Source organism: Homarus americanus, unplaced genomic scaffold, assembly GCF_018991925.1.
Source record: "Homarus americanus isolate GMGI-L3 unplaced genomic scaffold, GMGI_Hamer_2.0 scaffold18418, whole genome shotgun sequence".
NCBI lineage: Eukaryota > Metazoa > Arthropoda > Malacostraca > Decapoda > Nephropidae > Homarus > Homarus americanus.
Genome location: NW_024730867.1, coordinates 11,078 through 83,166, shown reverse-complemented (window position 1 = coordinate 83,166; position 72,089 = coordinate 11,078). Strand labels below are relative to the sequence as shown.

Sequence of the window (72,089 nt, the reverse complement as noted above, 5' to 3'; positions counted from 1 at the left end):
AAAGTGTAGTTGGTAAAATGAACATTAAAATAATTCGAGAAAACAAATACTGTATGTACAAGTGCAGCAAAAAACAAATCTATGAAAAATGAGATATTCTTAACATGAAACTAATTTAAAAAAATAATGATTATATATATAGTAAAGGTATACCGGTAAGAGTTTTCCAGACCTCTTAATTTTCAGAAGAATTAAAAAAAATATAAGGAAAGACCCAATAGTGGCTGCTAGTTAAACAATTTATATTATGATGAAAAAATGTGAGAATTGAGAATATTTAGTCAATACTCAATGATTATAAAGACAAGCCAAGTTCTATTAATCTTGGTCTTCTAGCTGCATTATTATGACTATAAATGTGTGTGTGTGTCATTAACAGTAAATGTCAAGGTATTGTTAATACAGTAAAGCTATTGGTGGTACATCTACAATGATCAACCAATCAGGTTATCTTAAGTAGTATTGTATTAAAGTGATACTGTAATAATAATTACAGTAGTCAGTAAGTTGATGCACTTTTTACTTTTATGCTCTTCACCACTGATCGGCTCGTTTATGTTATTCTAAACCAGAATAAAAACTAATCACAAAGCTTGCCTCTAAATTCACTGCTGCAGAAGAGGGCCTTAACCTAAGTGTGGATGAGGACATACACCAATATGGACGCTGGAGTTCATTATACAGGTATAGGTCTCCTGGTGGAAGTTAGTTCTCTATTGTATCAGTTTTCTCACGTTTCTCAAAAATGACTGTACAAGAACTAATATTTGAAAACAATATCTTTCATCAAATATACAGTATATCTTTGTTTATGAGCTGTGCATCAATACTTTAAGATATTTAACCCCTAGACTTCGGGTCACATAGTGTGACGTGTGGCTGTAGAGCTTCGGGTCACGTCACATGACGTTTTGATCTCTCGCTGGCCTATTTGAATAAAAAGAGCGGTCCTGGCTCACACATGAGAACCTCCCAGTCTCTTCTCAGTAGCTTCTCAGCTTTTGTAATGTCGGCATCTTGCCATTGGACTTGACTCACTTCACCATGTATTTCTATCCCCCTATCCCCAAGCACATGTCTAGTATTGTGATCAATTACTGGAGCATTAATAATGAGTGTTAATTGTGTAAGTAGTAACAACATAGTAAAACAAGTGTTCTGTACCTCATACTGCCCACAAATTAGTGTTGTTTACCTTGTACTATTGTGTCACACACATGCCACTTCACGAACAATCTCGACTCTTCCTAGCCCTGGTGTTGCCAACCTGTGGTAAGGATATTTATTTATTTCCTGTCTGTATCATTCATGGCCAGTTTGTAAGACTAGAATTCCTTTTTATTTGTTTTTTAAATGTTCCCGTATACTGTATACCCCCATTGGGGTATAGGGGGGTTGCCGAACGTAGCCCAAAGCCTAGGGGTTAAAGCCTGTTGAACTTGTAAAATATTAAAATATTAGTGCGTCTACTGTAAACAGTTACTCGTCAGTATCATAATGAAGCATAAGTTATGTTCTTATTTCTGTTACTATGTTTTGTATGATGGTGATCCTCTTATTAACCCCAGGGCCATCGGCAGAATTTTACTAACATATAATAATGATGGCTGACTTTCTCAATACAATTCACTCATTGGATTCTTAGAAAATTACAAATGATTCTTTCTATCTATCTAAATCAGAAAAGATTCATACATAAATTTTAATTGATCTGGTGAACATGAGGACACCAGTGGATGCACCCACAACCTGGCCACAACAGTCACCACGCAAGCACCCAACTACTGAAGAACAATGCATGATAGTTTGGCTGCCACATACAGTACATGAAACAAATGTCACTTGCTTCCAGTAAGAAATGAAAATGAATGTAGAGTGGGTGTTATATAAATTAATAAACATAGGAAGAAAGGCAAGACAAAAAATGTGGGTCCCGTAGACCTGGCAGCCCATTAGGGGCAGTGTGGATACAGCACACTATATATTGAACCTTCAATACAAAAGATGGAAATGTAGCCACAATTGCCCTCAACTACCTTCACTCTCCCAACTGTTCAGTTAATACCCATAACAGCTGGGTGAACTAGAAAGGCCCTGGGCACCAACCGGCAACCCCCAAGGACACAAGGGAGGTGCTGTATCCACTAGGCTGCCACACGCCCTAAACAAGAATGAACAAAATTAATAGAAAAAATGTAAGTTGACCGATAAAGTAGTAATATTTAACTTACATTTTGGAGTTCATGAAAATGTGGGACAAACCACAAGATGGAGCTACAGTGAGTACCTGGCCCCTGAACTCGATTGCTATATACCCTGTATATATATATATATATATATATATATATATATATATATATATATATATATATATATATATATATATATATATATATATATATATATATATATATATATATATATATATATATATATATATATATATATATATATATATATATATATATATATATATATATATATATATATATATATATATATATATATATATATATATATACACACACAGGTTTCATCATTTTAAAAAAGACAAACAAACCAGAAAATAATATAATGTACACTGTACAGTATATTAACCATCTGAAGATTGTTTTTACTTATTGTAGATTGGAATAATTCTCTTATTGTCACATTTGTAAAACTATTGAAACCTTTATTATGAACTCTGTCCACATTAAAACAAATGTTATAACACGATTACATCATACAGTAGTATGGTGTCATTTACTCATCACAAATAAATCTCTTAACCCCCCAAAAAATAAATCATGAATTTACATTGTACTACAAAAATAGGATTGTATTAATACTTCAACCCAAAGGTGGCAACCATAGATTGAAAAATAATAATTGAATAAATTGATACACTTTTATATACTGTATATATTTACTGTAATGTCATTCCGAGTTAGGTCTCCTGTGATTCTCATTATTCAATGACTTTTGTTAATAAACTTGCCAAGATGTACTGTGTGAGACTCTGGACACACTACTGTATGTATTGTAGTCTCACCTGAAGCATTAAAGGAAGACAATACAATCTCATTTCCATGATTTATTTGATCAATGAATTATGAGCTAATTTGAGCAGTTGTTTGGGTCCCAGTTACAGTACTGTAGTTATATTGTGCAAAACTGTGAATGAAATCCAGACTTTATATAGGTATGTATAAGATTTCTTACTGGCTTTAAAATCTCTCTTAACCAGTACTGAACTGTACCTTCTCTCTCTCCACATTCTTATATTATTGTGTTCTATTGCTATAACATATCTTTTGAGTAATATTTTCATGAATATACACAAACAATTTCAGTTCAGTTCTTGAAAAGTGTGTTCTGAATGGTATTCTATTAAGTTTAAATGATAGAAATATGGTGAATGAGTATGTGTGTACCACTTCTTAAAATTAACAAAACTCAAAACTATAAAAAAAAAAGACATCTTAGATGTGTAATACATTCACTATGCTCTAGGGTAGAAGATCCTTGACAGAGGTGCTGGGAAATTTGTTGCAACCTTTGTCCTTAAAGAGGAAGATTAAAACCAAGTTACCATTTAAATTAGGAGGTAACGAGTCACCATGTCACACTGGCATGGTCACACAGTTTCCATTATCTGTCAAGTCACCACGACTAAAAATTCAAATGTCAATCCTCACTTCTTAACCACTGCCTGCCATGTATATATGAGTAAATCCTGTTTCCATTGTTTCTTGTTTGTAGACCAAGTTTACTCTGTCTCTTAACAATTTGCATTTTTGGAGTTTGCACTCCAGGCTAATAAGTTCTTAGTGTTGCTTTAATGGTAAAGTTGGACTTGCCATATTCCATAATAAGTTTGAACCAGCATTGCAGTAAGAACCAGCTTTTATTTTCTGTCTGTGCCAAGGTGGAATCTGATTTCACATGCCTCAGTCCAGCTTTTTAAAAATATTGTTTTACCAAGTGTTTGAACCTTGTTCTTAATAAATATTTCCTGGCAAGGGCCAGTGTTCATCAGATTTATGTCCATTGCAAATAAACAGAGTTCCTTGTGATCTTTCATCACAGAACAAAAGTGAACTCTCACTGATATCTGCTTGCCAGTTAGATAGATTTGGTTCGATCAGCAAGTGAAATGGTTGAAGAACGATCCTCCCAGAGAATGACTTGGGGTACAAATCTCCCTCTAGTGTTAGCTCAGAATAGGGAGGTAACACTAAACACCTTTTGAATTTCTTAAAACCATAAGATCGCCCAAGAGGCAATATTAATACTCCTCATGAAAATCAACTACAGTACTGTACTGCATACACAGCTTGCTTGCTATGATAGTTTTCCTGCCACACTCTACTTCATTTCTGCTGCATAAAATTAGCAGCTGTAGGTCAGTGGATGTACTCACTCTAGAGACATACAATATTAAACCTAGGGTTGCTCGTACCTTTATTTTTCTGTCAAGGATTCTTACCTTGGTGTATGAAGCTGTCTTTTCAGGGAAGACAGAGAGTAATTACCCATGCTGTCAATATTTTAACACTGAAGATTTTCAACAAGATGAGATGTGTTCTGGTTACACAGAAAATGGTGTTTTGAGGACATCTGGTGCTCTCAGTGTCTTTCACCACAGAACAACTCTCACAACCATTCCTTTCTTTTATGAGAAGAGCTCCTTCAGTCAATCCAGGGGTAAAGTGGTCCTCTTAAGCATTGGCAAATAGGAGTGACTCACTAATTTGTCTATCTTTACCCTTTTACTCCTTTCCTAGTAAAAAGTTTAAGTGGACCTGTCTTTACATCTCCCCCATGATTGAGGGAGAAAGCATGAATCAGAACTTCCCATTATAGGTGTTCAATCAGAATGTCTAGTTATCATACAATCTCTTAGTGGATGGCTACCTGTCTTTTTTCAAAACTTTTGGTTCAAGATACAGTACTTGAGTTTTAAAGTCATTAAAATAAATTAGAATGGATGCATCTCTTGTACCTGTGTCCTGGTCAAGCAGAATTCAAAGTTTCTTAACTTATGTTTCAAATGCTATCGAGATCAGGTTTGAGTCCATTTGTGTCTAGGATGTGCCCGAAGGTTCAGGAGGCAAAAAAAATCATTATCAAATTAAATGTCTGAATAAGTTCATTCCATATTTTTGGATTAGGAAGACTACTGTTCAACAGGTCAGGTAGAGCCTTAGAAAAGACCTTTGACCAACTTATTTTAATTCAAATGATGCCAACTGGCATGTTCATATTCATACGGGTATCAGGAAAGTCCTAACCTTCAAGCTGGGAAAGAATTTTTTCATTTTCAAATCTCTTCCTTATGGTTTGAAGGTGATTTCAAAAGTATTCATGCAGCATATCAGGGCCACTTGGAGGTTTACAAAAAAGCATTTTAAACCTGAGAATCATATATATTTTTCAAGGTTAAAAAAGTGATAACTGAGGGACAGTCTCACTTGCTTGGCACTTGGGGGCCTATGATGTTACTTGTAATGCATTAAGCTTTGCTGTGATTAATAAAATAAATGTCTCATATGACAAGGCTGTGCTTGAGATGATCAATATTAAAACAATCATGCTCTAGTTAGTTTTTACTGTATGCAGAGGATTGATCCTGAAACCCAATTTTATAACCGATCTCACAGCCAGGCAACTCACATACCTTCCCAATGGATAGCTGAGAGGTAAGGACACATTACCTGAAATTGAATAAAGCTGACCTGACACCTACCAAGGAGGTATGTGTACCTGCTAGTGTGATGCCACAACTTATTAGACACTACTTTAAAAAGTAACTGCTGCTTTTAATCTCCCGTTTTAAGAGCACTGGTCGCAATGGAGGTAAATTTTATGTCAGATTAGTTCCCACCCAAAGGCTTAGTAAGCACATTACACTGGTCTCCTGACTGTGCTCTCAGTTATACTGTCATATTTATACATATATATCACTTCAACAGTCATGTATTTAACTTGTTCGTGCAGTACAGTACAGTATTCTCTGACCACACCAATATGGTGTGAATATTAAGGAAATACAAGCTATTTTCATTGTAATAACATTTCTGGCCTGCAAATTCGGGGTAACAGAGTATTACATACTGAACTTTATAAAGCAGAAAAATGATAAAGGAGTGTAAAATGCTTCTGAATATTCTACAATGTTGGAAGTGAAAATAACCAGTGAATCTCATTATCAATGTGCTTAATGTTTCTTTGTTTATACCTAACATGCTATGTATTATCTTTACTCCTCTCCTATTTTTGTGTGGAGTGGATCCAGGAGTAAAGAACCCTCAGTGAAAGGGGGCAAACTCTGAAAATTTGTGCAATATGCACAAAAAGCAATAAACGAATGCTAAGACAAATGGCAGAATATCCCACACATACTTGCTCATACTTAGTGTACACCACTTCTACATACAATATTCAGAAAAGATGAACTTAAATATCAACTAAAGAATCTTGTCATCAACACGCTTAATACACTCAAAGTATTACCCCACTTCCTCGTGTTCACTCTTTCTTGCTATATATTAATATTTAAGAGACAGAAGTAATCCTGTAGAAGAACAGGTCTTCTTTTCAAGATGTTTGCACCAACCATAAAGCTCATGCAGGGATGGGCCTGATATAAACATGGATAAGTCAAGTCCAACCAAATTATGAATATACATCAAGTGTAGAACACTTCAAGATGTATTAAAATAGTGTTGTAATGTAATATAATTCTAAACTAAATTAGAAATTTGATAACTAAAAAATAAATATGAACAAAGACTCATTTCCTAGAAGCAGATCACAATACTATACACAAATAGTCTCCAATGTTCTAAATCTACATCACTTAACTGAAATGGTCTTCATTACCTCATAACTTGCCTCCTTTCCATTTTCTCAAAATGTAACAAATTCTTAATATAACATAATGTAAAGCATTCTCAAAATAGTAAGAACAGACAAAGTAAAATAATGTGACTACCACACAAGTGACACTGACCCAAGTACTGCTGGTTCACTGGCAATATACATAATGAATATCTGAATATATTTTATTAAATCTTTGCATGTACTGTAGTGCAATATCTCAACCTGGTCACTTAATCAAGTTTTATCCAGGGGTGTGTAATGGTTAAAAAAAGGGATTAATTCAACCACATACCCCAACAGCTGATCTGCACTATATTAATATCAAAATTAGTACATTATTATTATCACTTTTTTTTTTCTGGGGTGAATTTTCAATACAAATCCACCTACTGGTCAGTCACATAATCTCACTCAGTTAATATTACATTACAAGCAAGCCTATTTTTCAATTCTCATTCCTTTCTCCTCCACATTACCCATCAGTACAGTAGTAACTAACCACCTGGAGAAAACTCCTCCACACACTGAACACTTGAAACAATTTCACAGATGTTCTGAGTACTGCTACTGGATCTCTGACACTGATGTGTGCATAGATTACAGTTGCCAAAGCAGGGAAGTCAGTAACATATTGATAAAAAGAAATGTAGATCTGAATGAATAAGGCTGAGCATTTACAATTTTTGTCTGACAAGTGAATGGCAAGAAAACTTCAGAATCCACAGATATATCCCACAGGATGATTATAGACAAGCTCCTGGGTTTGACTAAGAGACTACAGACTATACTACAATTCTATAATATATACCAAAGGATATAAAAAATAAACTAATAAGGAGGAGATATTGCTCATGCCATTTTATGCATGGCACAGGTTGGCAATAATAACAACAATCTAGTCATTAAATATTTTACATAATGCTCAGATGGCTTAAAAAGTAATCTAATGACATTTACAAATGAAACTCCTCCCATTCTCTCATACATGGCTCTCACACAAATCAAATCTGCACCTATGAAACATACAAGTGCAGTATCATACAACTTAGGAAAAGTTACAATCAGATAAATACTCTTATAACTGAGCTGGTAACTATACATAATAAAAAAAGGGAATTATATAAAAAGCTTTCGATTCTTGTAAAGCAATATTGTGCCTAATACACACTATCATTAAATTCATTACACAGAATTTGTGAGTTGCTCCCCTGCAGCCAAGAAAATGGTAGAATATTACATTAATACCCAAACTGCACTGTTCTACAGATGTGGGTGAAGCATCCCTTTAAATGATTTAAAGTTGACACAAATATAATATGTCTGGCTGATTCCTTCTATGTCTCTTTTTAACATTTTTGTGCTAAACTTATGATAGAAAATACAATATTGCTTTAATTCTTGAATATCTAAGGCAGGAATTCTTGAATTTATCACAATTGTGAGGTGGCAGGGTGGGATGAAGTACACATATGCTCCTCTAGTTCCTCTAGAGTACAACTATAAGTTTGACCAACACTTTGACATAACTGTCACAAAGGCAGTTTACACTTGCTATTATCAATAGGAAGCTTCCTATAAGCTTATATCAACTGAAACACAAGCACTTAATATAAAAAGCAACATTTTTGTGCACTGAAATATCCACACTGTAATGTAGATAACATAAACAAAAATAAACTGCTCCACATTTATGTGATAAATAAATAATGTAACTAATACTGAGACAAAAAACTGGACCTCGGAGATGTATTCTCAACAACTCTCACGTCAGTCTATACACTTATTGTTACCCAACGAATTTAATGAAAATGGCATTCACTTCTCACTAGGTTTTAGTGTACACCACAGAATGGACCCTCTGGACAACAAATATGGTCATATATTTAACAAAAAAAAAGTTGTGATACATCATACAAAATTGATAATAAATAAATGAAATAACTGCATTCCTAAGATGTTGCTCACAAGCCACGAGGTGCAGAGTACACAACATTCTACTGTGTGTTCTTGAGGTGTTTACTATGATTGTCTAACAAAATGTTGCAAAATACAGTGGATTATACATTGCTACACAGTGTCCTAGAGAGAAGCAGGACTCGTGGATTATCACCTGTAATCTACAGTTCAAAACACAATACAGATTGTCACTTGTTCATTGACTGGTTTGGGATAAATCTATAATAAATCCAACTGAGTAAACTGGTAAATGAGGGAGTGCCCACTGATACATCACACATCACAATGCCTTTACATACCATCACAAGGTACAAAATGTATAATCTTATAAATCATCATGAAGTGCAATGCATAAACTGAAGGTTCTATCGTAAAGAATAATGAACACCTCAAGGTTCCCTCACATATTATAATGTAGAAATTATTAATCCATCTATATCACATTGCCATTTACTGAATTCAGAGCTGGGTAACTTATGCAAAATATTGCCCACTTACAGTATTTCAGCTACTGACTGTTTCCATCCTCACCTACAAGTACAGTATACAGGTAGCTTGATAGGTTTGATGAAGAATTCTGCATTGTGGTTGGCTAACAAATATGGGAATGACACCATCTGTTCAAAAGTAAAAAGAAAGAATATGTGGGAAGTACTATGGCTGCTACAGACAGCGTGTACAAGAGGAAATAAACTTTTTGAAGAAAGCAACATAAGAAAGGTACTGTTTATGCAAGAGGCACTGATTAAGGTGGATAAATAAATCAAAGGCAATAATAACAATGAATGATTAAAATAAGAATAATGATAAAATAGACAAACCAAAGTATGGGAAAATGATATACTGTACAGCTAAAGAAAGTGGAGATGAGAGATAAATACTTAAAGCTAAGGAAAAATATATGTAAAAAGAGGAAAGAAAACTGATATGCAGGTAACTAGTACAATGGGAGATGCTAGAGATAGGTAACTAAAACCAAGGGAAGTAAAAAAAAAATACCTAACTAAAGCAAGGGTCAGTGCAAAGGGGAATGGCATGGCATGACAAACAGACAGACAGACAACTAGAGCAAATAGAAAAGATAAAAAAATAGATACATGCTAACTAAAAAAGAATAACATCACAAATAGAATGGTGTATGAGAATTTGTGCCAGACCACAAGTGGGGCCTCAGTGTGAACGGGGCTGCAGGAGAGAGAGATCCACCCAGGGATGAGGAAAGACCTCTTCTACAACAGCCAAGTTTCCATGGACGTGGGCATGACTGAAACAAACCAGTCTAATGATGTTAAAGTTTAAGCTTATCACTTCCGACAGTGATGATCAGCTCAGAGTCCTGGGTCCATCATTACACAATAATAAAATCCACTTGAGTTACACCACAATCTAAGTAAAAGCTTTGGATTACATGAGACCTATCATCATAATATATTACACAGTAATAAAATTCAGGGCTTATACTAAGTTCCTCAGTGAAGTTTGCACACTAGCCACTAATTACATTTTTAAAAGATTTCAGCAGGCAGAAACAGCAATATTATGCCTAATATTGCTGTAGAATAAGCAATAGCAGCACTAGTATGCACTCACAGATTATATCAATTTTCATTATGACTTGACTCATTAATACAATATGTATTTCCTACTTGCATTTGTTGTATAAGACCTTCATCTAAACCTAATTTTTTTAAGTATTACTCTTATCTAAGATTTTTACTTCTGCTTATCACAAATCAATGTTATTTTTATTCTCAAAATGTTTTGAAACTATATATCTATTATGATCACTTTTAGTCAAATACTCACCTTAATTTAGCTGAGTAAATACATTATAGTTCTGTTGCTAATGTTTCTATAATTTTAGAATTTTTTCTTAAGCTTGAGTTACATAAATTGGATGTATCACTAGAATCAATTACAATATCTATTACCAACTTAAATTCTGTAAATTTTCTTGTTTCACCTAAAATTCTGATATGCATTTTGTCTTCCAAAATTTTTTTTTCATTTAAATAGATACTTATGATTAAGAGTCCTCATCATGACTGGCCATGACTGCTGACAAGGCTTAATATTTAATAAAGTTTCTATGCCTGGTAACCACTTCCTCTACAATTAATTTTTCTATCTCAGTTTTTTCTGCTTTCTGGTGCTCCATCAACCTCAGAAGACTACTCTCTTTTTCCGTCACAAATGTCACTTCTTCCCGACGGGTCTGCAGGAGATTCCCGATGACCAGATCATGTTTGTATTTTCTAAGTGACCCTGTTGCTTTTTCAATTAGCTTTTTTTCATCTGTTTCTAATTTGAAAGAAACAACAAACAGTTCTGGGCCCCACACTGACACCAGAGGACTTAACATCTTAGGGACTAGATGAAGAGTAACTGTAAGTGGACCCGCCCCAGACTGGATTTTGTGCTCAGCCATTTTATCTGTTTGCAGGGAGGGAAAAGTATAAAATTATTCATATAAATTGAAGAGTCTAACTAGGGAACTAAGACAAGGCAGGAAAGAACAAGCAGGTCATGTGGGGATGGAAGACTAGATACAGAAATGATGGATAGCAAACAGTTTGAGACTAAGTGCTAGACCATCACTGTCTATATATAACCTTACAGCCATCCTGTGTGACTCACATTATTCACCAGCTTAGTCTTTAGGATTAAAACCCAGAACCTCCTCAAACTGACTACAATTTTCAGAAGTCTGTAGGGATAGTGTTCTTCATTTTACTGTGTCTGTTATCTTCTCATGTGGGGTGCACTGTTTATGTCACATAGCAACTGGATTTTTTACTTCCATCCATTTCCCAATGTCAGGATGACTTTGAAGAATGTGAGTCATCTAGAACAATTGTAAGATTAAAAATGATGGATTGATCCTGAAAACCCATTTCATGAACAAGAACATGAGGAATGACTTGTGGATAAAACTCACCAAAGCCTAAAGGTTTATTCCTCGGTAACCTTAAACTTAGGCAACTTAAGTTAATCAAAGGAACAGCTAAGTCCCTAGAAGCATCCCTAGCCCTTAAGTGGGATTTCTACTCTTCTTTTCAGGGCTAAGGTTGCTGTAGGGGAGGTCAAACTAGACTTAAAATTAGTCCGGGCCACTACAAATACACCTTACTAACTGATCCCACTACCTTCACAGTAATTACAATGTACAGGAATATCATACACAATGTTGATAGATTTTTTTTTAAATTAGGACAATATGAATAATGGCTAATAATGTTAAATGAAACATAAATAATTCAACCCTTACCCTGTGGAATGTAGAAGTCTGACACAGCCGCAGCAAGATACAGAAGGGCCTTTGGTGCTCGCTGCTGCAGACACTGAGTGGCTGCACGCAGAAGCCATAGATAGTCAGAAAGTGTCTGGAAAGTCAGCCAGAGGAGGCGGCTTTCTGATTTTACACGCTGATAATCTTGCCAGATTGGGTGAACCTATGGAATGTATACATTCGTAAATCTCATATAACATTCATGTACTTTTTGTACAATATCTATGTGTTACTGTATTTTTTTATTTTCTGTGGGATGTCCCATAATGTGCATTACCTGACATCATTATGTTCTACCTCTGCTGCTGTACGAGATATTTGACAGTTGTCCGGCAGCCACGGGCCAGCCGGTATGATTTATAAGTGTCAGTTGTATTCCAGTCCCTCTGGAATAAACGTATCGCTCGCCACCCGGCTTTCCTTCCTCCTAGACACCGTGTTTATAGGTATTTTTTAGTCTCTGGAACCTAACTAATTACAGTATTTCCTTTTAAATCTATTAAACTATAATTTGCGATTTGATAATTCACAATGTCTTCTAGCACCTAACCCACGGATTATTGAGACTCCACTGTATTAACAATCTTACCAGGGCTGTAATAGACTAAATATCTCATACAATATATCAAGTTTAACTTAAAATATTCTGTGCAATGGTTGGTGGATAGTGTTCACCTCCTGTCTTAGGTCACTAGTTTAATCCTAGGGCACTCCAAATCCACCCAGCTGTGAATAAGTACCTCATTTTACTGCTGAGGAAGTGACAGCAATTAAGTACAGTGCTGACCATGCTAACACTGTTTGTACTATAAGTTTAGTAAATAGTGTGATACCATATCCACACTGTCCCTAATGGGTTGTCAGGCTTATATAACCCACTTTCACTTTTTCAGAATATCCTCTGCAATCACTCTAACGATGGATCATCAATGATTTATGGCCATTTTCCACACTTGTGTTGGTTAGCCATGGACTGGTAATCTACCAAGTGTATACAATTAAAGGTCATGAAACAAAATTTGAGAGCACAGTATTCACCATTCCTTTCCTATTTCACGTACAGTAGCTATATAGGATGTCTTGTAATCTCAATCACTCATGGTAATATTGCCTTCTAAAAATAAAAAATGAAATTTCCCATTTCATCCTTTTCTGCAATTAAAGTAATTTCCCTGTTAGCCAGAAACCCCAAACACTAGAACTCTCCAATAGCCGGAATGGAAATTGGGCCGGAAAATTTCCAGAAACACTCTCTCCATTCAGAGTCTGTAAATGAGTTTCCGAGGATGAAAATCAGGCGCATTTTCCAGAACAATTTTGAGAAGGTTCCAAGAATATCTCTCCAATCCTCTTCATTCTGGGATTGAATTTTTTTTCCCATGAGTTCCAAGAGATTGCATCATGCTCCAATGAATCTCCATGTGCCAGGCATGTGGGTGGCCTAGCTGCTTGGATTGTTTGGTTCATATTCTGCTACAATTGTAAAAGGTTGTCATCTCACTAGCTGCTGATTTTGTGTACAATTTGTGTTGTGAAGGACACAATCAGCCAAGAATACAGTGTTTATGCAGTGTTAACATAAAAAGTGATTACAGTACTATTACATATACTGTACTATACTGTACATTCATTAAGTGCAAAACACTGGTCATGACTCACTAATCCCCCATCCCAACAATGGATGACCTGACATTGCATCAGAAGGTCACTAGTATAATACCACTGATCCCCCCCATAGGTGCTATGTTATACTGTACTACGTGGTTAGTTAACTCTCGTAGAACTCGGAGGGTGGTAGCCGAGCAGTGTATTAGCCCCTGCCTACTACAGTAATACTTATATAAATGTGGATTACATACATTCGGTTTATATAATTACATCACCCACAGCAACTTTCCTATGAGCCGTGAGTAGTCATCAACTGGACATGCCGGAGAGAAGAACCTTGGGCGTAGTAATAAAGCATATGAGATGCATAACTAGGGTGTGAGCACAGATTCAGTTGATTTATCCTGCAGTGGGACTAAAATCACAAATTTAGAGAAATGATCAACACACACCAGTAAGTATGAGGATCTTTGGTGACTCCTCAGAAGTTGTAACAAGTCAGTGACGACTGTGTCAAACGGACATTCCGGTGTACAGTAAGATCTCATATTTCGCGCAATTTCATTTCGTGTTTTTGAATTTCGCAAGCGCTACCTAATGTAACCAAGTCTTAAATTTGAAGTAAAATATCGTGAATTTCGCGAGATCCAGCCAGCTGAATGTGAAATCCAGCCAGCTGAATTCTGGCCACCGTCTTGAATGACGTCACAGCCCTCATGCCAGTTACAGTTATTTCTGCTACAATGCGTGTTTTGTCAACGCGAATTGGTTGTAACGCGATTGATGAATAGGGGAACGCTGTTTATAAAACACGAACTTTTGCATAAGAATGTTGGCTATAGCGCGATTCCATCCTCAACGTCTTAAGCATGGCACGGGGTTATGCAATGTTTACAGTTCAAGTTCGACATCACATGTTCAATTGATTTGTGTCTTGTTTGAGAAGTGTTTTTTGAGAGGTACTCTGCAAATTTCGTTTTTGGGGGGAGCAAATTTAGCTGTTACCCATAAATACTGTAAGAAAAGAATTAGTAAAAAGAATATTTCGTAGCGAGGACTAATAACGGTTTACACCAGCGCTCTCTGTTTACATCACGTGATCAGTTGAATCGCGCGGTTTTTGTCAATTACTCCGTGATTTTCGCTGTTTTTCTCCAATTTTGTTGTGTTAGTGATGAATACGGAAAGACAAGATAAGAAGAATGTTCCAAGAAGCGTTCTGGTGATTGAATTGCCGGTGGTGAACGTGAAAGAGATTTACAAGAACGCAACTATCGCGTTGTAGCCCGTGCCATCCTAGCTACTGCCCGGGCTGTTATTGTGTGCTTTTTTGGGTGGTGTTACCACCTGTCGAGTCAAGATAATGGCCTCTACCTCTACTGTGGGTCCTGCTGATGCTGGTGGGACAGACCCACCTAAGTGGCCAAATAAGGAATAGGAGAAGCAAACTATCATAAGGGAGTTAAGTTTGCCAAGTATTTGATGCAGGATAGGCAGCGTGTGATTAAGTTACTTGAGGAAGGCCTAAAAACTAGTTTCCGGAAGGCACAATCAAGTCAATAAAGGCAGAATTTGTATCATTTGGAGGTTATAAATGGGAAAATCAGAGGTTGATGTAGAGTGGCCAGTCTATATTGTTATTTTCCCATTACTTTATGAATTTGCATTTGGCGAATTTGAATTTGGTGCAATTTTTCCAGTCTATATTACTCGCAAAATACAAGATCTTACTGTACGATATTTGAACATTAGCGCAGGGGGAAAACACTGTCACATGTCCAGTTAATGACTACTTACAGCTCATAGGAAAGTTACCCGTGGGTGATGTAATTATATAAACCTAATGTATGTAACCCACATTTATATAAGTATTAATGACTGTTAGCAGGGCTAATACACTATGTATCTCACCTCATCTCCAAACTATGCATCTCATTATCTCATCTCCCACAGACAAACACTGTCCCATTAAATTTAGTCTGCGGGCATGAGCGAAAACATTTACGGCTACTGAAAATATTGTAAAAATTTCATTCAAGGCATCTGTTCTATAAGTGTTTGAGAGATGGAATTTGATACCATAATGACCCTGGATAAATTCTCTACAAGAATGTTCAAATAAAAGATTCTTAAACAAAATATTTCAATACGATATAATGAAAGGGACTTGAGTCTTTCGTGAAAAAAAATGTCGATACCAAAGTATAAGATCAGTTCTACTTAAGTTAGAAACACCATAATTTTTACCAAAATAATCCTGAATAGTTTATCTAAAAGTTTTGTTTAATAGATATATTTTAAAACACAAAGAATATATATTATACGGGTGTGCGAGGCATGAATGAAGCTGTGTGTCACAGCCAAGACGGTGGAATTTTCCACTCTGTACTGGGAGAAGTTTACCCGAATCTAAAGTACGCATCTCACATGGAGCTGTATTTATTTGCGCAAACACCTCTGTACACGCACAGTATATTGTAAATAAACTAAATAATATATACCACTATTGTACTGTAAACTGTACAGTATAGTCTGCATTTACGCAGTCAATTGAACCTGTGGAGGTCCGCGTAAAACGAGAAACGCTTAAACGAAATAACAGAACATATGGGATTAATTGAAATAGAGACTGGGCCGACCCCCAAACTACACTTTTTCCGACACAATACGTACGTTGTAGTAAAAATAACATCTTAATTTTATGATGTGCACACACAATTAATATTTAAGAGAAATATCAATAACATTAGGTTTTTTAACACTTACGTTAGTAGAAAAGATGGCTAGGCACACGGGGATGGGGGATTGGTTCCAAGGCAGAGAGAAGATTATTGGCCCTCACCTGTATCACTTGTATCAATTGTATCACTATCCTTCACAAAGGCTTGCAGGGCCGCTTTGTCAAACCCCTCAAAGTCCATATCCTCACTATCACTGACTTGGGGCGGCTGTGGTGGGTGGCGGGTGAAGAACTCAGTAATGTTTTGATGACTGGGCGACCTTGTGCGCAACCTGCCCGCGCCGCTTCCGGCGTAAATGATGAAATGTACCACGAAATTGAAACATTTCATTCTGGCAAGGCACCACGTAAATGACCAAACACGTAAACAAAATCCGCGTAAATCCAGACTATACTGTATATCATAACCACCAGTAAATACTGTTGTCTTGAGCCTACAGTGTTCAGTAAGTGCAGTATGCACATAGCATGTGTTCCGACTTACGTACAAATCCGACTTAAGAATGTCCTCAGGAACGGAACCAGTTCGTAACCCAGAGACCCCCTGTATACACATGCACTAATGGTGATTTAATTTCTACAAATTGCCTAAAATTTTCTTTATATACTGTATATCATGGTTGCGTTTTATGAAGTTTCAAAGATTCTATGAAAAACATTACAGGTATTGCGTTTTCATATCTTAAAATACATTAGAGAAAAATTCAAATGAGGAGCACTTAACTAGAACCTTCTTGATGTGCTGAGATGATTATAGGATAACATGAGTTCAATTACATATGTAATGTACACAATTATTTCTTTAGATATCACCTTAAATCATGCATAATGAGTACAAAAAAAACACCAGTGCTTCATCATTGACAGCTGTCTCAAGAAGCAGCAAAAAGATTGTAATTTAGTGGTGAAAAAAATATTATTAAATTACTGTATATGGACTTAAAGGAGCCATTTGACAGACAGCAAGCAGTCAAGAGAGAGAGAGCATACACATATTTCTCCATAAATAATTCAATACCACAACTTATATACTGTACTATAATTACCTTATGCACTCTTACAGTTATTAAATTTTTCACATACAGGTACGGTACAGTATATTGGTAGGTATTTCAAGTTATTTTCACTTATTTGATAGGAGCTTCTTTACCCAAACAGTTATTTTAGGAGGCACGGCTGTGAGAACAACATAAAATTGTTTGAGAACAACTTTACGAACAAGAAATATCAAATTACAGACTGTCACACAGATGATGGATGATTCTTTGACTGATTACAAGTTTTGAAGATTTTACATTTTTCTATACACTGCCCTATCGCCTAATATGAGTTTGTTCAATGCGGATTCGCTCAAACAAATTTTTTTATTACTACCCGGTATCACTTAACAAAGGGCTAAAATTTGCTCAAATGTGGCTTGAGCCAGGCTAATACAGGAAAATTCGGCCAAATGTGGTAAAACAGAAAAAGTTTTGTGCAGGCCAGTGGTCAAGGCCATTACAGTCCATGGGTAGCGTCCTCACGGCACATGGGCTCGGAGTTTAACTAATGCTTGGTCTGGCCACAACCAAAAACTTTGCTTGGATTAACTTCAGTTATTTTGGTTGCCTTCATCACCATGGCTCCACCTAACCATTCTCTAAGTGCCCCTCTGCAAATGGCAGTGGTGTTAAACTTTTGGGAAATGATTTGATGGACCTGCTAGTGCCTCCACAACATCATGTTTAAATGAATTTGGTAGATACAGGATATATGTGAATTAGTGAGCTACTTTAAAGCTGTAAGATGTCTTTGAACTTAAGTTTTGGAGTGTTTTTGGTGGGGAGGAGGGGGAACTTTCTGGGGTCCACCTGACGCATCCCCTACCTCTCCATGTTGTAATGGGTTCGCTCTACACGGTGCTTTCTGGAAACATAACCCCGCATTAAGTGAAGGAGCAGTGTACCATCAAAAATTTCCATTATTAGATACCCAAAAATAGAAGTACCTGTATGCAAATACAGTAATTAGTCTAATAAAGGAAAACATAATTAAAAAAATGGGAGAAATAAACACAAAGACATGTGATACATACACAAGTGATATGTTTTGGGATAACTGAGAAGTGTGGCTGCCAGAAGATACAAACCTACTCTGAGATGTTCAGCTCTTACATACTGTATTTGTTCTTTGCCCTTACATGTATCAACTCAAGTAAAAAAAGTAAACAAATAAATCATACACATATTTGAATACAAAAACCTTATAGATTAAAAAAATTCATATGCATTTATGTACCTGGAATGTACTGTATAATACAATATTCTTATACTGTGCTGTACCGTATAATGTCTTTTTAACTAGCAAACACTCTCTACATATTTCTAACTTTTGAGTTGCATGTTTCTTTGGGGCCATTTCCCCAAACCACTTTTCCCATTAGACCTAGCCCTTGCCAACCACGGAAAAATTCTAGAATGTAGCTCCTGAAGCTGAAATGGGATTACTGTCTCATAATTTAGAATGTTCTTCACTCACGACCCTGACTCGAGGCTCTTTTAAGTGATCAAGTAAGACTGGAGATGGAAATACACACAATGTATACACACAGCTGCAAACTATTGGGTTAATATCAAGAATGAATGCTACTTCGTAATGTTTAAACCTAATGAATGATTCACCTCATATAAAAAATACCTTGATATTAGGATGAAAAATTGTGCAGAGCTGTGTAGCAACCATGGTGTTAGGAGTGTTCTACACAAGCTCAGCTGCTATATGGTGAGATGTGATGAATCAGACACAACATACTGTACTGTATATCAATGGTTCTGACCTGCGATGAGTGTACTGATGACAACTGAAGCAGACCTCCGGGCACTTCTTGAAGAGCATCTAAGAGAAATCGGGGGTCAAGGTGACGAAGGAATGGAGTAACTGACTTCTCACGGTGAAGGAAGATAACGGCATAGCCATGGGCTAAAAAGTACTCGGTAGACGCTGCTCCCCGAGTCCCAGCACTAAAGTTGTCAACATACCTGCAAATAAAAATTCACATGAGAACAATTACTTAACATAAAAGTTACATGGAAAAAAAATTCTACATACCTATTGCCATATACAAAGAAAGTTTTTACTATTTCAATTCTCTCCATTTACATCTTTACGTGGAAAATGAAGTGAAACCTAGTTTAGGTACATCTACTTATTGTTATGATAACAGAGTCCATGTGAGCCTTATTTCTTATTTAGTACAGAGATATCTTCTGTATTTATATTTCTAGTGATATAACAATGGAATTTCGTATAGTACAGTGCTGTACACTGAAGTACCCCAAGTAGTATAAATAGTTTTTCTTTAATATCTGTACCCCAGGAAATGAATGTGGTTTTATCCGCGCTGTCCCGTTATAATATTACTGAGTATTATAAATCATATACGTATCATGGATTATGATATTTCACTACAGTACAGACAGTGCTTAGGTTCTAGGTGATTAGCCCTAAGATGTACTGGTATCAACCCCTTCAAAGTAAAGAGTCCCTCATGAATACTAAAAGATCATGGTTGGCTGTGAACAGGGAGTTGGTATACATTCACTGACTCAAAAATCACAAATGGCAAGGGCTGACTACAGTGTTATTATTAATCAGTACCTGACAGTGTTCCTCTCAAAGGGAACAGTTGTGCCCCCAGAAGTTACAAGGGCAATAGGGTTTCTGTTGACATGCAGCTGACAGAAGGCTTCTAGCTGAGCACAGCTTACATCATAGCCCCGGGGTGCTGGGTTCTCAGCAAAATACTGCTCCCACTCATCCATATCTCTGGATATTCTGAAAATATGATTCTCATGGTCACTCAATCTTTCCTTCCCCCACACACCATTCTGTACTTGCATTAAATACAATAAAATGAACACATCAGTGAAGACCCAATAAATGTATAGAGAGGAGCTGCAACCATATGAGTTGGATCTTATTTATGGGATATTTATTGATGTATTGTTACAAGTATATGATGGCAATTTCTGTGTCAGAGAACAAAGACAAAGTATAAATTCATACATATGGTGTTAAACTGTCCACACAACTTCCTTTACTAATACCAAAGACTGCAAGAGTATGTAATTTCTGATGGTAAATAAAATGAACCATCCAAAACCAAACTTAAAAATCTTTACTTATTATATACAGTAGTTAAGTTAGGTTAGGTAGGTTTAGTAGGTCAGATACTTGTTTAAAGTGAGTATCACTAACCAGGCTGTTAGAGGACATGTGTAAAGTGAAAGAATTTGGGTAAATTTTTACAAGTAGAAAACCATGGATTTTAACATCGGAAAAACACATTGCTCAACAACCAAAAAGCCCCAAAACTAACCAAACAACATAACTTAACATAACCTAACCTAGAGGCTCATTGGTTGTCTACTTGTAAAAAAATACCGAATTTGTAGTTCATGAATCAAATTAAAACCTAATTTATCCTACCTAACCTAATTTAATCTAATGCAGCCTTTATCTAACCTAACACTCTGATTAATTTTAGTTAAATAAAAATAATTTGATAAAAAATATACGTGAAAATTCCCCTACAAATATGACATCTCTAAACCTTCACCAAATCCTTGACCCTGTCTAAATATTGTCCCACTTCTATACCTTTCTTCTATATCTTCACCCAAATTTTTGCATTAACAAGCAAACACTCAATATTTAATAAAAAATCTATCTGGCCTATTTTATTCAGAACTAACTTTTGGGGATCATCATGTATGGGTATCCAAAATAACCTGAATGTAAAAGGCACATAATGACATACCACTTCATTACAAGATTCATAAATCATTAAATATGAAATGATAAGCCACCTTTCCATGCTTTTCGACACCAATTACACTGATACTTTGTTAACGTTACGGAAAATACCTAGAAATACTGTGATTATTACGTTCAACCTTGTAATGAAGTTAGTTATTAGAATGTTATTGGTGCTTAGACAGTTTCTACATTCTAAGCCTAAAAATAATATTACACATTCACTAAAGCACGTGCATTACGAATCGAGGCTAATAAGTAATAAAATAAATGAAAACATCACCAAATTACAAGGGAAATGTTCTGCAGATAATCGTGAGACGGTCAACACCCTAACCCGGTTCATTGCCGGCAAATAATATGTATGCAGTGCATGACTCAGAGAACCAACATTGTTTTTGATCTCTCAAGACCAATGAATATATTTTTTCATTAAAATTTTATTTATTTAACCTTATTTATATATCTTGTTTCAAATAATTATGGTAATCTGTGTCATAATATGAGAGGTGAGGACCTTTTTAATTACTTGTTATTTTGACGCAACCTTGCTGTTTATCTGTAAACTACGAGCGTAATATTACTTAAATCCACAAACACTGATGCTTGGGAATAGATATGTATTAAGCCTAAAAATAATAACAATTATTTATAAATAAACCTAAAATGGCAGACTACACATATAAAGCATTATATAACGGTATTACAGCATAAAGAAAAGTTAAATGCCGGGAAAATCAAAACACTAACAGCTATTCCTCTGACTTCCGAAGTTATTTTATGGCAACTTAGGGTTTCCAGACTGGTATTTCTTCGAGAGTACTGATGATAGCTTAGTACTGTATTTCCTCATTGTAGCATCATTAGGTGCCAATCGACACAGCCATCTTAGTCGGATGGTTGTGAAACTGTCACCAGTGAATAATGTTTTTTCCTCAAACCTAGTTCACTACTGACTTTTTCAGCATAATAGGAAAAACATATTATTTAGGCATATACAGTATCTTCATTGTACGAACAGCACAATTAGGTCTTTTTATCAGATTTTTATATACAGTATATTTTAAACTTTTGTCAGCTGTAAATTTGGGGGATAACATTGCTCATCCCCCTCCCTAATCCCAAAACTGGTAGGGATATATTCCCCAGTGTTCATTAGTGTAGTGCTGTACTAGATTTGCATATTTGAGTTCTTGTTACAAAGCTCAATGAGATAGATTATTTAAGTTTGCTGCTTAAGTAAGAGATTATCATTTTTGTAACATTATGATAAAGTGTTCCTGTATTGTGCTGTCATTTCTTTTGTTGCAGTGGCTAAAAATTAAGCTGAGGGTACGGGATTCGGGGAAATGTCCTAGCGTGGATAAAAGACTTTCTACATAACCGCAAGCAGTGTGGTGGTTAATGGTACGAAATCATCATCTGTACCCGTCACAAGCAGGTACCACAGGGCAGTGTATTGGGCCCGCTGCTTTTTGTTTGCTTCATAAATGACATGCCTGAAAATGTACACTCCTCCATACAGATGTTTGCGGATGACGCCAAGTTATTTCGGGAAATTAAGAACCAAACGGATTGTGAAGAGCTGCAAAAGGATTTCTGTGAGCTTCAAGAGTGGTCGAAGAAGTGGCTGCTAAGATTCAATGTCACGAAGTGTAAGAGGATGCACCTGGGGCGTACCAACGGTAAGGAGATGTATCATATGTCCCAACGGGACGAAGAGACTGCATTAAATGAGACGGAAAGTGAAAAGGACTTAGGTGTATGCGTTGACAATGAACTGAAGTTCTCGGGCCATTGCGAGAAGAAGGTAAATCAGGCGACTAACTTATTAGGTCTTGTAAGAAGGTCGTTCAGATATCCCTCTTAACCATCTTCAAGAGTGAAGTGCTTCCCGTCTGGATACTGTCACCCCGTCTGGTCCCCGAGATATGCCAGGGACTGTCAGTTGATTGAAAATGTCCAAAGAAGGGCCACCAGACTGGTGCCTGCACTGCGGTACCTCAGCTACCCTGAGAGATTGGAGCGCCTGAACTTGCCAAGCTTATACTACAGACGGGCAAGGGGAGATCTAATTGAGGTGTACAAGCATATCAAAGGGCACTACTCAGTCGAGTGCCCCTACCTGGAGCTGGCAGACGCCCGTCCCACAAGGAGTCATAGCTCAAGGTTAAGGAAGTCGCAAATCCAGAAAACTATGAGGGGTAACTTTTTCGGAATGAGAGTTGTGAACTCATGGAACATTCTGCCAGAGAGTGTTGTGACGGCACCGAGTGTGAGCTCTTTCAAGACCAGACTACAGTAGACCAACACTAGAACAGGTTCAGGTACATTCAGAAGCCGGTGCATGCCCAGTAATTGCCAACAGTGCGTAACAGAGACGTGGCCGATCGCCCAAGCGGCTAACAAGCCGATCAGTGGTGAAGAGGATAAAACTAACACTAAAACATTAAACTCACTGCGCTAGTAGTGTCATAGAAAACGGTAAACTTTTGGAAGGGGTAGTTCGTATGCTGTATGTTGATATATACGAATTATACCAATGTCCGTGCATATGATCTTAAGTATGTGCACTGATAGTATTAAGGAAGAACTCAAGGTATCTATATGATGATTGGGAAGGGCCAATTTATACAGACTAGTGTACTATGGTGAATAAGTGTGACTGTCTGAAGGTTATAGTATGTAATCTGAGTACGATTAGCAAACATATTTATCTCGGGTATCAGATGAAAATATATGAAACCAATGATCTGGAAAAAGAATAAATGTTTTAGACATAGATTAAGTTTTCGAGTTGACCCATAAACTATATACTCCATGGAGAAAATCGTATGTACTTCGATATGAGCTTAATACACATCGTTACCCCATGTGACGAATAACCACGAACAGAGCAATGATTCGAAAATCCTCTGAGCGTGTTAAACAAGTGCAAAGTGTGGGGGAATGAACCATACATACAAATTAATATCAAGTATCAAGGCCTTTGTCCATTTGGCGCCTGAACCACCTGCGGCTACAGTTTCAAGATAATGAGATAGCCAATGTAATTTACCCAGAACCTGACAAACCAGACACTTATTGTAGTATGTAATTTAGAATTAAGGTATGTAACTATAAGACAAAGTCACAATATATAAGAAAGTGTATGTGTGGGGGCCAGAATAAAGATATGGTGAAAATTTAAGCATTGGCAACCTTAGCCTATTCCAGTTCTCACTGGAAATCTATTAATTAACTTATTATATTAATAACATTAGGCAAGGCTTTAAGATGTATATAAAATGTCGGATAAGCCTCTTTAAGTACGCTGACGTATTACCCGCTATAGTGCACTGACCTGTGTGTATGAGATGTGAAGCCCGACTGACTGGGGAGTGGCTCACTCCTCAGTCAGTCGGGCTTGGTGAAGAGGATAAAAGAAAAAGAAAAGTAACAGAGACGTGACCGATCGCCTAAGCGGCTAACGAGTCAATCAGTGGTGAAGAGGATAAAAGTAAGTAAAAGTATGGAGAGAGAAGACCTTACTTGATTATTTAGAGAAGGTCGGGTATATATGTGTGGTGAAGTGACCTGTAATAGTTTATTTGGGGAAGTTCAACTTTTGGTATTGTGACGGAATGCAGTATATTTATATTAAGAAATAAAGTCTTGGTTGGTGTTTCACCCTTCCTTCCACTCTCGATTTGATTAATGAAAAACACGAACTCATAGTGCCTGGCTTGCTCCGCCAGCTACCTAACAAAAACAAAACACTACACCTACTGTCCATGTGGTCTAGTGGCAGCAACCTTTAGCTAAGACGTAAGTTATGTATCCCTAGAATTAAGTGACCACATCGAAGGGCAGTATACCCCAATTACAAAAATATGAAGTTGCAATATATATATATATATATATATATATATATATATATATATATATATATATATATATATATATATATATATATATATAATATATATATATATATATATATATATATATATATATATATATATATATATATATATATATATATATATATATACACATTTGATTTATGTACAAAAAAATCGAAGTTACCTTTTTCTCAGTACAATATTAGATGGTGAGGTGGTGACACAGACATTTCAGGACTTCCTTTACTGGACATGACCATTTTATAAAGATAACAAAACTAAAACAATATACAATACTGTACTGTATTGAGTGATTAAATAAGCTACAAATAATAAATATGCGGTGATTTACCAGGTAGTTATCATTGCTCACAGGAACACGAGGTGATGCAGTGGCAAGATGACTCAAGATACTTCCACTGTGGGAATGCTGATGTGTAAAGTATCCCAGAGTTTGATCTGATATCAGTAGAAATAATAAAATGGTGCAGGGATGAGTTTAGCATTTCTTCTTTATATAAAAGCTTATCAAAAGTCAAATAGTTATCCCAAAAGACCAGACTACTGTAGTCTCCATGTGGTGTCTTCTCATGTGAGTAGCCCTTAATAAGGATTTGGTCAAACACAATTTGTACTAATCACTTTGTATTTAGTTACATATCACTCTTGGTGCTCGAGCAATAGTTTCTGGTGGTGATTCTGTGCATTTTTCTAGCAGGAAGCATCTCAAATTTTTTTTAAAAAATACTGCATATGTTGTTGAACACGGGATAAATCTTTTACTCTGATTGCTCCCACGTGCTTCCATGGTGCACACTTGCTCTGTTAGATATTGGGTTATCTATGTTAAGCCACAACTTGTACTAGTATTTAGGACTTTGAAATTTATAAGGTAAAGTAGAATCATTCCCACCAGAGTGATCCTGATAGGACCACATAAATATCCTAGTCAGAGAGAGGGCATTGACCTCTACCCCTTGCCATCTTGATACACACTGTCCACTGGGCAAGGTGTGCAGTGAGGTGACTCTGGATCCAGGTTAAGATGTCAGAGGCATGGGCGTCCACAGAAAAAAATGCAGGGGGGGGCCAATGTTATCCTGAATTCGACGTGTGAAGTGTGAAGACATCATTGACAATTTCGGAAGAGATCCCCGACGGCTCCAATTCCTGTTCCAAGAGTAGTAACCTGCTCTAACTGAATGAACTGTTGAGAAATGTTTATGTTATTTTATTCATTTTGTATTTTCCATGTAATTTTTTCCAATTTTTTATTTTCCAGGGGGGGGGGGGCAAATGCCCCCCCCCCCTTGCCTCTCCCTGCGGACGCCCATGGTCAGAGGTGTAAAAGTTTAACAAACATGGAATTGGAATGTTTGTGTTTGGTTTGTGAAAGGAAAGACGATGAATTGTAGAACTACATTGTTACTAACAAGGGGATGGGGGGATAGCTAAATTGTTGCCACTCATTGGCTTAAAAAGGGAATGATGGAATTTTGAAGGTATTGACAAGTGGAGATAATGGTTAAGCACAAGTTGATGAGGAAGTACACATTAGAGAGTTGAAAAGGAGGAAGAGAAAAAAGCAAATGAAGTAAAAGATGGAAGGATAGATTGAAAGACCTTATGGGGACAGTATTATCATGTTAAGTGTTCAGATATGTGCTTAGATCAGAATGTCTGGCTACAATGCAATTGTCAGCCTTCTGGGCAGTGGGCAAGTGTACAGTGCAGTATACAGATGGAGAATAAGTTTATCACAATATGTTAACTTTAATTTTTTTACAAGAAAGAGGATTGTACTGTATAAAGTGAAGGTATTAAATAACATTAGGTGCATATCTAGGTAATATTTACTATTAACCATATTGTATGTCCTAGAAACTCACTACATAACAGGAATTACTTTATTAAGTAATAAGGAACTATCAAACATAGTGAGGAGTACAAATGACTCACATACACAATAGTTTCAAACAAAGCTCCTTTACCAAATTCCACTTCTAGTATTAGGAAGCATACAGTATATACAGTTTAAAACTAGGCTAAAGATTTTCAAATTAATATGCAAAACATTAGTTTCAAAACTTCATTTCACTTTGGATGCCTACAACTTTGGTGCCAATGACTGATTTTTATTCACACTATAAAGATAACCATTTGGTAATACCGATGGTGTAACAGTAAAGCAATAACAGACACACTCAGCTGGCTGAAGGATTTTTTTCAAGTTTCCAAATCTTATCAATAATGTTCTAAAATATTAATAAGGTTTTCACAAAGGTATTTTAAAGGGATTACCCAAATGTACACTTGGTAAAAAAACAACCGTTACAATTCCTGTGCGAAACAAACTCACACTACAAACGAAGTGTTTCAAAAAGGCACCCGAGGCATTCCTCGCATTGGTAGCCCTGCGCGTGTATGGGTTCGGCCACATGAGCTCGAAACAAGTGATCGGCACTCTGAAACGAGTCAGAGTTATGCTGCCACACTAACACAACTTGAAACTTGATCGGAACTATGCCTCATTTCTCCAGGTCGAATACACATTGTGAGCGGTGTTGTAGCAGCCTAATATTATGATTTATGTAATTAGTGCTACCAACATTTCCTGATATCTTACATAAAGAATGTGTATGTTACATGAACTGTGGAGCTATTCAGATGTTTCGGAACAGTATGGTATACTTTCCAATACGGATAAAGAATGACATAATGTGGCATTAGCCCAAAGTGAAGTAGCAATACAAAACTTCAGATTCAAAATTCAGTTGCAAAATAATCTTATACCTTTACTATATCCACTAATTCTGCCAAACATATAATGCATTCCTATATGGCAACTCATCCACTTCCATGGTTACTGCAGTCCATGGTGTGGAACATTTAATATAACATACAGTTTAACTTACCTAGATATACTGACATTCTTCAATCATATTGTAACAAAGTACTGTAATTCAATATTGTCAATGAAGTAGCTAATTTCGGCCTACCAAATTAAGTACAAAATGTCTTGCATTCAGGCCTACCGACCCTCACGAGACAACGGGAATGTTCAGTTAGAAAATCATCGGACCCAACCTGTACAGCAGTTTTTACCGAGTGTACATCCCAGATTTAGATAAATGGCCGGCTGGAAGGCGACAGGCCATGACAATAAATAAGCCAACTGAGCTTGTAACTTACATAGCACTTACTTCTAATGGAACAGGGATATGCCACTAATTCCTTGCCCTCACTCATAACTACACAACAAGATTAAAATATACAGTACAGTACTTACAAAGCTTACTATAGTATGGAAAAATAACATGATTGGAACAATAAAAAAAAGTCAATGTTGATCTTAAGAGTACTTTCAACACATGAACATGGCATGTGAATACTGTACTAGGCTGATGGTAGTTCATCTGTATAGTAAACCCTTCCAATACCAGACTAACTTGTGCTGGCTTTATTCATTAATGGAAGGATTCCATTTATGGGAGGGTTTTAATTTGCCCTACAAGTATACTGTACATAATACAATATTATTAATAAACCCCAAGCCACCTGCAGTCTTTGTTGTGCACTTGTAACCTATCACTCATGGTCCATTGTCCTCAAACAATTTAATTTTATTCTTCCAGGTATGGCATACAATTGATTTTTTTTTTGTACAGAAATATTTAAAAATCTTAAAAAATTACACAAAACACGTAAAAATATATGTGCACTGTACTGTACAGTAATCTGATTCTTTCCTGTATTGACACTGGAACAGATTAACAACTGGGACAGCCAGTAAGTTGATAAGAACTGAAATACCGTAGCCAAAATTTTTAATTACTCATCTTTACCTCTCTTGTTTAATAATGTCCCAATATACCTCTAAGATGACACACTTTCAATGTGTCTTCACACACGGTGTGTTGAGTAGCTCTTTTCACACTTAGGGGCAATTTCTAATGAAACAATTGTGTAAGCATGCGAACAGCTCTTGCTACTAGTGTCTCTATGTCCCTAGAAGGTTCCAGTTGAGTGCTGGTAATTATTTTTTTTTTCATTAATATTTTAGAATATGACAAACATTTATATTTTGGGGGGAATATTCAATACTTCAGTAAACACAACCATAATATATAATCTCATATGGTCTGCAGAGATTACCATACAGTACTGTATATCATTGTTACTGTATCCTCCTCTAAATTTTTATTCATTACTCTATTATAATCTTTATTTATTTTATTCTTTTGTGATATGTTGATGATTAACATGTATTACAATGCTTGTTTACACATTTATTGAAGGTTGGTCAATAGCAGACAATTGCTCCCATTTTACTGGCTTGGTGTGCCAGTACATGTGCTATATCTGGTGCTGAGAAGTCTATTATCAAGAGGGTTTACCATATACAGATTACAGAGGCCAAATAGTGGTTATCAAATACAAATGAGAGAATAAAGAGGACCAAATTTTGGAAAGAGTCTGTAGCATTATACTGTACTGTATACTGTATTCACTGTGTGGAACAGCATAGTACTGTACAGTATTTATGACTCCCACAGTGATAGTTTATCTATGTTAGTTTATTAGGTAGTTCATTGCATTCAAAGTCCAGATTCTAAATTAAAAGACAAGTGACAAACAGAATGATGTTGAACACTGCAAGCCACTGTTAAAAACTAGTTCATCAATCTGGGCCTAAGAATAAGCAATGGATACCAATCACATTAGCTAGAAAATGATTCATCCATCTACCTATTTCACTCCATACCCACTACAAGGGTCAGAACAACTAAACAATTACAGGTACAGTATATCAGAAATTCTACTTAAGTATTAGTTTTCTAAGTATAAAGGAGATACAGTAAAATGTTATTAGTTCACACTTCATGGATCCACAATTTGCAAAAGCTTGCAGTGATCTCTTTTGTGACTCAACCTCTATTAACTCTGAAAAACTATGTTGACAGTTAACAGAGTTCTGGTGATACTAAATACATGTATGTACTATACAGTATTAAAAAAAAGTAAAATGGAACAGAAAAAAATATACTATGATGGTGATTGGAACCACCAGGTCATATGCAAACCTCTCTATAGGTGTTCATGTTTCATAATATTAAGTGCAAGTATAGTACTGTACGGTGTTGTACTGTACTCAGTGCAGTAACATCCACAACTCTGGCTGGTGGTTCTGATAAGGAAGGTAACTCAACTTTCAATAAAAACTAGAATTCATTGAAAAAAAAGAACAAGTATGGTCTGTCACCTCAATAACCTCCACCTAACTAAGGTGTCTCATCAGCACAACTTCCCCTCATATGTTTTACAGTAGTGTACACCCCTCACTTCTCAGTGATAAATATTGTGCAAATCTTAATGCTGTAATGTACAAATATATTGTGCATATTGCACATGTTATTGGTCTGTGGGATGTTTTGTACATACAGTATCTCCTATCAGTTGTTTATCTGTAGTGTAGACTAGGTGTCTGTCTGCATTTTAATGTTCACGGATGCTTTATAAAACTGGGTAATTTGCATACCTTTTGGTGCCTAAGTGTGCGAACTAGTGAAGTCATACTGTAGTGGGTACAGTACGAGGAAGGAAGTCCCATACCAGAAATAATCCTTAACTTTGTAGTACAATTGATTAATTTCAATACTTCAATTTACTCAATAAAAGACATTACAGTCATGTCTTATTATTGTGTAATATCACTGAGTATCGTGCAAAAGTAAAATAAAAAGCTCACTCACAAGTCCACCCCTTTTTCCTGTCACTCATTATGTATTAATAACTCCATTTCTCTTGGAACCATTCCTCGAATCTTTACCAAAAGAGTATGTAGCTACTTCAACAATATCTTTAAAACAACAAAGTCCATCATTATTTATTTAATACCGTATGCATTTGTTTCCCGCCTACTTGAAGGTTTATAATGAAACTTCTTCATACAAACTATAAGTCAAAACAATAAATATGATTCAGTGCCAAAATATTGTATGGAGTTAAGAACATAAGAACATAAGAAAATAAGGAGTCTGCAATAGGCTGGTTGGCCTGTGCATGGCAGCTCCTGTCGAGAGTTACTACCACTCTCTATCATCCATGAATCTATCTAGCCTCCTTTTGAAACTTTCCAGAGTTCCCGCACTTACTACAAAGTTGCTGAGCTTGTTCCACTCGTCCACCACCTTATTTGTGAACCAGTTTCTTCCTATCTCCCTCCTAAACCTAAACTTATCCAACTTGAATCCGTTACTCAAAGTCCTATCCTGCTCGGATATTATAAGAACTTTATCTATATATCCCCTTTATTGATTCCTTTCACCCACTTAAATACTTCTATCATATCTCCCCGCACTCTTCGTCTTTCTAGGGAATGCAAGTTAAGTTTCTTTAACCTATCCTGATATGGAAGGTTTCTAAATCCCGGAATCATTTTTGTCATTCTTCGCTGCACCGACTCTAGTGAATTTATATCCATTCTATAATAGGGGCACCAGAACTGAACCGCATAATCGAGGTGCAGCCTGACTAGCGCAAGATATAGTTGCAATAAGACCTCCGCACTCTTGTTACTTACACTTCTAGATATAAAACCCAATACTCTGTTTGCCTTATTTCGAACATTAACGCACTGTTTTCTAGGCCGTAGGTCCGGGCTTACAAGTACCCCTAGGTCTCTTTCACAAGTCGACTTCTCTAGGTTGATGTTGTTAAGGCTGTATACATTATAAGTATTTGTTCTTCCAATATTAAGTACGCTGCACTTGCTGGTGTTGAATTTCATTTGCCATTTTTCAGACCACCCCTGCAGTTTATTTAGATCCTCCTGTAATGCATTTGCATCCTGCCCTGAATTAATTTGCCGCCCTATTTTGGTGTCATCCACAAACTTGCTTATGTCACTGCTGATCCCAGTATCTAGATCGTTTATGTAGATTATGAACAAGAGTGGGCCTAGTACTGACCCCTGGGGAACCCCACTGGTTACACGGCCCCACTCAGATTTAACACCATCTACGCTGACCCTCTGCGTTCTATCGGTGAGCCATGATTTTATCCAATTTAAAACTTCCTCGATACCATGAGCCTTAATTTTTCTCAGAAGCCTCTGATGCGGTACTCTGTCAAATGCTTTGCTAAAGTCTAAGTAAATAACATCGTAATTTTCGTCATTATCTACTACCTCGAAGACTTTCCTAAAAAACGCTAGCAGATTTGTTAGACAAGATTTTCCCTTTGTAAACCCATGTTGAGAGTCGTAGATTAATTTGCTTTTCTCTAGATGCGATCGGATGCTATCTGCTATAATTGATTCAAGAAATTTCCCCACTACTGACATCAAACTGATCGGCCGGTAATTTGACGCTGATGCTCTGTCTCCCTTTTTGAATATGGGTACTACATTTGCCTGTTTCCACAAGTCTGGCACAACTCCAGTGTTTAATGATTTTGTAAATAAGTTTACGAGGGGTCCGCTAATCTGTTCCCTACACTCTTCAATAACCGGGAAGTTTAATTTAAGATATGAACATGAATATAATGGAAAATCTTTAATGATACTGTAGATAGAATATGAAACTTTTAAATGTGAGTTGGCACAAAGGCAGGGAGGTATCTTTAGTCTTTCCTAATGATTGGTGAGTGAATGGTAATGAAAAGGAATGATACAAGAAAGCAGAATAGTTGGGCAAATACTGTATAAGAACTGGAGAGATTTTTGTGATTGATCATAGGGCAGGAACATTGGGAAAAGTGAGAAATTACAAGTTTGTGGGAATAAGCGATAGAAAAAATAAGAGTGATTGAAAAGGTACAGAGAGGAGTTCTGAGGAATGAATGACATTGAAAAAACATAACTGAGATTAAACAAAATAATAACATGTAATAAAAAAAGGGTAGCCATTTAGATGAGAGGGTCAGTGGCAGATTTAGGAGTTCTCCACTGGAGGGAATAACAACCTGGTCTACATTTTCAATCATAAAAAAAAAAAAAAATCAGTATTATCAGTTATTATAAAACTTCTTCACTTCCTTGAATTAGGAAATGAGAATATTGATATGAATTTGGATCACCTTTTCAAATATCCTAATTGCAAATGGAAGATAAATCAGCAGAAGTTTGTAGATGGTGCTGTCATGATGGATAACTCAGAAGATAAGTTACAAGTGTTAGCGAATGAGTTTTGAAGAATGTATAGGAGACATACAGAAGTAAATGTGAACAAAAGTTAAGTGATGAAAAAAGAGAAAAGAGAATGGATAGCAAGGAAAAAGTGAAGATTTCATATAACTGGGAGTGGATAAGTCACCTCAGGGGACAATAGTTGATAAATTAAATCACAAAGTCATTGAGGGAAAGAAAGTAATATGAACATTAAGAAAGGTATGGAGAGTTACTGTATTATGTTTCAATGGATGCAAAGTTTAGGATGTAGAGAGGTACTGTTGAGCTGACATTAAGAGCGAAACAATGACTGTGGATACAAGATGAAATAAATTAGAGGAGAACAAATTAATGTGCTTCAGAACAATGTGTGAGGGGGATCAGAATGTGGATTATAAGAAATACAGAAAATAGAAGACGTGGCGATGAAAGAAGTATTGTAAGGAATTAAACAGGATTTGCAAAGGTGGTATGGAACTCTTGAGAAAATATGAAGTAAAAGATTGATGAAAAGAGTACTGTACATACTGTATACAGTACTGTACAGTACATCTCAAGGGGTGGGTGGTATGCAGGAGAGAAGACTATGGGCATGGAAGGATAGGGTGAAGGAAGTAATGGAAGGAAAGGGAATTGATATCCAGGAGGCAGCAGAGCATAAGAATGATACGAAAGAATGGGATTTGGATGGTTCATGGGGATGTGACAACAATTACATTAAGTGGATGAAGGTGTCTGTTTTGGCTCTTGATTCTGGTCATCCTTCAGCTTAGCATAAAAAGACTTATAGGAATGACTAAACACTCAAGTCTTCCACCAGATTGGTGTTCGTTTTTTCCTACAAGTCATCCTCATCATTGTTTTACAGTCTTTTTCCACACTTACGTAGGTTACAGATAACTTCACATTCCCAAAGAAACATTCTACATAAAGTTGTTTAACAACTTATTCTTATCTGATCATTTATGCTGTCATTTAACCAGTACAGTACCATCCTTGTCTTAACTAGTCTCAGTGTGTGAATTACTTGTTTTTCATAAAACTGAAATCACATCATTCACTAATAACCAGCAACCATTTGTAACTCTCAAATAGACTTTGCTTCAATGCACGAATGACCTCTGTATAACCAAGGCTCTGCACAAGTTAGCCTTCACAGATAAAAGTACCATAGTATATACAGGTATATATCTTAGCAGTACTTGAGGAAAGTTTCTATGTTGACTGGTATCAAGCATGATTTAACACTGAGTACTATGGCTGACTTTAAGGATTTTATTCAGCTGAGGTATGTCTTTGGTTGAGTCCAGTATAAATAAAAAATAAAGCATAACTGAAAAAGTAAGTTTAATAAAATTCTGGACACAATTGTTTTAGGTTATTGGTACCCCCAAAATGAAGTACCCTGTAATCACTTTAAAAATTCTACAATGATTTAATTTTTCAATTAATTATATAGGGAATCATGGTACACTGTACATCAATATCAAGATACTTGCCTTCTACTGGAAACTTCTGATCTTCAGTGCTTTGATAACAATTGAACAAGTGTTCATACCAAGAAAGTATGACACCTTCAAAAGCTGATATATTTAACAATATACTGTAGTTACTTTTTTTATTTTCAACTTCAGAATCTCAAATTCCCATTTAGCAATAATCATTAACATATCAGAATGTTAATGCAAAATTAAATGTACTCTGTACATGTATATGAAAATATCCGTCTCCTAACTATTTTTCAGAATAGTATTATTATTTACAGTAATTCCACTTTGATCATGTAAAGTGTTTATGTTAGTCAAACAGTTTCAATCAATTAAACACCATAAACACATCACATAGCAGTGTCAGGGATAACTGGCATTAAACTTAATTGGTCTTCATAAAACTGTCAATACAGCCCTTTAGACTTGGCAGGTGTTTTAATAATTATGTTTCAAATATTGTACATGCCATTTGAGAAAATAATTCAACTGGGTATAATCAATAACTGTGCTCGTTAACAGTTCACCACTCCATTTTTCATAAGCAGCATGAGAGGTAAGATGAGCACTCATTCATGCTCTGTGAACCACTGATCTTCATATACCCGTAAGAATGGCACCGTGGCCAGCATCACTCTACTTGGGGCATGTCTCCCTCCTGTCCTGCCTATTTTTAGTAATCTACTTGTCTCTATCAACAGCCAGACTGGCCACTACACTGTGCTGCAGACTTTACAATACGACCGGTGATATCTCGAGACTGCTGAGGAATCTGACTGTGAATCTCATCGTCCTCATCACTGTCTGAGTCTATATTATTGTCTGAGTCACTAGAGTCTGTGTAGACTCCTAATCCTGGCAAAACAGCAATACACTGGAAACCAGATTTTCCACTAGCTGGATGAACTGTTGTGGGGTTTTCTTTGGCAGGTGAGTCTGCAAAAAAAAAAGTGTCATATAAGCTTTGTAGCTTTTATAAAACATGTACAGTAATTGTAAAAGTACAAATAAAACATTATATGTGAAAAATGGTATGTAATAGGGAAAGTCAATAAAGAACTTAGAAACAGCTAGACTGCAGTGAGTAAGTCTACATAACCAAGCACTCTGTCCTAACCTCAAACACATAAAAATCATTTATGAAATTACCATCATTTCCTCCAATTTGAAATTAGGAACTCAAATATGGTCTGAAAAATGTACAAGCCAGATGGAACAAAAGCACTTTTATATAAATTACACTGATAGAACACATCATCATCACCACCATCATTCAAAGGTTATTTTCTGCAATTATACACATTAGTCATTAATCTGTGTATATAAATATATACAGTGGTCCCTCAATTAACGAACATAATTGATTCCACAGAGTCGATTGTTAACTGAAAATTCCATTAACTGAATCTATTATTTCAATGGGATATTGGGTAATTGGTTCCAACTCACAGAAAAAGTATACATACAAAGTACTGTATACCGGTAATAGATTTAACAAAACATTAAATATAAACTAAATACAGTAAATGTACAATAATAAATAAAAAAACAATAGAATACTGTATTTTAACTTACTTTGAGGTGTGTAAGTCATATTCCCGGCAGCTTTGTTTACATATCAAACAGATGAATGTAGAGGCAGTCTATGATGACTTGCCATATTCTTTACAGAGTGCATTGGTTCTAATGTCTTCATGTTTCATAATAATTTCTGCACTGTATATTATCAATATGTTAACTAAATTTCAGAATGACCAATAATTTTAATGTAAAAATGCAAAAATATTCAAGAGACCAACAAACTCGATGTTCACTCCACTGTAAACAAGTTAAACTGAGAAGCATTGGTCGGTGATTCGATCAGCTGAAGGGCACACAAAAACTGTTCCCTGCACTGTATATATTATCAATATGTTAACTAAATTTCAGAATGACCAATAATTTTAATATAAAAAATGCAAAAATATTCAAGAGCACAACTTTCTTGATATTTACTCCACTGGAAACGAATGTAAACAAAGAACCAATTACTGTGCTATTGGCGGACTAGCCGATCAGCTGATGTGCACAACAAAGTGTGTTTCTCTTAAGGCTGTTGTTAATCAAAATTTTGTTCGTTAATGGAACTGAAAATCCTTATGGGAGCTAATTCGTTAACCAAAATTTCGTTAATTGAACCGTTCGTTAATCGAGGGACCACTGTGTGTGTGTGTGTGTGTGTGTGTGTGTGTGTGTGTGTGTGTGTATGTGTGTGTGTGTGTGTGTGTGTGTGTGTGTGTGTGTGTGTGTGTATATATATATATATATATATATATATATATATATATATATATATATATATATATATATATATATATATATATATATATATATATATATATATATATATATATATATATATATATCACTATTCGCAATTGATATTTTAACACCCATATTCAATATTCTCAAAGCAAGCCCCGCTTATTCACAAAGCGAACTAGAAAAAATAATACAGTATCTGTGGAAATAGCATGCTACTATAAAATAAGAAAATGAAGAGCATGGGTGTGTATGTGTGTGTGGACTTGGCAGGTTGCCTAGTTAGACAGTCCCAGAAACACATACCCCTGCCAAGCCAAGCTGTTACGTATTGTTATTTTTCAACTTGTAATTTTGGGTAGATATACAGTACATAATTTTCTTCATTTTTTTCTCTGTAACATGCAAACAATCTTTCATACAGAATGTGAAAAAATGTATATATATATATATTACCATAAGATAAAAAACATAAAAAGGAATACACATTTCTTTGTGCCAGCTGTGAACTACGTTATGGTAATCTGGGGTAGATATACGTAATTTTCATTCTTTTTTACTCTGTTAATAGCATATTATCATTCATACACAATGTGCATAAAAAAATAAAAAATAAATATTTTCATAAGGTTAAAAACAGAAAAAAAATAAACATTTCTTATGTCTGCAGGAGTTGGTGTGTGGATCATGGAAGGGGAAGAGAGAAGCATGAGGGAGTTGCAACAACAAGGATTTCAGCCTGCCACCTTTCAAGCCAAGCTGTGAGCTGCATTATTATTATTTTTCAACTAGTTATTTTGGGTAGATATACATATTTTTTTTTTACCGTTACATGCATACAATCATTCATATAGAAGGTGAAAAAATTATCATAAGGCCAAAAAACATAGAGGGAATAACCATTTCTAACGTGCACAAGACTTAGCGCGCGGATCGATAGTGGGAGGAGGATGAGGGAGCGGTGTTGAGGATCTCAGCCACTCCAGTCTCCCATGTCTGGCATGTAGTGAAACTTTGGCCAACTGGCAAAGTGGTATTTTTCTTTTATTTTATTATAAATAAAATTTTTATTTATTCCTCACATTTACTGGTGTTACAGCATACATGCAACTCTGGTCCCTAATAGCCCTGGATAATGAGGAGCATATTTAAAAAAATATGTGGTGAAAGTTGCCGGTTGGGAGCGCAACCCCCCTAATTACCGTACATTGATTCTTAGGGGGAAAATTGCCCCGATATTCGCTTTGACTTTTAGGAACATATCCTTTGCGATAACCGGGGGATTCCTGTACTGGATATAAATACTGTAATCAAATTAGATAAAAGTTTGGCAATTGTTCCGATCAACTTATTAAACAGGTGCTTTGTCATAAATGTAAGACTGATAGCAAAATACCATTTTTTGACTGAACGTGGACAAAGGGATCCTTGTAATTTACTATCAAAGTCCACAGGTTGAATATCCACACACCAACCAGCATGCCTGAGAAATGATCCCTTGACTAGTTTTTACATTGGACACAATCTAGGGACATATTTCAGCAGTTTTTCAGGCCAATCCTAAATTTTCTTTCTCTACTGTGCTCAAAAAGTACATACATACTGTACTGTACTTGTCTTCATTTACTGTAGTTTGCCTATGTACTGTATGAAGAAAATTCAATATAAACATACCAGGTTTTGCCTTTTTGGAGTCACTAGCTTCTTCTGTGTTCTTATCATCATCACTATTTTTTCTCTTAATTGCTCCAGCTAAGAGAGAGAGGTGCGACGATTTTTTGGCTCCTCCAGTATTTTTCCTCATTTCTGAAGCTTTCAATTCAGCTCTCATTTCTTCCTCAGCAATATTTTTTTGCATAGCAGATACTTTTTTCCTGCAAGAGTATGTGAAAAATTTATATCTTCATTAATATATAGCTATTAAATATTCCTACCCATCAATGTTTCATAAATAACATTTCTAGTGGTAAAGTAAAAAAAACATTCCCTCCATTTCTAATTACAGTACAATTATTATCTAATACCAACACATTTAATAAAGAACATAATAATCTATAAAACTTGTAACACCTGAACATTGTGAGTACTTATCAGGTTAATATTTTCATCAAATGACTAGATGTTGTGTGTGTGTTAACTAAAACCACTTCTGAATTAAAAGTTTTTTGTTACCAATTTTCCATTAGGATAAATATTATATATACTGTCCAGTATTCTAAATATAGATGCAGGTACACCTATAAATGAAATCTGATTTATTTCAACTGTAGTATAAACAGTCATTAGTCCAGTACAGTACACAGATTGTTCCTCAATAGTATCCTGTCATGCCTTTCATCATACAGTTACTACTACACAGTACTGTACTGTATACTGTACTATATTCTGGGGAATTTTAAACTTTGTTCCCCCCCCCCCCCATAATGTTTACAAGGAAGACTTATTAATCCATCTGGATATATTGATCACTCCCCACACACACACACCACTGGCCTCAATTGTGGAAGAATTAATGCAACCTTTAGGAGCCAAGAGATCTTATTAGACTGAGTCTGACAAAACAGCATCCGTCATATAGACTCCACACACTTCATTAAGAGTGAACAAAGAAAAATATGAAAAACAGAATGCTTCAATCACTAAGCTTCTAAAAACTACTGAAATTTTTTCATAAAAAGTTAAAAATTTACTTACTTAGAAATACATACAATGATACAATACAATCACCGCTTTTCTGAAAATTTTTATATAATTCCTTCCAACCTGTATTCAACCATAGCAGAGTTCTCCTCTGTGCGGACTCTTTTCTCCTCCTGTAACTTGCTGCGGTCAACCAGCTCTAAGAAATCCACCTCATCATCCTCCAGTCCTCGCACCATATTCTTGAACCTGCAAAACCACTGTTCAGTAAGGAGTCTGCTAATACTCTTAACTAGAGCCTTCAGTGAAAGAGTTGATGCCCCAAACCAAAATTGACACAGTTTATTGTCTGTGTATAAAGAACTTATATAAAAGACTCGGTTGTAATGCTCCATGAGGAATAATTTGTTTATGCTTGGACAAACAAATAGCCTCCCAAATATATTCCTTCAAACTCTAGCAATCAGAGGGATAAAAATATATGTATGAAAAAGTCGCCCATAAAAATACTGCCTGAACAGCCATGAGAAAAGGTACACTCGCTACAGAAAATATCTGCAAAGAGGGATCCGATGAATTTCAAAATGAACACTGTGACTCCTGTTGTCTTGGTAGGGTTGTCAAAATCCTTCGTCCGTTGTGTCATAATGTCTAGCAAAAATTTTGCAGATACTTTTTGTTGCAAGTGTAGATGAAATTCTGAGACATAACATATGGGAAATAATTCTCACCACGAGGCAAACAGAGCATGAAACTACAGTATATCTGTTATTACGCATTAAAAAACTCTTAATGTTGGGCTCTCCAAAGATGCTTAATGATGTGTATCTAACATAAGAGTCCTATACAAATAGATACAGTACAGTACTGTGATCCTTGTGTCTAAGAGAAAAACATCACACTATTGTGTGTACAGTACAAGTTGTTGTGATCAGTGTCATGTTATTATCAGATTTTATTAGCTATCATGTGTTTGAACCAGTGATATTTTTTTACAATAGTACATTAAAGTCGGAATGGTGCACATTTCTAATGTTTGTGACAATTCATGTCTCAATGATTATTAATCGTACAACAAAGTTTACACCAAAAAAATTATCCTTGCAAAACCTACTTGTGGGCTTCATCATATTCATCTTGTTTCTTCTGCCGCTGCTCCTGAAGACGGTCATACAAGGAGCGAGGGTCTTGAGGGGGTTCTTCTGGGGCCTCTTCGGGATCTTCATCTCCCCGGTTCTTGTCCCAGTCCTCTTGCCGGACACGGCGACGCTCTGCTACTTCCTTCTCACTAATGAAGCCACTACTCATCTTCCCACCTAACAATTTAACATTCTTAAATACTGTAATTGGAACCTTTTAAGTATTTACTGTACATGAAAATCAAAGAAATGAAGTATGAAATCCCATATCATGTCCAACAGTGAAGGCATTAGCTACACAAAACAACTACAGTACTGAAGGGCAACTGGCTATAAAATGTTCTATTATCCTTTAGTTACGGTAGATTAGTTTGGTTCATGTGGGTTCGAGGTCTTACCGACTCAGACATCCACAGTATTCTTATATCTATTGAAGTGAGAAAGAAAAAAAAAGAAAGGACCTACTTTCAGAGTGACCTGATTCACTATCATAAGTGAGTTTAGTGAAGATGAAACTAGTGAAATAATGAAACCAGCAATGAATTAATTTTTACATTTGAGTTCCCAAATTACTGGCATTTTGAAAGCATCTTAGTCCCAACATTATGTATTTCTGATACTAAAGCATATTGCATATACTGTACCACAACCAAATGGATAAATAATTATTTAAAGAATATTATTGGCCAAAGGGAGGCTATAGGTTGGAGAATAAATCGTGAAGTTTACCTCCCAGATCATTTTAAGGTATTGGCCAGTAGGGTTAAGACCGAGGAAAGAAAAGCAGAGGAATCATGAACTGAAGGTAGCAAGGGAGGTGAAGTTAATCCTCAAGGGATTCTTTCAAATTAAAACATGAGACAAGATTGGGCCAATACCGGCGAGCTAACTGATAATGATGGAGAAATGAGCAATAATCTGAACAGGAATTTTTCAACAGTTTTCACCACTAAAAATTTAAACATGATACCCAGATACCAACTCTATACAGAGATAATGAAGAAAATAGATTAAGCAAAATAGTAGTGACTAGTAACGATGTTAGTGAGCAAATAGACAAGCTAAAGCCTAATAAGTTACTAGGTCCCGATGAGATATTTGCCAGAGTATTAAAGGAATGTAAGGAAATGCTTAGTATGCCCTCAGCAAATTTGTTTAGCATGTCATTAAAAATGGGTGTAGTGCCAGAAACCTGGAGGATAGCGAATGTGAAACTGATTTTCAAGATGGGAGATAGATCACTATCCTCTAACTACTGTCCAATCAGTTAAACATCATTTGTAGGCCAATTGGTGGAAGCAATAATTTCAAACCCTATTCGAAATCACCTGGAGGCACAAGTTACGAATGTGAATCATGGGTCATTGATCAAGTTATACGAACATAAACTCATAAAATTCGTCCTTCATACCGATTAAACCCTCGGTATTCACTCATTCACACTCTTCGTATTTCAGTGAACCAAAAGGAGACATAAAACATATCTCAAACACATTCCTGGGTAATTATAGAGGACTAACCCGCGAGCTAAATTGATTGAAAACAATTATAAAAACGCCGGATTTTCATTGTTATATTATAGTGGAGACTGTTGTAGTTTGTGGAAATATGTTAAAAATGGATATTTTTAAAATAAATGCTACTTAACATTTGTGGCTATGAAGAACAGACCTAACCAACCAAACAAAACAAACCTACCTAACCTTACCTAACTTCCCAGGTATATTAAACAGAAAGATCTTACTATGATATGCTGAAATTTGAGGCATTTTCTGGACGTGAGATGATATGGCCGCATCGGCGCTATGCAGCCCTGGCGGGTTAGTCCTATATATTAACCCATTCCTGAACCTCGAGTCAGCTACTTGTTTGAAGTGTGCAAGGTGGGCCGAGTTAGTAATGTGTGGGCCGAGTTGGTTATTTAAGATGGGCCGAGTTGGAGGTACACTTTGGCAAATGACTCCGTAAAAACTTTAAAAATAGTAATTTCCTGTCTCGTGTTGATCATAGGCCTCTTTTAACTTTCAGACTATTTGTCGTATACATACAATAATATCAGTACCTGTTATATAAAGTATAAACTGGGCGACATGAGGTGATGAAGCGGCTCACCAGCCGTAATGTTATACATTATAGGTGTGATTAACAGCGTTTCAGTCACTTATATGTTAAGACACGATATCTGCCAATGCACTGTGATGCTCCCGTCCAGTGTGATAATTATTCTAAAATTAGAACAAGTTAGTGGAGTTGTGTAAGATAAATACCAGCCTGTGATCACCTTCTGCTGACTGTTTACTTTGGTTGTTTCTGAGAGCGCCGATCACCTGCCGCCGCTGCAACACTTCTGCCGAAATGCTACAACACATATTATATGGCGTGGAATTATGCCAAATTGGTCAATTTTAATTGAATCATCGTATAAAATAATGTTAATAAAATAATTATGATATAAGAATCGTTATATGTACACGGAACGAACCTAAAATACACCATTGAATGAAGATCACTCCATGATTTCAAATCCCAGCTTATTTCACTTGATAAAGTAACCTAGATACTAGGTTAGGTTATATTTTTACCTTTATCCTCTTCGCCACTGATCGGCTCGTTAGCATTAGGGTGTCTTATCATCAGGTGAAATATGCCAAGGGGGTCTAATCATCAGGTGATCTGAATGATGAATATCTCAGAATCAAGTTAAATAAACTGACAATACAGTACTGCAATGATGTATTAGTAAATCTGTACATTTGAAAATACGAATAAAAATCCTTGGAGTGATAGACACAGTTTTATGGATATAAAATCATATTACAGAATTCTACAGGGATGATGCAATAAATTGTCGAAAAATCTTTTAAAGACAAAACTCTATAAATGTATCAAGATTTGGTGAGAAAATTCGCCAAAGGAAAATATTACACGTACATTATAAACATAAGAACATAAGAGCATAAGAAAGTGGGATACTGCAGGAGGCCGACTGGCCCATACAGGGCAGATCCCTTTCACACCCATCCCAGCACTTCCATGTGCCTATCCAACTTCGTCTTGAAGCTCCCTAGCGTCCCCGATCCTACTATAGCACTCGGTAGCCTATTCCACATATCCACAACTCTATTACCAAACCAGTGCTTGCCTATATCCTCTGAATCGGAATTTATCTAATTTAAAGCCATTTGTTCTAGTTATTTCGTTATTACTGAGCTTCAGAACATCTTCCATTTTACCCTTGTTAATCCCACTTACCCACTTGTACACCTCTATCATATCTCCCCTAACTCTACGCCTCTCTAATGAATGTAAGCCTAAGCTTTTCAGTCTTTCTTCATATGGAAGGTTTCTAATATTATGGATCATTTTTGTCATTCTTCTTTGTACTCTCTCCAAAGAATCTATGTCCATTTCTTATAAAAGAAAAAAAAGAAGTTTTATATCATAATTTAAGTCCACAGAGTGCATATTATAGATATTGAATATTCATAATCCTCAGATTAATATAATTGTCATTTGTTTTGTAATATTTCTTTTAATGTTTCCTTGTTTGAGTAGATGTATTTTCAAAAGGACGTGCAGTACGTTCTTCTTTGTTTTGCATCGGATGAGCTTGTAGTGGATTTCTCCCCTACAAACGCTGTTTGTCGCCGAGTAGCCGACCCACCAATTCCCCAGTGTATGCCTCGTGGTTTAAGTCAACCAGCGCCACCATACATCACGGAGCGGGGGTCAACTACTAAGCCACACCGACCCCTGCTATTTAAGACCTGACCTCGTGGTGACCTGTCTCCTTCTACCTACACCAACCAGCCTGCAACACCTCCTCTTCCTCCGCCGCTGCCTGGCGGCCCTCGCTCCTCCTCCGCCTGCCTGGCGGTCCTCTCTCCCGCCGGCGAGCATGGCAACCCACAAGCTGTCCTTCTCTGCGCGTCCTCACCAACCAGCTCTCTCTACATCCAGTGGCGTAGCTAGAGTGTGTGCCGCCCGGGGCGGCCCTTGAGTTTGCCGCCCCCCCCGTGCCCCCACAAAAAATACATATTGCACAGTGACTCACTCTATATATATATATATATATATATATATATATATATATATATATATATATATATATATATATATATATATATATATATATATATATATTAAATAGTTTGTGTACCATTATAATATTACTGTACTTTCACATACTCAAATATAGTATGCTTTAAATACACCCCAAACATACTTAAACTTTATAAGTAACAGTTAAACAAAAAGCAAAAACGACATATAGGATAGGGAAAAAAGTAAAAAAGTGTAAAAAATTAGGACCATCTTTATTTCTGAAATGAAAACTACAACTTTCTACTAAGTAACTTTTCTTGTTTTTTTGTTGGCAAATTCTTCAATGACATTGTCAAAAACTATTTCATCTGTCAATTGTCGCTCTGTAGACAGTATGGCAAGATTTCTCAACCGCAAGGTGCTCATAGTAGATCTTAAGTAATTCTTGATCAGTTTTAGTTTCGAAAAACTCCTCTCACAGGTAGCAACACTAACAGCAATTGTGAGGAAAATCCTCAGCATTATTACTATATTTGGAACCGAGTTCCCAAGGTTATACTTTTGAATAAACTGCAAAAGTTCAAGGGGGCCTTCTTTCCACGTCTGTATTCTGTCTTTAATAGTTATAGCAGCAACAGCAACAAAATGCTGAAGTCTTTTTCTCTCAACGAGGAACTCCTCTTTATCAATGTCGTCGTGATCGTGATCTATTTGACACTCATATTTATCATCCAAAAGATTCAATGGGGTAAGGAAGGCATATTTCTCAGCAAGTTCATGAAGCTGTTGAAATCTCAAAGTTATTTCTTGGATCACTCTGTCCAGCGAAGAAAACATTTCTCTCCTCAATTCAATGTCGTATGGCAATTCAGCATCTCGTGATCCTTCACCAAACATTTGTTTCTTCTTTTTGGGTCGACGCTGACGCTCCATGACTATCCCCAGATCATTGCAAATTTCTTTGGCATAGTTAACTCCATTACTCACTAGCTTGTCCCTGTTTTCAACTAGAAATGTTTCTAATGCCCTGAGTTTTATATCACATTGTTGTATGTTCAAGCCCTTGGTTTGGAGGTAAGTCTGTGTGTCGTTAATTTCTAGAAGGACGGGTCCCCACAGGCCAAGAAAGCACAAAAAGGAAAATGATTGCAACGCACCAAGTAGAACACCAGCATCTGCCCTGGTAGCTGTATTTTCTTCTTCACCAGTTAACTTATCTAGGGCACTTAAGATTTTTGAGAAATGTTTCTTTACAACACTTACAGCTTCTCCCCTCGCACTCCACCGAGTTTCTATTATGCGCTTGACACTTTGACCAGTGACTGAAGTTAGAACATCCCAGCGATGGGTTGATGAAGGAAAAATACAAACAAACGCTCCACACATCCAAAAAAGATAACAGAATTCACAGCAACAGAAGCTGCATGAGCACCCGCCAAATTCAGCGAGTGATTTGTACAAGCGACAAATTCTGCTTTTTTATTAATTTCCTTGATACGTTTCTGAACACCAGTATGAACACCAGCCATCACCGCAGCATTATCATATGCTTGCCCTCTACAATTTTGAATATCAATTCCGTCTTTCTCTAATTTTTCCAAAATCATCATTGAAATATTCTCGGCGGTTTTACCTTTTGTTTCAATGAAATCGACAAATGATTCCACAACCTTCACTTTATCTCCATCGATCATAACATAGCGTAAAACTTGGCTCGTTTGATCCTTATGTGAAATATCAGGAGTGCTGTCGAATATCATGGAAAAGTACTTTGCTTCTTTTACTTGCTTGATGACTTTGCTTCTTACGTTTTCTCCCAAAATTTCTATAAACTCGTTCTGAATAGTAGGAGACAGATAGGAAGTAGCAAACAGCTTGATCTAAAATCACGGTACAATGACACTAGTATCAATGTAATACAATGGAAATGTAAAAAGTAGCAACTTAATCTAAAATTACAGACTCAGAGTACAGTGAAAATGGATGTCTGACATAAGCCCCCCCGACGAAAGCCACCCAGACAAAAGCCCCCCAGACGAAAGCCACCCAGACAAAAGCCCCCTACTTTGATCGGGGTGGCTTTTGTCTGACAACCCTAACCTAACCTAACCTAACCCAACCTAACCTAACTTAACCTAACCCAACCCTAACCTAACCAATAATTAACCACAGAGAAGAACAGTATATTTTACCCTCAACTATTTAATTATGTCCGTAACTTTTGAAAGCCCTTACTGTTGTCAGACAAAAGCCACCCCGATCAAAGTAGGGGGCTTTTGTCTGGGTGGCTTTCGTCTGGGGGCTTTTGTCTGGGTGGCTTTTGTCGGGGGGGCTTTTGTCTGTACCCCAGTGAGGATAGTGTCTTAGTATAAAATCGCAATGCTGTGAAACAAAATCTTAATATTTAATCTCAGTACCCCAGCAAAAGTCACATCAATATTTTTTAACCAATACTTTAATATTTCTTACCTTATAGTATTATGTCTTCCAACGAAGTAAATAACTGGATCGAAAACACAAGAGAACTTAAAAGTCGTCTAGCCTCCCCTCGTCTCGTCACGATGGAGACTTGTGCAGAACTGAAGTGAATTGCTTGTAACTGGTGGATTGGTCGGCTGTACATGAACTTCTATGACCCGAGACTGCATGGTTTTGCAGCTACTGGAGACGTTAATTCTTCCCTTTGTATCGGCGGCAAGTTAATCCTCGTCGTGTCTGACCTAACACCTGACCCACACCACATGAGCTCACTGGCGTACTTGTTTGAAGTTGTTTCCTTAATCCTCAACAGGTTACAGGTTGTGTGTGTGGCGGGGGGGCGGGCGCATAGCAAGGGTGTAGCTCATGACGTGGCCGTGATGATGTGGGTCAGGTGTTAGGTCAGACACGACAAGGATTAACTTGCCGCCGATACAAAGGGATGGATTAACGTCTCCAGTAGCTGCAGATATGGGTGATGAGCAGACCCAAATGGGAAGTGCCGCCCGGGCAGACCGCCCCCGCCCCTAGCTACGCTAGTGTCTACATCACAGGATTCAAGTTGGATAAGTTTAGGTTTAGGAGAATAGGGAAGAAACTGGTTCACAAATAGGGTGGTGGACGAGTGGAACAAGCTTAGCAACTTTGTAGTAAGTGCGGGAACTCTGGAAAGTTTCAAAAGGAGGCTAGATAGATTCATGGATGATAGAGAGTGGTAGTAATTCTCGACAGGAGCTGCCATGCACAGGCCAACCGGCCTATTGCAGACTCCTTATTTTCTTATGTTTTCTTATGTTCTTATCACGCTTGTAACCATGCTGCCTTCCCAGCACCAAGCTGCATTGTACATCCAATACAACATGTATATAGAGAGCACATCGTGAGTTTCCTTTCTCCAACCCATCCTGAGTGAACACCAAACAATCTCATACCCCACAAATGGTGATCCCCGGAGATTCGCACTCACACAGGATGGAGCTGAAACTGATCACGCTCCCAGTCTTCAAGCAACATGGAAGACTGGCTTATCCACACAGAAGCAGCTCTCATCGGCTCTACAACTACTGTCTCTACACCGCAGGTTAGACACCCTAGAGCAGCACTGCTTCTCTAAGCACCACGTCCTACCGACCCCAGCACACCCGTCCTGCCTCAGACGCTGACCCCCGGCCCAGCAGTAACCCCTGCCGCCCCTGATGCGGTCTCTGTTCCTGAGTGCGGACCCACACACCCCTCTTTTCTCCCTCAGGTACTCCCTGCTAATGTCCTGCACCCTGCTGCTGTCGTGGACCCTGCTGCTGTCACGAGCCCTCATCTGCTTCTGCTGACGCAGCCCCTGCTCCTGACCCAGGCCCACACACCCCAGCAGGCGCATCTGACGACTCTGTACCTGCCATGAGGGAAGCACAACATTCATCGCCTCCACACACCCTTTTTCTCCCTCTCTTCTCCCACAGATAGTGTGTATCTAGACAGTTGTATTCAGCGACCGGCTCATCCACGCCATCGCCGTTGTCTCACATGAGGCATGCACCGCCCGTTCTGCCTCACATGTGCTAAGCAACTCTGCAGACAACAAGTCTCCTACACCGCCTGGAGGGAAGGGGGAGTATTGTAGTGGATTTCTCCCCTACAAACGCTGTTTGTCGCTGAGTAACCGACCCCACCAATTCCCCAGTGTATGCCTCGTGGTCTAGGTCAACCAGCGCCGCCATACATCACGGAGCGGGGGTCAACTACTAAGCCACGCCAACCCCCCTCTATTTAAGACCTGACCTCGTGGTGATCTCTCTCTTTCTACCGACACCAACCAGCCAGCAACACCTCATCCTCCTCCGCCGCTGCCCGGCGGCCCTCCTCCTCCGCCTGCCTGGCGGTCCTCGCTCCCGCCGGCGAGCATGGCGACCCACAAGCTGTACTTCTCTGAGCATCCTCACCAACCAGCTCTCTCTACATCATGCTTGTAACCATGCTGCCTTCCCAGCACCAAGCTGCATTGTATATCCAATACAACATGTATATAGAGAGCACATCGTGAGTTTCCTTTCTCCACCCCATCCTGAGTGTGAACACAAATATCTTGAACCCCACAAGTTCCTTGTCCACACCTCCAGAGGGTCTAGATGGCGTCAGGAGTCGATTTTTTGTTAGTTGAATTTATATTTTTTTCTTATTATTGTGTATTTTCTAGATAGGATATAATGGTAGAGGAGGCTATTGGTTAAACCCTAAAATGAAGCCTAAAGTTTTCTCACTCAATTTAGTTCTTAAACAACTGAGTGTAGCTTAAACACGGAAATTCATGATTTTAAAATTGATGGCGTCAAGGCAAATGACGTCAAACAAGACCTGATTGCATTGTGTGCGCTGCACAGTACACTTACACAGAAGGAAACTATATAGATATTATTTCCCGCCGCCTGTTCTATCAACCTTCATATGCACAATTAATATTTTTATCAAAGATTTCCATAGTTTCTGAATTATTGAAAATTTCAGCGATATGTTGTTTTGTGGACAACGGTCGGTGATTCGTTCAGCCTGTTGCCTCAAAGTTCCCTTTTATTTCTTTTATTTATAGTTGGTATAAATGAAAACAATAACATTTTTATTATGTTTATTTTTTTACGACAGACGTGCACAAATGGCTCAAGACTCAGAAGGTACTATCGACAACTTCAGCTGTAAGAAGATTTATTAATGTGGCGCCGTCTACCTGAGCCCCCTTAGTGAGCGTGACAGTGATTGAGCCCCGCAGTGAGTGACAACAGTGAGGCGAGGAATTCCGAGAGGTAAAGTGAGCCCAGCTTCATCCTTCACTGTCCTCTCTAGCCATTTGTCTGCCTCTTGTTAACCATCTGGTCTCTGTTTTGTTTTGTTTTTGTGCCCATATGGATATACAGTATACACGCGATCCGATACTCCCTAGAACATGTGAGCTGCCTTACCGAGGGCTGTGATCTTGTTGCATGGAATTGACACGCAAGAATCTCCTACAAAATAATAAACAGAAATTTTTTTTTACGAAGAAAAGTGAGGTTTAGGGGGATATAAAAATAAGGAGGGACAAGAGGCTTATGTGATGATGGGGTTTATATCGTCTTCGTTGGAGCGAGAGATCATGGAGATACTGTACTGTCCCTGTCTCCTTAACGTGAACTGGAACGACACAAGGGTTGAAGGGACCAATGAACAAGTAAGAGGGAGTGTTTGACCCCTCCCACAAGCGACGAAGAGTTGCCTCTGACCAATAAGGGTGAAGGTTGCAAGTTTACACCACGCCCATTCGTTGTGAAAGTGGTCAATAGTCAACCTGGAAAGGAATGATTCAATTTTATAGTCGAAGTAAACTTGAGAACAAAAATAAGAATGAGGTTTTTGCTCTTTATCACACTAGCCTCACACCTGTGCTATATCACACTAGCCTCACACCTGTGCTATATCACACTAACCTCACACTGCCTCGGCCTCATTATCCATATCACTCTTGGCACCCGTCAGTAGTTGGATGATAGCGGCCGTATCAATGAAGCCTTGGTCATCCATCTCGAACTGGTCAAACGCATCGTCAACTTCCTGGACCGAGTACTTGTCTCCCCAGGTCATCAGGGCGTGGCGGAACCTGTCAAAGAATAGAGAGTTGTGTAAGGCCATTGTGATAGTGGACGAAGCAACCGGAATGTAAATATGTTTTAGACCCTCCCTCCTTCCAACCTATCTCCCCCCTCCACCCTCTCTCCCTCCCCTCCTCCACACCTCCCTCCCCCTCCCCCCCTCCCCCTCTACCCTCCTCCCCCCCTCTATCCCCCGTCAACACCTCATCCCAGCCCTAAGAGAGAGAAAACAAGAAAATCACTATCTCCTCACATGTCACCATCGATCCATCCATCCTTGCTGAAGGCGTTGAAGGCGGCGGCCACAACGTCGTCATCATCTGACTCTCCTGTGTTTCTCTCGGCGAACATCTGGAGCAACATGGTAAAGTTGATTGGGTTGGGAGTCTCAGCCAACATGTCATCTAGTTCCTTGTCTGTCGCGATCCTTCCCACCTCGTCGAACACCTGTGACGGGGAGAGTGCAGGTGTGGGTGAGTTGAGTGCAGGTGTGGGTGAGTTGAGTGCAGGTGTGGGTGAGAGAGAGCGAAGGGTAGGAAGAGAATAATGGCGCAATGATTTAAGGAAGAAGAGGGTGAGACTGGAGTGAATCCTATCATGTAACATAATTATTACAAGTGAGATCCCATAGTATCCTCCTCTACAGTAGTTACCTGACGCAGATCACTTTTGCCGATGATGCCGTCCTTATCCTTGTCCATCATCTGGAAGCCTTCCTTGAACTCGGCCACCTGCCGCTGGGTGAACATATCGAAGACATTAGAGCCGGTCTTCTTAGCTTTCCTCGACGATGTCTTCCTGGAGGAGGGTTTGGAGGAGGCAGGAGTGACGGTGGGTGTTGGGGCCGGTGCGGGAGGTTCTGGCTCTGGCTCTGGGGCGGGGGCGGGCTCCTCCTCCTTCACCTTCTTCTTCTTCTTTACCTTCTTCTCGTCCGTCTGGGAAAGACACACACAGTCACCATCAACAAACACAGAAAGTTGACCTCTAGTGTTGCATAATTCCTTTCGTCTTTTGCAACTTAATGTTTTATCCCACTATTCCTTACTTTACGATTTTACCAACATATGATTATTTTTGTATCATTATTGTAACATCACATCTTTAAGTTATCGTATATAAATAGATTTATTTTGTTTATATAATTTTCGTACTGTGGGATAGTGTTATACATTCGCTTATCCTTATCGTGCTTTTACTTATTGAAAGAGCCTTGTGGTGGAACAGTACAACGCGTCGTGAAAGATGTTATTTAATATATGTAAATGTGTGTAATATACCATTGACATAATGAGGCATTGAGCGAACCAAATATGACGGGACCAAACCAAAGCAGTGAAAGGTGAGACGTAGGGTGGTGGTGGTGGTGGGTGATACACGATACCTTCCTCCCTCACCTCCCTACCCCCCCCTTCCCCCACCTCCCTCCCCTACCTACATGGTGCACGCATATTTAACCTGGGGGAGGTGTGTTTTATCTGATCCCACCCTATCGTAAGTCGCTTTGAGCCCCCGTGACACACATACACAGGGGGGAGCATGTCATCTGTTTCTCGTGTCTCCCTTATACCCCTTCTCACTTCCTCCTCATCTGCCCTTACCCCTCTTCTCCCCTCTCAGCCCCCCCTCCCCCAACCCCACAAGGCACCATAAGAGGGAGTGTCTTGCCTTCGAAATTTTCCGGTTGGGTTAAATTTAGCGGTCTGAGGAGGTCCATAACCACGCCCCCTATACCACCCATCCGCCCATTCCTACCCCTCCCGCCACCCACATCCATCCCTTATGCCAATCAACCCCTCCCCCTTCTCCCTTCCAAGCTACACAGCCGCCCACACTTTCTGCCACCCATCTACCCATAATCACGCCCCCTGCCACCCAGCCGCCCACGACCCCTGCCACATAGCCGCTCACACCTCCTGCCATCCATTTACCCATAATCACGCCCTCTGCCTTCCAGCCGCCCACACCTGCCACCCACCTATCCATAATCACGCCCCCTGCCACACATCCACCCACACCTCATGCCACGCATCTACCCATAATCACGCTCTCTGCCACCCAGCCAACCACTTCCATTCCTCTTGCCACCCCGCCCCCTACCACACCTTCTGCCACCCATACTTTCCTGGTACAGAAGATAAAAGTCAGGGAGGGGGCACAGAAGGTATGGGTCAGGAGGGAAACAGTATAGGTCAGGAGGGGGCCACAGAAGGCAGGAGGTCAGGAGGGGCCACAGAAGGTATAGATCAGAATAGATCAGGAGGGGGCCAGAAGGGTATGGGGGCCAGGTGGTATAGGAGGAGGTGGAGGGGGGCAAAAAGGGAGGGAGGAGACGTCACACTGGGTACGGCTGGCAGGGGTCGGGGTTAACCTGGTCCGGAACCCTAAATTAGCCGAGGAATATTTTGGACATGCTCATCACCTGGCGGCGGAGGAGGAGGTTACAGCTGCTTGCTCCTGGTCAGTGCAGGGGTGTCTAAGAGATTACCTGGAACCCGTATTTATTCATTACTAAAAGCTTAAGAATGTATTTTTCCATAAAAGTTGGATTTTGTTGTTGTTGTGAAAGAAAATATTTTTTTATACGATTTGAGTGTCATCTGGTTAAACTGATTGTTCAATTCCATTTGCTTGTGCAGTTAAGTCAACGATGTAACATTTCCGATACAATCCGTTGTTACCGCATATTCCTGGCAAATAAATAAAAACGAGATATTGAACGTATATACTTTACTTTTTTTTTTTTTTTACTTTTATCATCTTCGCCACTGATCGACTCGTTAGTTGCTTGGGCGGTCGGTCACGCCTCTGGAAAGAATACTCCGACAATAACGTATCTGAATTATCAAAATAACATTACCCCAAATTTGTCTTTATACTACGACACATATGTCATATATAATTTCCGTTCAACAAAAAATTGTAGGGACTGGGTAACAATAGGTTCGCTTATCCTCGAAAGTTGCGTTTTCTTTTATGGTAAGAGAAAACGCGGAGGAACTATATATTTATCGATACCTGTTGTATTTTTTAAGGTTTGGCGAATATTATGGGTTTGTTTTCACGTAATGATTGTTCTAATTAATAACGCTAAACATGCTGAGCAATTTAATGTAAGATAATTTTTATATAGTAAATTAATGGTCGTATTAAATGTTTTTCTTTGATTGCGTCACTTTTGCGTCGTTATTAATTGGTTTATTTTCACGTCTACTTCAAAACCTAACCTATCCTTCACTCCTCAAAGAGTTTTACGTTAAATGCTGTTATACATATGTGATTGTTATATCCAGGTGGCCGTTGCACGCTAGTATATAAACGACCACAGTACACAGTTGGTCTTAGTATATTAGTGACTGATAATACACATTCACTGTAGCTAAATCAGATACACACGGACCACCAGTCAAACCATACAGCATTAAAGACTTTCAAAATACGTCTTATGCTTGGACGAGTTTGTCGTGGTGGGACAGTGATCAAATACACAGAAGAAGTTGATGCAGTTTATCCATACACTAATAACACGCCATAATCCCCCTAGAAGATCAGGCAGTGGACGAGTTATGCAGGTATATCGTCGACCAGGGTTGGACTTCTCAGGAAATATACAGTGATACAAGAAATCATATCTTATTACGATAAATCTCAGAAGTATTTCGATATTGTTCTTGTCACCATCTATGTCCTATATCGGTTCAACAAATCCGTTCTCATACTTCCAGTTAGGGTGTAAATCATTGTAGGAAGTTATGATGATTTAGGATATTGGTTCCTACATCCTCCTCATCCCAAGTCGAGGATCTGGAGCCGTGGATCTGCTACACTTCGTTCATAGGAGAGTCGCCTGTTTTTGGTTACTGTGTTGAGCAAGAAGGAGGAAATTATAGTATATTTCTTAGTAAACTTTTTAAATACGGTTGTTCTGAATAGCAGGCGAATTCTTGAGTAGATTTTCACCAAGATGAACAAAATCCCGTGTCAAAATTTCCTCGTACAGCACTTTAGCTCACCAGAACTGAGTCACTAGTACAAAGAGTCATGGAACCTCTCAAGATCACCATAAAGAGAACAATTACCAGCACACGGATCACCAGAAGCATCAACACACAGTCTTTTTGTAGGTGAATCTATAAACACGAAGAACTATGTACTCGGGAACTCGTTGGTGTTGGGTGGTAGCTCCCGGCCGCCCGCCATACACTCTTACTCACCATGGCTCCTGTCTCCTGTACTCGATGGGCTACAGAGGCGCGGCCCTACCTGTGACCCTACAATATATACCCGCGCCCACTTCCTCCCCACCACGCACTTCTCCCTTCCTCGCCCCCCCCCCCACCCTCATGCCCCTCCCCCTCTTCCTCCTCCCCTCATATACACCTCTTGCGCCAGACACCCGGGCTGGAGGGATGTGAGAGGGTGAGGTAGGGTGTCGGAGGGAGAGGGGCGTGACCTATATGGAGAGCCACCGGCAAAATACCATGCAGGGAGTTTAGGGGTGGAGAGGGAAGGGAGAGGAGACATGAGGAGGAGATGGTGGAGAGGGAAGGGAGAGGGGGCATGAAGAGATGGTGAGGGGTGGAGAGGGAAGGGAGAGGAGGCATGATGAGGTCAGGAGTTGGTGAAACAGTAGAGAGAGGTCATCGCAACACACCGGACGTCGTGCAGGGAACACAACACATCGGTGGAGGGTTATACAAGAACTGACAACACAAACTGCTGAACGACGGACCTGGAGACCATAACTCGCAGACCTCTGTTCCTTCTTTAATTATCAAGAGGTTTTGTAACGTCATGGGTGCGGGGATAATGTCATTGAGAGTCCAAGAGCGTGTTAATATTATCAGGGTGAACTTGTTGTAGAAAAGGGAAGGAGTGGTGAGGGCTGGGGTGGAGTGGTGAGGGCTGGGGTGGAGTGGTGAGGGCTGGGGAGGAGTGGTGAGGGCTGGGGTGGAGTGGTGAGGGCTGGGGTGGAGTGGTGAGGGCTGGGGAGGAGTGGTAAGGGCCGGGGAGGTGTGGTGAAGATCACGTTATCAAGTTTACCACGACACCCCTCCCCCCCCCTCTTAAACACACCACCTACCTTCTTCCTCTCTCTCCTCACCTTCCTCCTCCTCCTCCATGTTTTCCTCATCATTTTCCTACTCCTTGACAGTATCAGAGGTGTCAGTCATACACCAACACAGCCTCACACCTCTGCTTGGGTTGGCTGGTTGAGGGGTGTTCTCCAGAGTGCTCCAGTTCTAACACTAGACCCTTGAAGATGACGATTAAGATCCAGACACACAGACATATCACTTTCCTCCACTCTACAAAACTGCACGAAAGATAAATAAATAAATCGTCTTAAAGAAAATCCGCATAATTCTCCATAAGTAAACATCTATAGCATTTATATAAACAGTTTACATATGTGAATAACGATATATAGAAATAGGTTAAATCTAGAAACAGTTTTAAAGTTAAATGTGGGATTATAGATGTTTTTTCGCAGTGTCCCTCACAAGACGAGTGAGAGTCTGATCAAAGTTATCTTCCCATACTATGTGTTGTTATTGTTTTCTTTAATGTGTGTGTGAGAATCTATAGGTTATGTTATAGGTTGTGTTATAGATTGTGTTATAGACTTTGTTTGGACTAAAGGAACGTTATGCAAGTTGATTTCGTCCTATCAGTCGCTGTAGGTAACAACATCTTGGCTTCCGTTCCCTTCATATCTGACCAACTGAGAGAAGATGACGTTCAACACCGGTATGCTTTATGATACCTCCTATACTCAGGTGTGACGTTACGTTATACAGAAGGTTTAGGTTATTCACAGTCAGCTCCGGGAGAGATCAAACGCGTCTTGTCCAACCTATTCCCCGAGACATCCTCCCCCTCGCCCCCCCTTGCCAGAGATTGAAGACATTTGAAACAGAATGATGTGAATTGGCGGAGGTTAAGTAACGTATAGGACAAAACTCTCCAGAGAAGGATGTTCTACAGATATAAACTGTTCACTATGTTATGGTATGTGTATGTTTAAAGAGGAACACCTGAACTAATTAAGTACAGGTGTGGAGGATGTGTACACTGCCGGTGCCAACTAGCACAAGTCTTTTACCGCCAGCCTCACCTGCCAACTTTGTCGTCCAGGGAAAGAGCCAAAGTATACATAAACTGGCGAACAAAAAATGAAACTCTTAGGCAGTTAAGAATAGAAGCGGTGAGTATAGTGTGTGTCTGGAGACGACCCCGATAGAACACTGGAACCTGGTGTGATGAGTTCTGTCTACTTAGGATGAGACAGACTTTTAGAAAACATAACAGACTGACGTTGGAATCAACTTACAATATAATGTCGATGAACCTTTTACTGACATAACTTAAGGCTCTCCATCACGTTCTCTCCTATCTGGTCCTCCTTGGAAGCTAAACTCTTCTCTCTCCAAGTCCTCCGTAACTAACACTTTGGTCATACACCGAGTTAATAACGGAGTAAATATTACATTAACTTTACGGGCCATGAGAATGCTATAACAAGAATGTCCAAAATCGTCTCATAGCTGCGTTAGTGCGGGCTGCCTGGCGGAGTAGAACGTCACGCAGTTCCTGTAATAAACATATACTCTTATGACGGAATCCGTCGCGAGTGTTAAAAAGGTTCAGTGAATATCTTAATGTTTTCTTTTTTAAGGTTACTAATGGCGGAGGCTCTACACTACTGTCCAGCTTTATAAAGATTCTTATGATGAATATTCTTCGTAAGTGAAGATTTGAATATGCATATAACTGACTTAAGATAAAACACACACACACACACACACACACACAAAAAAAACCGCATAAAACAACAGCACCAAAATTATACTGAGACTCTTAACTCAATACCTTCACTTCCCACCAAACTTAAGGTACTATTGCGAGGTTTCATTCCGGGAGTTTTAATATGATGTAAACAAACACAGTGGTGCCACATCTCACAAAACGCGCCTGCCGCTGTACCAGATGTAAGTGCAAGCGACGGTACCTTAAATTTGTCCCCCCTGGTCTGGCTGTGGGTTTTCCTTAGTGTTGGCACCAATGAACTCCACGACGGGGTAAACATGTCGTAATTCAGCTCTTAAATCAGTACCATCAGCTACACTAAATCATCTCACCAAAATTGAGAGGAAAATCATTGCTCGATTCTCAAAACGATAACAAACTCTGCCTGCCTGTGAGTCTTTATATCAGTGAACAGTAATTAATTATTATCACTAGTTAGTTATGGACAGTGAGAGTGAGTTAAAATTAGTAAAAAACACGTAAATCTCCAGTAAAAAACACGTAAATCCTCTGTAAAACGTAAATCTGTAGTAAAAAGACACAACTTAACGTAAATTTAGTGTAAAAACAAATAAATGTACAGTAGTGTTCGTGTTTATACCTGTGATCGGGAAGTAATCATTACCAGGAGGTGGCGAGAGTCAGGGCTAATCAAACCCAAAATAAAAACACCCTTTAAAGGCTGGCTGACGTCAGTAATGAGTAAAGGTGTGTGCGTGGCGCGGCTGGGTATCTCACTCGATTTTTGCTCCGTGTGTGTGTAGACTCGCCTCTACCTGGGGTGTGAGGTGAGGTGGAAGAGTCAGCCCACCTGCCCCTCGGTGATTAAGTGGCGACAGGGTGCAGTAAAGCATAAGTTTTGTACCTGCGTGAGCCAGTTTCTGTAATACTGAGTGAGTTTGTGGGGATGTTAGGCGGTAGAGATCGTGGAAAGATTTCTGGGTATTAATTAATTTGTATACACACACACACACACACACACACACACACAGTCACGCGCGTGTGGTACTCCCCGTAGGCTTGTCAAACACCTGTGTCTCGCCTTATAATTCAACAACACACAGGTAAGTGTATTTTGCCCTTCTTCATTAGTCCTGTCAACCAGGTAGATGATGTGATGATGATAGCCTACAACGCTCAACCCTCCCCCATGCCCTCGCCCCCCTCCCCCTCGCCCCCTCTCCCACGCCCTCGCCTCCATCCCCTCCCCCTCCCCGCCCTTGCTCCCTCGCCCTCCCCCCTCCCCCGCGCCCCTTCCCCCCGCCCCTCCCCACGCCTCCTCCCCCCACGCCCTCGCCTCCTCCCCCACGCCCTCGCCCCTCCTCTACGTCCTCGCCCCCTCCTCTACGCCCTTAGCCCCCCTCTAGGCCCCCACACCCTCACTCCCTTCTTCACGCCCTCGCCCCCCCTCCTGCACTCAATCAGTCCCTCCTTCACGCCCCGGTTCTCTCCCCACAACCTCTCTGTCTCCTCCACACCTCACTTCCTCGCCCACACTTTCTCCCCTTCGTTGTTACCTCCTCCAGCACCCCTTCACTCTCCCACACTCGAGGGGAGGATGAGGGCGGTGGTTGTGGTTAAAATCTCCCAGGTAGAGTTCACTATGATGTACAGCACCTCCGCCTCCCGGGTACCAGTTGACGCCTCGACCATGTCAACTCACTCGAGGAAGTCATCACTCTTCCTTACTGGCAACGTTCATGTCCCGAGAAACGTTTTTTTTTATCTACGGACAATTTCGTCTGTTTCTTTTACTTCATTATTCATATTTCTTCTTCCTCGCATCTTTCACGAATTGAAATACATTCTTGTTTTTTAGTCATTTGGTGAAGATTACTTGCATTTCTCACCAGTTCTTGAGACATGAATCCTATTAGACGTCAGTCAGGGGCGTCATTTCAGATTTTGCTGGGGGCGGCAACACCATTACATGCAAAGAGTGGGGGTCAAAATCCTGCTCCACCGTGGTGACGCTGGGTGGTGCTGTAACAGACGGAACACGTTTTATATTTTCAATTTACATCTGCCCGGTGTGGACCGTGTGGCTGCTAGCAATATGACTTACTTCCTTGCTGTTATTCAGTTTATAAATGATAAGCAATGGGAATAATGAAAATAGATGAATACTTATCATTTTGTTTAATTATGCAAAGCAAAAATACCACCCACTGACGCTCCTGAACCAATTATTCGATAACTTCTTTTGGTCATCGCGACTCCTGAAGGCCTGTGTTCGTCTGCCGTATGTTAACTGCCGAAGGATAGCTCTTCTACGACAAATTCTGAGGTACTCAAAAGGGTAGTTACATATTAAACTAACTCCTGGATATATTATGTTTGTGTGGTCTGTTGTGGTAACTATCGTCGAGGTTGGTGGCTGAGTGATGATACTGTGATACTCTTGGTCAGAATTTTTACAAGTCCGCCTGTCAGTTTTCTTCCTTAATCACAGACTTGAGAATATTATCCAACAGATGATTTTATGCAACGACGCCCAAGTTTGCTGCTTAATTGAACACACTGACGAAACTAATTAAACGAACAGATATTATTTTCTAAAAGATTGTTTGGTTTGATTGTCTCATAATTACAGTATATGAAGTGAACTTATTTAATTTTGCTATAGTGTGTAATTTCGACATTGGTGTTATGGAAAATGTAAATGAAAGACACATATTTTATCTTCATTTTTACGAGGAACAAATAATGACAACACTGGACCTAGATGGAGGGAGGGCAGCGAGCCATCCAGTACCTCACCACAACATTGTACCTGTAACTTGACAAATTCTCTCACGACATCTCGGTGGAAGTGTTGTGTTGATGTTATATGTCTGTCTACTATTACCAGTTCGAGGTAGATAGATATATATTCAGAATTCTTCTTTCACGTTTACATTGATTCAGCATGGACAAAACTGTGTAGAAATAAACAATGGCGAACAGTAAGGATAGCTCAAGAAGCCTTTAAAGGATTATTTCCATTTGGATTGACGTTGATTTTATCATAACTAGAAGGAAAGCAATTTCAAGCATAACTGGAAAGCTTTGATGTATAAGTTAGATAATTCACCGTATAATTGATGCACTGGGAGATAAGTCAGATTAGAGATAGAATTAGTAACAGTACGAGTCAAAAACTACGATAATCTCTCGCTATAATCGCCGGAGCAGCTTCCCAACCCCTGCCAACATTCCTCCTCCCTGACGCGTTGGTTTATGTTTTCTCCTCGCTGGAAAATATGTACCCCCGTTGTTTACATTACGTGGCACGTGTGTGTGTGTGTGTTTGTTTGGATGTGCGTCTAGGCCCGAGTAAGGGTGTCTTATAAGTGCGTATGCGTGTTGTAAGTGTAAAGATGTGTATTGTTAATATATCATACTAGTGTGTTTCTACAAATATCTTGATACAAATGTTTGAGTGTGGTAGTGGTGGCAAGGGTGTGTCGCAAAAGTGAAGTGTATGGTGTGCTTTGATGAAGTGTATACCCTGGTGTTGGCATGTGTGCTCGTGTGCCTGCTTGGCGTCCCCCGTGGATTATACCCATAAGTAAATTAGCTGTAAAACTTCCCTTGCCAAACTTCTCGCGACAGTGAAGATATTTCTTGCACTCAGAGTATGGGCGCTGTTGGAGGCGTAATTAACAGAGGAACTCCACCCAAACATAGTGGGATAAATCCTTGCACTCGGAAACTGATGACCAGCTCAAGGCTTCACTCGGCTAATGGGTTTCTAGCAAGCAGTTGAGAGAATTCCTTCACTCGGAGAACCTCAGTTGGGTTGACATTTCACACAACCAACTTGCACTCAGAATCTTTAACGGCAGCAGTACGACGAAAACGATTAATGGCAACAATCGCCTTATGTATGATTAAGTGCTTCTTGAGACGTCACTCAGCCGACGAGTTGGCCTAGCGCGCGTGGTGTATGAAAGGCAGACAGACACCTCCTGTATACTGTATATCCACCGTATACAGTGTGTGTGCGCGCGCCAGCATCACGTTAAACCATCAACGTCATCATCTGTACAGGCGGCGTCAGCACTTTAGAACAACCTCGTGTCCCGCCTACAGTACATGGGGTAAATTCTCCCAAAGATTTACGTGTTAATTTCTCTTTAACTATTGGAACACATTAAACAACGATTTAAATAACGAAAGAATATTACTGGGTCTGTTATCCGCCAGCAACAGCGTCCCTCACTGTCAGTTATGGGAAACAAGTTATAAACTAATCACAGAAGAATGTGAAGCCGGAGTTTGATATATTTATCGTATTTGAGATTCGATTTAAGAGAAGGTGAATATATTATCGAGTTTATATTAAGAAAGCGACCTACCATGAGTGCTTGCCATGTTGGTGTTCTAGTCACCGTTAACTACGGGTTTAACTTTTAGGTTACAAAGTGTTCCGCCGAGTCCGTATTTATATTGGTGGCATTTTCCACTAACTGCGCATGCGTATGTAAACTGATAACAATGTATTGCTATTTATTGTTATTTCCGAAGTATTATTTTAGTGTTGAAGTTGGTATTTACTGGAATTTTGTTCAGTGGGACAATATCTTGGATTTTTCGTCTTGGGATTATGCCCTAGTAGGAGTGGAGGAGAGCCAGATGGAGAACCCCTATACGCCAGACGAACTTCCCCCTCTCCTTTTGCGTGTATTGGCGCTTAACACTGCGGTGGCAGAGGAAGTGACAGAGATGATGGCAGGATGATAGTAGAGGGTGGCAGAGGGGTGGCAGGAGCAGGCAGAGGAAGGAAGAAGACACGGGGGATGGCAGAGGAAGACAGAGGGGGTGGAAGAGAAAGACAGGAGTGGCGACAGATGAAGCAGACAAGTTTAAACATATAAGGAGATAAGCTACAAGGAGAGTCATGAGTCAAACTACAAGTATTTTAATACCAGCGTCGGGAGGAGGAGGAGGAGAGGTAGCCTACACCTCCCTCTCACCTGTCCCTCTATCACTCTTACCTGTAGGGAAGGGAAATGAGGGGGAGTTTGTTTATGTAGGGAGTAAAGGAGTAGAGTATGGGAGATGTGTGTGCGCGCGTGTGTGTGTGGGCTTGTGTTTACCATACCTGTAATACCAACACCTGAATCAGTAATCAAAATGCTATCTCAAAATCATATCACCAAATTACCTTTCCATACACCTTCACTATACACTTCAATCTACACCTGTAATTAGCTCCCTACACTATATTCCTCACTCCACACCTGTAATTAACTCCCTACACTATATTCCTCACTCCACACCTGTAATTATTGCTTCTGTTTCCGGATGGCAGAGGTGAGGGAGGGTGGAGGGGGGTGGTGGACTGCCGGTACACGCCCTAAGGTAAACACGACACGTATTTGTAAACAATGTGTCAGGGGTGTACGTCCCCTCTCGTCCTTCTTGATGTTCGTGGGGAGAGGTACTGGGGAGAAGGAGAGAGGCACTGGGGAGATGGGGAGAGGTACTGGGGAGGAGAGAGGCACTGGGGAGATGGGGAGAGGCACTGGGGAGAAGGAGAGAGGCACTGGGGAGAAGGAGAGAGGTACTGGGAGATGGGGAGGCACTGGGGGAGATGGGGGAGAGGTACTGGGGGAGGAGAGAGGCACTGGGGATGGGGAGAGGAGCACTGGGGGAGATGGGAGGAGCACTGGGGAGAAGGAGAGGGAGCACTGGGGAGATGGGGGAGGAGGTACTGGGGGAGGGAGGGGCACTGGGGAGATGGGGAGAGCACTGGGGGAGAAGGAGAGGGCACTGGGGAGATGGAGAGTGCTGGGGGAGAGGAGCACTGGGGGAGGATGGGAGAGGTACTGAGGGAGAAGGAGAGGCACTGGGGAGATGGGGAGAGGCACTGGGGAGGAGAGGCACTGGGAGATGGGGGAGGCACTGGGGAAGAAGGAGAGGCACTGGGGAGATGGGGAGAGGTACTGGGGAGAAGGAGAGGCACTGGGGGAGATGGGGAGAGCTTTGGGGAGGGAGAGGCACTGGGGGAGAAGGAGAGAGAGGAGCACTGGGGAGGATGGGAGAGGCACTGGGGAGGGAGGCACTGGGGAGATGGAGAGAGGAGCACTGGGGGAGAGATGGGGGAGAGGGCACTAGGGAGAAAGGAGAGAGGGCACTGGGGAGATGGGGAGAGGCACTGGGGGAGAGGCACTGGGAGAAGGAGGAGCACTGGGGAGATGGGAGGCACTAGGGAGAAGGAGAGAGGCACTGGGGAGATGGGGAGGAGCACTGGGGGAGAAGGAGAGGCACTGGGGGAGAAGGAGGGAGCACTGGGGAGATGGAGGCACTTAGGGGAAGGAGGGCACTGGGGAGAAGGAGGGGGCGCTGGGGAGATGGGGAGAGGTACTGGGGAGAAGGAGAGGCACTGGGGAGAAGGAGAGAGAGGCACTGGGGGAGAAGGAGAGCACTGGGGAGATGGGGAGGGAGAGCACTGGGAGGAGGAGCACTGGGAGATGGGGAGGCACTGGGAGAAGGAGAGAGGCACTGGGGAGATGGGGAGAGGCACTGGGGAGAAGGAGAGAGGCACTGGGGAGAAGGAGAGAGGTACTGAACATATGAGCAGAAGTAAGGAAGTTACCGTGTAGGTGGGGAGATAGATGGGAAGATGATGAAGTAGGAAGATAAGAAGAGAGAGTAAAGTTAGTGATAGGTTGTGGAGTGTGGAGAGGGGGAGAGATTATATTGTTGATTTAGCTTAACGTTAGCCACTTAGATACTAGCTTAACTTTAGCCACTTAATACTAGTTTAACCTTAGCCACTTAGATACTAGCTTAACGTTAACCACTTAGATACTAGCTTAACGTTAGCCACTTAATACTAGCTTAACGTTAGCCACTTAGATACTAGCTTAACGCTAGCCACTTAATACTAGTTTAACGTTAGCCACTTAGATACTAGCTTAACGTTAACCACTTAGATACTAGCTTAACGTTAGCCACTTAGATACTAGCTTAACGTTAGCCACTTAGATACTAGCTTAACGCTAGCCACTTAATACTAGTTTAACGTTAGCCACTTAGATACTAGCTTAACGTTAGCCACTTAGATACTAGCTTAACGTTAGCCACTTAGATACTAGCTTAACGTTAACCACTTAGATACTAGCTTAACGTTAACCACTTAGATACTAGCTTAACGTTAGCCACTTAATACTAGTTTAACGTTAGCCACTTAGATACTAGCTTAACGTTAGCCACTTAGATACTAGCTTAACGTTAACCACTTAGATACTAGCTTAACGTTAGCCACTTAGATACTAGCTTAACGTTAACCACTTAGATACTAGCTTAACGTTAACCACTTAGATACTAGCTTAACGTTAACCACTTAGATACTAGCTTAACGTTAACCACTTAGATACTAGCTTAACGTTAACCACTTAGATACTAGCTCAACGTTAACCACTTAGATACTAGCTTAACGTTAACCACTTAGATACGTCCTCATGTCTCCAGGTACTAAGGCGATTTTAACCTAGGAGACGTTAAGGATCTTTACCTGGGAAACTCTAAAAAAAAACTTGATCTCGTGTTTTGAAGAATATTTTGTTTAATGGTTTTATTGAGCTAAACAGTTAATCCTTGAATTGGTTTGTTGTTGAGGTAGATGTGGCCCCTTGGTTAAGTGTTTTCCATGTGGGTGACGTTTATAGCTTTCGTGTTTCCTCCTCGCCAAGATCTGAGTGAGACGCGAAGTAAAATTAGAAAAATTTGTTTGAAGAATCCGTAAGTTCTCAAATCCTCCTTCAGTATCTGTATCCTTCGTCAATATAGGGGTTTTAAGGGTCATTTTTACCTAAGATCCTCCTGCCAGAGAGAACCCACTACCTCCTGAAGAAGCAATGACCGACTCTCAGGTAGGTAGTAACTGGAGGTGTCCCAACAACCTGAAATATAGTCGCCTTCAGGTATTGGGTGACTCTAGGTGAAGCCAAATTACCTTCTTAACGTGAGGTAGGGAAGGTGAGTTAACAGGTGTAGGTAAGAGTTTGTGCTATATATGGTGAGAGAGACGCTGCTGGGGTTAAAAATAGTGTGTGTGTTCCAACCTCCACCAGCGCCACCACCAGGAGCAAGAAGGGTGGTAGTGAAGATTGAGTTATAACTTGTCTTACCCTACCTCTTCCTTCTCTTCTTCCTCATCCTACTCCTCTTCCTCCTCCTCCTCCTTCCCTCCTCTCTTTATTACTTGGCCAATGTACACTTACTACCAGACACCCCCTCACACACACACACACACACACACCAAAAGATATAATCGGTGAATTCATCTAATGCTCTCGTGGTCAGCTGCTCTCATTAACAGCTGATACCACTGAGAGACTGACGATCACTGCCGCTCAAACAGACTGACACTTCCTGTACACCAGAAAATAAACCCACACTCACCTTTCAAAATAAACTGTTGGGTAATCTACGATAGCCATTCAACACTTGGCTATTGTAACTCTGTATGAAACTACGTCACTTGTAGTTAGATGTTTGTTTGTGACTGAAAATGGTGTTTACGTGGTCAAGAGGATGTGTTTATAAATGAAGCTGATTCGAAACTTATCTCGACTCGGTGTGTTTCATACTATGCTTCGAAAATGTTTCATTTATTCCGGTTTGATTTTTTTTTTCTGTACAAGATGATGTAGGGAAGGTTTTGTCCGATTGAAATAAACTGGGGAAGTATTTTGTCCGGGGATAATCATTTGGAGAGGATTTTGTCCATTTAGTATTGTGTTAGCGAGATTTTGTCCACCTTATTAATACAGGCGGTATGATTTTGTCCAGTGGAAAATCATTTATTGTTGTTTTTTTCCACTTGCTAACTTTGGGGTGTGAGGACCGTGTCAGATAGGAAACAGTTGGGCGGGATGGAATGTAGTGTCATGCAGCCACCCTTCAGTGCCACCCCTCAATGCCACCCCTTAGTGTCAACCTTCAGTGCCACCCTTCAATGCCACCCCTTTGTGTCAGCCTTCAGTGCCACCCTTCAGTGCCACCCCTCAATGCCACCCTAGTGTCAACCTTCAGTGCCACCTCAGTGTCAACCTTCGTGCCACCCCTCAGTGTCAACCTTCAGTGCCACCCTCAGTGTCGACCTTCAGTGCCACCCTCTGTGTCAACCTTCAGTGCCACCTCAGTGTCAACCTTCAGTGCCACCCCTCTGTGTCAACCCTCTCAGTGTCAACCCTCAGTCTTCAGTGCCACCCTCAGTGTCAACCTTCAGTGCCACCCCATCAATGTCAACCTTCAGTACACCAGTGTCAACCTTCAGTCACCTCTGTGTCAACCTTCAGTGCCACTCAGTGCCACCCCTCAGTGTCAACCTTCAGTGCCACCCCTCAGTGTCAACCTTCAGTGCCACCTCAGTGTCAACTTCAGTGCCACCCTCAGTGTCAACCTTCAGTGCCACACCCTCTGCGTCAACCTTCAGTGCCACCCTCAGTGTCAACCTTCAGTGCCACCCTCAGTGTCAACCTTCAGTGCCACCCATCATCATGTCAACCTTCAGTGCCACCCTCAGTGTCAACCTCAGTGCCACCCATCAATGTCAACCTTCAGTGCCACCCTCAGTGTCAACCTTCAGTGCCACCCATCAATGTCAACCTTCAGTGCCACAACCTTCAGTGCCACCCTCTGTGTCAACCTTCAGTGCCACCCTCAGTGTCAACTCAGTGCCACCTCAGTGTCAACCTTCAGTGCCGCCCTCAGTGTCAACCTTCAGTGCCACCCATCAATGTCAACCTTCAGTGCCACCTCAGTGTCAACTCAGCCACCTCAGTGTCAACCTTCAGTGCCACCCCTCCTTCAGTGCCACCCTCAGTGTCAACCTTCAGTGCCACCCCTCAGTGTCAACCTTCAGTGCCGCCCCTCAGTGTCAACCTTCAGTGCCACCCCTCAGTGTCAACCTTCAGTGCCACCCCTCAGTGTCAACCTTCAGTGCCACCCCTCAGTGTCAACCTTCAGTGCCACCCATCAATGTCAACCTTCAGTGCCACGTCTCGGTAACACCCCTCAGTGCCAGCCACTATCACTGGCCTATATGTCGGCCTCCTCCATCGCCCTAGAGAGCCATTTAGGGCGCCAAGGACCCGTCTCTGGGGCCTGGCACTCCGCTATCGCTAGTGGCAGAGGTCAAATGGTGACCTCATAGTAACGAAAGAGAGAGGAGAGTGATAGGCTGGACACGACTAATATAATAATAACAATAATAACTAACAATAACAACAATAACCATAATAACAATAACCATAATAACAATAACAGCAGCAGCACTAGGAGATATAAACACAAGTATAGATAACAGGGAATAAATGGAAATCAAATCCTGAGAGAAAAGTGAAACAAAAGAGCATCGACAATAAAGTACAAAAACCTTAACAAGACGTTTATTAATTATTGTAAACAGAAGAGTGAAATACGTGAAGCTGACTGTGTTACTTATGCTTGTAAATGTGAAAATACCTGAGGAATTTGATATTTAGCATTACCTGAGTGTGTCTAGTTAGGTAATTACTGAAAGACATGTAACTCGTTAGGGAGTAAATTAGGGAGGGGGGGGGGGGGGGGAGTGAGATGGAGGTGGGTGGAGTGAGTGGGTGTTGGGAGTGGGTGGTGGTGTGTTGAGGCAGAAGACATATAGTAGCTTCTGGGTGGGTGGTGGGTGGAGAGGATAGATGATGGACGCGAGTGTGGGTGGAGGTGCGGGGTGCCCACATTAGCACCATTGAGGGATGCCAACCACACCCACAGCCTGTTACGTCACTGGCCGACCACGCCTAATTTCGTCCGGTTGGGTTTACTAACAAGTTATTATTCCAGCTGGGATGGTGGTGCTGGTACTGATGGTGACATTGGTGGTGGTAGTGATGGTGGTGGGTGTGGTGATGGTAGTGGTTGTGATGATGGAGGAGGTGGTGGTTGTGGTGGGCATGGTGGTGGTGGTTGAGGACAGGTAACTGTACTCACCGTCAATGTATCACTATGATGCAGTTGGCAAAAATAGTTCTAAATGCTGAAAAAAATTCTTGTTTAAATATTTTCAGTTCATTTATTTATTACGGTAAGTGAGGCAGGTTGACTGGCTCTCGGACGAACATCCTTCGGACCGACGATAATCGCCGCCAAGTACTTCATCTTCGCACTACTAAACACTTGTTATAATAATGAGTTCACAGTAAAGTTCCTGTAATGTGAGAGTTGGTTTTTTCACCAAGTTCAGGCCAAACAGGTCGAGAAAACTCAACTACACCATCTTGATCTTGGCAGAGACATACTCGACTATCTCCAGGCTCGCTTTAGGCATGACGTCACAGTGACGTCACTGGTCATGGGTAGCTGGTGCAGTGTACGAAGGCGTCGAATGCGAGCATATGCACTTTAGGCGAGGAAGCGGGAAACTTGTGTATATGAATTGCATTAAGGCAGCGTCTGGGGGCATCTCACACTTCAGACTGTTTACTTTAGAATACCATGATTTGTATACAACTCCTCTTACCAATTTATTATTTTTGCTATGCTAATATATCGACAAACAATTTCATAAATTTAATCAGCTGTAAACAACGACACGCACACCATTAGCAAGAAGCGGGGCGGAGGTGTCACATAAACACACCAGATACACGGTCCGTCTCTTCGCTGGCGAAGGTGCGCCAGGCGCGGGAGATATTTTTAATCTTATGGAGGACAAGTTTAGGTAAATGTGATGGGTTGTCTTGGTAGTGGTATTATTAGCACCTGAGGCAGCTCTTCTTGTGTGACGTACTCAAGAAGACACTTTTAAAAGGCTCATGATAAACGAGTATTTGACAGAGTTGGTAGAGGTCTCAGAGTCTACGAGTATAAGTAATGTTTTTGTTTTGTGCTTCTTATCAGTCCTCTTTCAGGGACCACGAATATAATAACTATTCTATTTTTACTATAAACATTATTTACTCAACCAAAAATGTAATCCAGAGAAGTTTCAAAACGCCTGAGGATAAACTAGTATTTGGCATCGCTGTTAGACATACGAGGGACCAGTAAAGTACAGCCATATTTTATTGGTACGAACTAATATTTCCTCGTTCGAAAGACTAATATATTAAAATTCCACTTAAGCGTAACCGACACACGGATGATTCAGTAAACGAGAAAGTAAATAAAAAGCAAAGAGGTGTAAAATACGGCTGTCTCGTGTAAATGTAGACTGAAAACTGCCGCTAAAGATTTCAACAAGATGTAAAGTGAGTTATAAGTTACGAGGCAAAACACTGAAGAAATGTTGCTCTGAATGTTGTGTTCGTGTGTGTGTGAAAACTGAGAATTGTTGTAGTTAGTGTGTTAATGTTTATGTGGAATGTTGATGTTTGGGGAATGTTTATGTAGAGTGTTTGTTTCAGAGGAATGTTTGTTTATGTGGAAAGTTGATGTTTATGTGGAGTGTTGATGGACCTGCACTTTTGTAGCACGTGAAGATAGGCACCCCAGCTTATTTCACCTGATAATTAAGAACCCTAACCTAACCTCCCCCCCCCAAGGTAACATTAGGGTGTTTAATCATCAGGTGAAATAAGCTGATGTGTCTAAACTTCAGGTGACCTTATTTATGTCATCTCTCCCGCTGTCAGTGCTACAGGGGAGAAAGTAGAGAGAGGCGTGACAAACAAAAGACCTCCCACATTGTCACGGGGCGTCTGTCAGGTGCCAGTCAGGAATGTTGGTGCCATAGTGACGTAAATAAATAAACAAGTGACAGGGAAAAAATCGAGACTCTGTTAGGGTAATTTTACTGTTCGTGTGTGTGGGGGGGTGACTTTAGAGTTATTGGTGGGGGAAAAATTGGGGTTGATTGAGTTCTTTTGGGGGAAAATATTGTCTTCTGGGGGAGATTTAAGGGATGGGGAGGAGTCAGTGTAAATAAACGATCTCCCGGTCCATTACTCTTTGCACCTTATCTCTCACACTGGCCCCATACTCCCTCATACTCCCTCACACTGCAGGTATACAATGTAGAGGGACAGTGCAGGTATACAATGTAGAGAGACAGTGCAGGTATACAATGTAGAGACAGTGCAGGTATACAATGTAGAGGGACAGTGCAGGTATACAATGTAGAGACAGTGCAGGTATACAATGTAGAGGGACAGTGCAGGTATACAATGTAGAGACAGTGCAGGTATACAATGTAGAGACAGTGCAGGTATACAAGGTATGTGTAGAGACAGTGCAGGTAGACAGTTACAAATGTAGAGTAGAGACAGTGCAGGTATACAAGGTATACAATGTAGGGACAGTGCAGGTATACACTGTAGAGGGACAGTATACACGTAGGGGACAGTGCAGGTATACAGGTACAGTGCAGGTATACACTGTACAGTGCAGGTAGAGGGACAGTGCAGGTAATGTAGGGACAGTGCATGGTTTATACAATGTAGAGTGTTACACTGTAGAGGGACAGTGCAGGTATACAATGTAGAGGGAAGTGGTATACACTGTAGAGGGACAGTGCAGGTATACACTGTAGAGACAGTGCAGGTATACAATGTAGAGACAGTGCAGGTATACAATGTAGAGGACAGTGCAGGTATACAATGTAGAGACAGTGCAGTGTATACAATGTAGAGACAGTGCAGGTATACAAGACAGTGCAGGTAGAGTACAGTGCAGGTATACAATGTAGAGACAGTGAGGGACAGTGCAGGTATACAATGTAGAGGACAGGTGCAGGTATACACTGTAGAGGGACAGTGCAGGTATACAATGTAGAGGACAGTGCAGGTATACACTGTAGAGGGACAGTGCAGGTATACACTGTAGAGGGACAGTGCAGGTATACATACACAGGTAGAGGACAAGTGCAGGTATACACTGTAGAGGGACAGTGCAGGTATACACTGTAGAGGGACAGTGCAGGTATACACTGTAGAGGGACAGTGCAGGTATACACTGTAGAGGGACAGTGCAGGTATACACTGTAGAGGGACAGTGCAGGTATACACTGTAGAGGGACAGTGCAGGTATACACTGTAGAGGGACAGTGCAGGTATACACTGTAGAGGGACAGTGCAGGTATACACTGTAGAGGGACAGTGCAGGTATACACTGTAGAGGGACAGTGCAGGTATACGCATGTAGAGGGACAGTGCAGGTATACACTGTAGAGGACAGTGGGTATATACAATGTAGAGGACGTGCAGGTATACACTGTAGAGGGACAGTGCAGGTATACACTGTAGAGGGACAGTGCAGGTATACAATGTAGAGGGACGAATGCAGGTATACTGTAGAGGG

At 39.8% G+C, this 72,089-nt stretch overlaps 4 protein-coding genes across 7 annotated transcripts; 1 reads left to right on the top strand and 3 right to left on the bottom strand.

The window, feature by feature from the left end:
* Positions 1–3,061: 3,061 nt before the first annotated feature.
* LOC121867384 (uncharacterized protein C4B3.18-like) lies at positions 3,062–21,616 on the bottom strand. Of its 2 annotated transcripts, XM_042367298.1 has the most exons (6): positions 21,546–21,616; positions 20,097–20,273; positions 19,276–19,477; positions 18,327–18,365; positions 12,092–12,275; positions 3,062–11,256 (listed from the first exon to the last, which is right to left on the bottom strand). In XM_042367298.1, the coding sequence occupies exons 2-6, from the start codon at positions 20,258–20,260 to the stop codon at positions 10,892–10,894; spliced, it is 954 nt and encodes a 317-aa protein (XP_042223232.1). In that variant the 5' UTR covers positions 20,261–20,273; positions 21,546–21,616; the 3' UTR covers positions 3,062–10,891. The 2 variants fall into 2 exon arrangements, with proteins under 2 accessions (XP_042223232.1, XP_042223233.1); XM_042367299.1 differs by lacking the exon at positions 18,327–18,365.
* Positions 21,617–34,638: 13,022 nt separating this feature from the next.
* On the bottom strand, positions 34,639–43,206 carry LOC121867382 (PSME3-interacting protein-like). 3 transcript variants are annotated; one of them, XM_042367297.1, is made up of 5 exons: positions 43,157–43,206; positions 40,851–41,052; positions 39,860–39,985; positions 38,771–38,970; positions 34,639–35,731 (listed from the first exon to the last, which is right to left on the bottom strand). In XM_042367297.1, exons 2-5 carry the CDS (start codon positions 41,042–41,044, stop codon positions 35,490–35,492), a joined length of 762 nt encoding a protein of 253 aa, XP_042223231.1. In that variant the 5' UTR covers positions 41,045–41,052; positions 43,157–43,206; the 3' UTR covers positions 34,639–35,489. The 3 variants fall into 3 exon arrangements, with proteins under 3 accessions (XP_042223231.1, XP_042223229.1, XP_042223230.1); XM_042367295.1 differs by having other exon boundaries at positions 43,143–43,204; XM_042367296.1 differs by having other exon boundaries at positions 42,938–43,167.
* Positions 43,207–50,000: 6,794 nt separating this feature from the next.
* Positions 50,001–55,322, bottom strand: LOC121867381 (myosin regulatory light chain 2-like). The gene is made up of 5 exons (XM_042367294.1): positions 55,223–55,322; positions 51,665–51,946; positions 51,265–51,458; positions 50,850–51,019; positions 50,001–50,710 (listed from the first exon to the last, which is right to left on the bottom strand). The coding sequence occupies exons 1-4, from the start codon at positions 55,223–55,225 to the stop codon at positions 50,851–50,853; spliced, it is 648 nt and encodes a 215-aa protein (XP_042223228.1). The 5' UTR covers positions 55,226–55,322; the 3' UTR covers positions 50,001–50,710; position 50,850.
* Positions 55,323–66,729: 11,407 nt separating this feature from the next.
* On the top strand, positions 66,730–67,968 carry LOC121867380 (keratin-associated protein 9-1-like). The gene has a single exon (XM_042367293.1). The coding sequence runs from the start codon at positions 66,730–66,732 to the stop codon at positions 67,966–67,968; it is 1,239 nt and encodes a 412-aa protein (XP_042223227.1).
* Positions 67,969–72,089: the final 4,121 nt, after the last annotated feature.

Coding starts and splice junctions, on each gene's coding strand:
- LOC121867384 (XM_042367298.1), bottom strand. CDS start 20,260: ATGGATGAGTGGGAGCAGTATTTTGCTGAGAACCCAGCACCCCGGGGC. Junction 19,478..20,096: donor TTTGAGAGGAACACTGTCAG/GTACTGATTAAT, acceptor TTTTATTTGCAG/GTATGTTGACAACTTTAGTG. Junction 18,366..19,275: donor CATCAGTACACTCATCGCAG/GTCAGAACCATT, acceptor TTATGTTTCCAG/AAAGCACCGTGTAGAGCGAA.
- LOC121867382 (XM_042367297.1), bottom strand. CDS start 41,044: ATGAGTAGTGGCTTCATTAGTGAGAAGGAAGTAGCAGAGCGTCGCCGT. Junction 38,971..39,859: donor TCTGCTATGGTTGAATACAG/GTTGGAAGGAAT, acceptor ATACTCTTGCAG/GAAAAAAGTATCTGCTATGC. Junction 35,732..38,770: donor CTCCAAAAAGGCAAAACCTG/GTATGTTTATAT, acceptor TTTTTTTTGCAG/ACTCACCTGCCAAAGAAAAC.
- LOC121867381 (XM_042367294.1), bottom strand. Junction 51,459..51,664: donor GCAAAAGTGATCTGCGTCAG/GTAACTACTGTA, acceptor TCCCCGTCACAG/GTGTTCGACGAGGTGGGAAG. Junction 51,020..51,264: donor GGATGGATCGATGGTGACAT/GTGAGGAGATAG, acceptor ATTCTTTGACAG/GTTCCGCCACGCCCTGATGA.
- LOC121867380 (XM_042367293.1), top strand. CDS start 66,730: ATGCCACCCCTTAGTGTCAACCTTCAGTGCCACCCTTCAATGCCACCC.